Here is a 72,089-nt window from a genome sequence, read left to right on the forward strand (position 1 = left end):
AATTCCCGGAGGGTTTCAAACCCGTAAATATCGAATCATACGATGGCACAACAGATCCCGCTGTATGGATTGAGGATTTCCTCCTTCACATCCACATGGCTCGCGGTGATGATCTACATGCCATCAAGTACCTCCCACTAAAACTCAAAGGACCAGCTCAGCATTGGTTGAATAGCTTGCCAGCAGATTTCGTCGGCAGTTGGGAGGATCTGGAAGACGCATTTCTTGAAAACTTCCAGGGCACTTATGTGCGGCCACCGGATGCTGATGACTTGAGCCACATAACCCAGCAGCCAGGGGAATCGGCCAGACAATTCTGGACACGGTTCCTGACTAAGAAAAATCAAATTGTAGACTGTCTGGATATAGAGGCCCTAGCGGCATTCAAGCATAACATCCGCGACGAGTGGCTCGCCCGCCACCTCAGCCAGGAGAAGCCGAAATCTATGGCAGCCCTCACGACATTCATGACCCGCTTTTGCGCGGGCGAGGACAGTGATACGTCTCCAACATATCTACTTTTCCAAACACTTTTGCCCTTGTTTTGGACTCTAACTTGCATGATTTGAATGGAACTAACCCGGACTGACGCTGTTTTCAGCAGAATTACCATGGTGTTATGTATGTGCAGGAGCAAACGTTCTCGGAATGACCTGAAACTTCACGGAGCCACTTTTCAGAAAATAAGAAAAATACCTGCAAAAGATGAAGGCCAGGGGCCCACCACCTGCCCATGAGGGTGGGGAAGCGCCTGCCCCCCTAGGGCGCGCCCCCTACCTCGTGGGCCCCTTGTTGCCTCTCCGACTCCAACTCCAACTCCATATATTGAGTTTCGGGGAGAGAAAAATCAGAGAGAAGAAATCATCACGTTTTATGATACGAGCCGCCGCCAAGCCCTAAAACCTCTCGGGAGGGCTGATCTGGAGTCCGTTCGGGGCTCTGGAGAGGGGAATCCGTCGCCATCGTCATCATCAACCATCCTCCATCACCAATTTCATGATGCTCACCGCCGTGCATGAGTAATTCCATCGTAGTCTTGCTGTACGGTGATGGGTTGGATGAGATCTATCATGTAATCGAGTTAGTTTTGTTAGGGTTTGATCCCTAGTATCCACTATGTTCTGAGATTGATGTTGCTATGACTTTGCTATGCTTAATGCTTGTCACTAGGGCCCGAGTGCCATGATTTCAGATATGAACCTATTATGTTTTCATCAACATATGAGTGTTCTTAATCCTATCTTGCAAGTCTATAGTCACCTATTATGTGTTATGATCCGTTAACCCCGAAGTGACAATAATTAGGATACTTACCGGTGATGACCGTAGTTTGAGGAGTTCATGTATTCACTATGTGTTAATGCTTTGTTCTGGTTCTCTATTAAAAGGAGGCCTTAATATCCCTTAGTTTCTGTAAGGACCCCGCTGCCACGGGAGGGTAGGACAAAAGATGCCATGCAAGTTCTTTTCCATAAGCATGTATGAATATATTCGGAATACATGCCTACATTATATTGACAAACTGGAGCTAGTTCTGTGTCACCCTAGGTTATGACTGTTACATGATGAACCGCATCCGGCATAATTCTCCATCACCGATCCATTGCCTACGAGCTTTCCACATATTGTTCTTCGCTTATTTACTTTCCCGTTGCTATTGCTATCATCACTACAAAATACCAAAAACATTACTTTTACTACTGTTACCTTTTGTTACCGTTATCACTACTATCATATTACTTTGCTACTAAATACTTTGCTACAGATATTAAGTTTCCAGGTGTGGTTGAATTGACAACTCAGCTGCTAATACTTGAGAGTATTCTTTGGCTCCCCTTGTGTCGAATCAATAAATTTGGGTTGAATACTTTACCCTCGAAAACTATTGCGATCCCCTATACTTACGGGTTATCAAGACTATTTTCTGGCGCCGTTGCTGGGGGGCATAGCTCTATTCTTTGAGTCACTTGGGATATATATCTGCTTATCATTATGAAGAACTTGAAAGATCCAAGAACCAAGATCTATCCCTCAACTACGAGGGAAGGTAAGGAACTGCCATCTAGCTCTGCACTTGATTCACCTTCTGTTTTGAGTAAGCTTGCGACACCTACACCTGCTTCTGCTATTCGTTCTGATATGTCGCTTGTTATTGATGATGCCACTTCTGCTATGCATGATACTTAGGATGAAACTACCTCTATGCCTGATACTACTATGCCACTTAGTGATTTTCTTGATGAACAACTTGTTAGGGCTAGAGAAATTGAAAATATTGAATCTGATGATACTGATGAAAGTGATGATGAAGAATCACTTGTTATTCCTAAGGGTTATGTTTTTGATCAAGAAGCTTCTTTAGCCATTTTAGCTTGCAAAAATAGAAATGAAATCAAAAGGTTATTAGCTAAATGGAGTAAGCAATCTCTAAATGCTAGAATGAAACCTGACCCTACTTTTGCTACTTCACCTATCTTTGTTACTAATAAGGATTATGAATTCTCTGTTGATCCTGATATAATTACTTTGGTTGAATCTGATCCTTTTCATGGTTATGAATCTGAAACTGTTGTGGCACATCTTACTAAATTGAATGATATAGCTACCCTGTTCACTAAAGATGAGAGAACTCGTTACTTTTATATCCTTAAAATATTTATGTTCTCATTAAAGGGTGATGTTAAGATATGGTTTAATTCTCTTGATCCTGGTTGTGTGCGTAGTCCCCAGGATATGATTTATTACTTCTCTGCTAAATATTTCCCTGCTGATAAGAAACAAGCTGCTTTAAGGGATATATATAATTTTGTGCAAATTGAAGAAGAGAATCTCCCACAAGCTTGGGGGAGGCTTCTCCGATTACTTAATGCTTTGCCTGATCATCCTCTTAAGAAAAATGAAATACTTGATATCTTTTATAATGGACTAACCGATGCCTCCAGTGATTACCTGGATAGTTGTGTTGGTTCTGTTTTCAGGGAAAGAACACCGGATGAAGCTGAAATTCTATTGAATAATATGTTGACAAATGAAAATAATTGGACACCTCCGGAGCCAATTCCTGAGCCTATTCCTAAACCAACTCCGAAGAAGAGGGGTATTCTATTTCTCAGTCCTGAAGATATGCAAGAGGCAAAGAAATCTATGAAAGAAAATGGTATTAAAGCTGAAGATGTTAAGAATTTACCTCCTATTGAAGAAATACATGGTCTTAATTTACCGCCTGTTGAAGAAACATATAATCTTAATCCATTGCCTATTGAAGAAACTCATGGTCTTGATAACCCGACACAGGTAGTAAAGGTAAATTCTCTCTATAGATATGATAAAGCTGAAATCCTATTTACTAAATTTGCTAGCCCATGCTTAGATGAGTTTGATAAATTTATGGCTAAGCAAGAAGATTTTAATGCTTATTTTGGTAGACAATTGAAATACAATTCAAATATGCTTGAACACTTGGGTGATTATATGGCTAATGTTAAAGGTGAACTTAAACTTATTAGTAAACATGCTTCTATGGTTACCACTCAAGTAGAACAAGTACTTAAAGCTCAAAATGATTTGCTAAATGAATTGAATAGTAAAGATAATGATAATGTTGTTAGAGTTATGACTAGAACTGGTAGACTGACTTGGGAACCTTTGTATCCTGAAGGCCACCCTAAGAGAATTGAGCAAGATTCTAAGAGAAATAATATAGATGCACCTAGTCCTTCTAAAAGGAAGAAAAAGAAAAATGATAGGACTTTGCATGCTTCTAGTAAACCTATTACTGAAATACCTGAGAATCCAAATGATATTTCTATTTCTGATGCTGAAACTCAATCTGGTAATGAACCTGAAACTAGTGATAATGTTCATAATGATGCTCAACCTAGTAATGATAATGACATAGAAATTGAACCTGTTGTTGATCTTGATAACCCACAATCAAAGAATCAACGTTATGATAAGAAAGACTTTGTTGCTAGGAAACATGGTAAAGAAAGAGAACCATGGGTTCAGAAACCCATGCCCTTTCCTCCCAAACCATCCAAGAAAAAGGATGATGAGGATTTTGAGCGCTTTGCTGAAATGATTAGACCTATCTTTTTGCGTATGCGATTAACTGATATGCTCAAAACCAATCCTTATGCTAAGTACATGAAAGATACTATTACAAATAAAAGAAAGATACCGGAAGCTGAAATTTCCACCATGCTTGCTAATTATACTTTTAAGGGTGGAATACCAAAGAAACTTGGAGATCCAGGAGTACCCACTATACCATGCTCCATGAAAAGAAACTATGTTAAAACTGCTTTATGTGATCTTGGAGCCGGTGTTAGTGTTATGCCTCTCTCTTTATATCCTAGACTTGATTTGAATAAGTTGACACCTACTGAAATATCTTTGCAAATGGCTGATAAATCAACTGCTATACTTGTCGGTATTTTTGAGGATGTGCCTGTTGTAGTTGCAAACGTTACTATTTTAACGGGCTTTGTTATTCTTGATATTCCCGAGCACGATAGTATGTCTATTATTCTTGGAAGACCCTTTTTGAATACTGCAGGGGCTGTTATTGATTGCACTAAAGGCAATGTCACTTTTCATGTTAATGGTAATGAGCATATGGTACACTTTCCGAGGAAACAACCTCAAGTTCATAGTATCAATTCTATTGGAAAAATTCCATCGATTATATTTGGAGGTTTTGAATTTCCTCTTCCTACTATCAAGAAGAAATATGATATTCTTATTATTATTGGGGATGTGCATATCCCCGTTGAGGTAACATAGTATTATTCGAAATTTCTCCGGTTCCATGTTATTCGGAATGAGTTCGTTAACAAGACTTGATCAACCTTGTTAGTGGATTCCTTTTGATGATCATGAGATGGATGAAACTAGAAGGCACAACCTTCTGTACCCCACTTTTACTTTCTGTTATTTATATTAAATAAAATAAAAACAAATATTTTTCTATCTGTTATCTGATTATCCATGCAATATAAAAATACCCCGAAAATAAAAGTTCTCCAATTGCCCTGAAATTTAAATATGATTTTTTCTAGAATATTTGAGAATATTTGGCACTGAGAACACAGCAGAGGAGCCACCCACCTGCCCACGAGGGTGGAGGGCGCGCCCTACCCCCCTGGGCGCGCCCCCTGCCTCGTGGGCCCACGGTGGCCCTCCTCCACTTATCCTTTCACCCACACACTCCTTCTTCCTCCCCCAAACACGAATAACCAGCTCAAACCTGAGTCCAAGCTCGTTTTGCTGCCATTTTCGATCTCCTTGCTCAAAGCACCTCTCACAAAACTGCTTGGGGAGATTGTTCCTTGGTATGTGACTCCTCCATTGGTCCAATTAGTTTTTGTTCTAGTGCTTTATTCATTGCAAATTTTTGCTGCTTAGGTGATCCTGTTCTTGAGCTTGCATGTCAAATTTATATGGTCAAAAGTAGTTTTGATGCATGATATAGGCTCTAGGCACTTGTAGGAGTAGTTGCTATCAATATTATTGAGTTTGGTTTACTTTTATTTTGAAGTTACTAAAAAATTTCAGAATTTTTCAGAGGAAGAAATATGCTTAGGAAAATGTTCCAAGGTGGTTCTTCAAGGAAGCAAGGACCCAGGCTTGCAATGCGTGATGTTGATGACGAGCCACCAAGAGACGCTCCAGTGCGTCCTTGTGAATGGCCTTCTGAAAATTTTATGGATCGAGCAGGAATTAAAGAAGAATTCAACGCATATTTGCGTAACGCCGATCTTGTGAGCTTCGAGGAAGAGAAGTGCAGTCAGTATCACAACCTCACCAATACCTTTGTGAGGAGGTTTGAATTTTCAACTTCACGTAATTCTCCAACTGTCCTGTTTGATCTTTATGATAAATCTTACACTATGGACTTAGAGGATTTTACCACTGCTTGCAACTTCCATAATGGGGTAGTATAAGGGATCCTCGCAAATCTGAATTCAGAGATTTTCTTGCTAGCATAACTATGGGAGAATCTAGAGATATAACACAAGCTACCATAGGGAGCATTCACTTTTCTGCTATACATTATTTTGCTCTCTTCATAGGTAGATGTATTAATGGTAAAGATGAGGCATGTCACATGTGTGTCCCTGACCTCAGTATTCTTAGGAGTGCTGTGTTAGGAGATAAATCTTATAATTTGGGAGCCATTGTTGCACGTAGGTTGCATCTTAATAGACTTAACAGAGATTTCTTTGGTGGAATTTATGCAACCCGCATAGCTAATTTTCTTGGTGTAGCCATACGCGAAGATGATGTTGAATTACCTCCTGCTTATCTAGATTTTAATGCTATGGTTCACCACCAGTTTGTCGAGAGGAACGAATCACCTCTCCAGTATCGACTAATCTTTGACAAACGTCGTGATGTCCGTATTACTCTCCCTGCTCCTGCCTTCTTTGATTGTCAGGCAAGAGGAAGATATACTATTACCAGAGAGGAGGCAGATGAGTACGAGAGGAGAGAGGAGGCCACTCGTCGCCACGCTGCAGCTCAGCAGACGATAGCCGCTGCATCGCAGTACGACCCCAACTACTATTATGGATATCCGCCAGGCCAGTCGTGGCCATAGACCAACTTAGGCCAAAAGCCTAAGCTTGGGGGAGTACGTATTTCCCACCGACATTACATTTATGTTCACACACTCATTGCTAGATGTCCATGTTCATACTTTTTCTTTGTATCATCCATGCTAGTTTAATTCCCTTTTATGTTTTCTTCTTGTGTGTTTAATAAACCTTAAGAAAAACCAAAAAAAATTAGTTGTAGATTTTAATTAGTTTACTTTCCATGCTTGTAGTAGTAATTAAAAAGAAAACCCAAAAATATTTCATGTTCTTCTTTTGCTTGTTGGGAGCTTTCCCGTGTAAATAGTTTTATTTCTTTTCTTTTCTTTGGGGGTCGATAGGAGAAGACCATGATTAAATTGTTGAAGTGGCTCTTATATGCATTATTGTTTATCTGACAAAAGAGCCCATATTGCCTTGTCTTCTCCTGTTTATTGAATGCTTGTAGATTCCAACTTAGTCCAATGCACATGCACTATTATTATTATTCACATCGTTCGGTCGTGCAAGTGAAAGGCAATTATGATGATATATGATGGACTGACTGAGATGAGAAAAGCTGGTATGAACTCGACCTCTTTTGTTTTTGTAAATATGATTAGTTCATCATTCCTGATTCAGCCTATTATGAATAAACATGTTTGTAATGACAATTAGAGATCATAGTTTCTTGTGCCATGCTTGATTAGCTATGAGTTATAATGGTTTACCTTGCGTGCCAACATGTTATTAAAATGGTTATGATGTGGTATGATAGGGTGGTATCCTCCTCTAAATGATTTAAGTGACTTGACTTGGCGCATGTTCACGCATGTAGTTGAAACAAAATCAACATAGCCTTCACGATATTTATGTTCATGGTGGATTATATCCTACTCATGCTTGCATTCGGTGTTGATTAATTTTAATGCATGTTCATGACTGCTGTCGCTCTCTAGCTGGTCGCTTCCCAGTCTTTTGCTAGCCTTCACCTGTACTAAGCGGGAATACTGCATGTGCATCCAATCCCTTAAACCCCAAAGTTATTCCACATGAGTCCACTATACCTACCTATATACGGTATCTACCTGCTGTTCCAAGTAAATTTGTATGTGCCAAACTCTAAACCTTTAAATAAATATCATGTTTTGTATGCTCGAATAGCTCATGTATCAAGTAGGGCTTTCCGTATCTTCCATGTTAGGCGGGTTATTCTCAAGAGGAGTGGACTCCGCTCCTCACTCACGAGATAAATGGCTGGTCACCGGGATGCCCAGTCCCATGCTTTATGCAAACTAAATCAAAATAATTGCAAACAAAACTCCCCCTGGGATTCTTGTTAGTTGGAGGCACTCGTTGTTTCGAGCAAGCCATGGATTGATGCTTGTTGGTGGAAGGGGGAGTATAAACTTTACCATTCTATTTGGGAACCGCCTATAATGTGTGTAGCATGGAAGATACCGCCATCTCTTGGTTGTTATGTTGACAATGAAAGTATACCTCTCAAAATATTATTCACCTCTGTTTCAAAACCGAGCTCTGGCACCTCTACAAATCCCTGCTTCCCTCTACGAAGGGCCTATCTATTTACTTTTATGCTGAGTCATCATCCTCTTATTAAAAAGCACCAGTTAGAGAGCACCGCTGTCATTTGCATTCATTATTATTAGTTTACATTGAGTATGACTTGACTGGATCTCTTTTACCATGAATTACAATGTCTAGTCAGTCCTTGGTCTTTAAAGGTGCTCTGCATTTATGTTTTGCGGTCTCAGAAAGGGCTAGCGAGATACCACCTTGTTATATCATATTATGATAGTTTTGAGAAAGTGTTGTCATCCGAGATTTATTATTATGGCTCGCTAGTTGATTATGTTATCGATATGAGTAAACTTGAGACCTATGCATTATTGCAAATGTGGTTAGTTATAATCTTTGCTGAAAACTTGAATGCTGGCTTTACATATTTACAACAACAAGAGCAAACAGAGTTTGTAAAAGTTTTTCTTTATCACTTTCAGTTTGTCAACTGAATTGCTTGAGGACAAGCAAAGGTTAAGCTTGGGGGAGTTGATACGTCTCGAACGTATCTACTTTTCCAAACACTTTTGCCCTTGTTTTGGACTCTAACTTGCATGATTTGAATGGAACTAACCCGGACTGACGCTGTTTTCAGCAGAATTACCATGGTGTTATTTATGTGCAGGAGCAAACGTTCTCGGAATGATCTGAAACTTCACGGAGCCACTTTTCAGAAAATAAGAAAAATACCTGCAAAAGATGAAGGCCAGGGGGCCCACCACCTGCCCACGAGGGTGGGGGGCGCGCCTGCCCCCCTAGGGCGCACCCCCCTACCTCGTGGGCCCCCTGTTGCCTCTCCGAATCCAACTCCAACTCCATATATTGAGTTTCGGGGAGAAAAAAATCAGAGAGAAAAAATCATCGCGTTTTACGATACGGAGCCGCCGCCAAGCCCTAAAACCTCTCAGGAGGGCTGATCTGGAGTCCGTTCGGGGCTCCGGAGAGGGGAATCCGTCGCCATCGTCATCATGAACCATCCTCCATCATCAATTTCATTATGCTCACCACCGTGCGTGAGTAATTCCATTGTAGGCTTGCTGGACGGTGATGGGTTGGATGAGATCTATCATGTAATCGAGTTAGTTTTGTTAGGATTTGATCCCTAGTATCCACTATGTTCTGAGATTGATGTTGCTATGACTTTGCTATGCTTAATGCTTGTCACTAGGGCCCGAGTGCCATGATTTAAGATCTGAACCTATTATGTTTTCATCAATATATGAGTGTTCTTGATCCTATCTTGCAAGTCTATAGTCACCTATTATGTGTTATGATCCGTTAACCCCGAAGTGACAATAATCGGGATACTTACCGGTGATGACCGTAGTTTGAGGAGTTCATGTATTCACTATGTGTTAATGCTTTGTTCCGGTTCTCTATTAAAAGGAGGCCTTAATATCCCTTAGTTTTCGTAAGGACCCCGCTGCCACGGGAGGGTAGGACAAAAGATGTCATGCAAGTTCTTTTCCATAAGCGCGTATGACTATATTCAGAATGCATGCCTACATTATATTGACGAACTGGAGCTAGTTCTGTGTCACCCTAGGTTATGACTGTTACATGATGAACTGCATCCGGCATAATTCTCCATCACCGATCCATTGCCTATGAGCTTTCCACATATTGTTCTTCGCTTATTTACTTTCCCATTGCTATTGCTATCATCACTACAAAATACCAAAAACATTACTTTTACTACTGTTACCTTTTGTTACCGTTATCACTACTATCATATTACTTTGCTACTAAATACTTTGCTGCAGATATTAAGTTTCCAGGTGTGGTTGAATTGACAACTCAGCTGCTAATACTTGAGAGTATTCTTTGGCTCCCCTTGTGTCGAATCAATAAATTTGGGTTGAATACTTTACCCTCGAAAACTATTGCGATCCCCTATACTTGCAGGTTATCAGACAGCTAGCTGGCTCGCAGCAACAACACATCGAGGAATCCGGATACCTCGGATACCAAAGATGTTAATGGTAGGCAGTGTCGTAATAGACCAAAGCGCCACAATAACGACGATAACACCGAAGATACGGCAGTCAATGCTGGATTCAGAGGCTCTAGATCCGGCCAGCGGAAAAAGCCATTTAAAAGAAATACTCTGGCTTTGTCTAGTCTGGATCGCATACTGGATCGCTCGTGTCAAATCCACGGCACCCCCGACAAGCCAGCCAATCACACCAACAGAGAATGCTGGGTGTTCAAGCAGGCCGGCAAGTTAAATGCCGAGAACAAGGACAAGGGGCTGCATAGCGATGACGAGGAGGAGCCCCGGCCACTGAACACAAGAGGACAGAAGGGGTTTCCCCCACAAGTGAAGACGGTGAACATGATATACGCAACCCACATTCCCAAGAGGGAGCGGAAGCGTGCACTAAGGGACGTCTATGCGATGGAGCCCGTCGCCCCGAAGTTCAACCCATGGTTTGCTTGTCCGATCACCTTCGACCGTAGGGACCACCCTACTATCATTCGTCATGGCGGATCTGCCGCACTGGTCCTAGACCCCATCATTGACAGATTTCACCTCACTCGAGTCCTTATGGACGGCGGCAAGAGCCTGAACCTGCTTTATCAGGATACAGTGCGAAAAATGGGTATCGATCCCTCGAGGATCAAACCCAGCAAAACCACCTTTAAAGGCGTCATCCTAGGTGTAGAGGCCCATTGCACAGGCTCAATCACACTGGAAGTGGTCTTCGGATCACCGGATAACTTCCGAAGCGAAGAGTTCATCTTTGACATCGTCCCGTTTCGCAGTGGCTATCATGCACTGCTCGGACGAACGACATTTGCAAAATTCAATGCAGTGCCGCATTACGCATACCTCAAGCTCAAGATGCCAGGAGCTCGTGGGGTCATAACAGTAAATGGAAACACAGAACACTCGCTCCGTACGGAGGAGCACACTGCGGCCCTTGCAGCAGAAGCACAAAGCAGCCTGTTCAGGCAGACCACTCATTCGGCGTCACGGCCCCCGGACACCTTCAAGCGAGTCCGGAACAAGCTGCAACAAGATCGCCTGGCACGATCAAAGCTCGCCTAGCAATTCGGCCCCCATCCCAGTCCCGGTGAAGCGACGAAATCCGTGCCGCGCGTACATAACTACGCATTGGAAATACCATGGACATAGGTGGGGGCACTATCAGGACACGCCCCGCATTGTGGCTCAACCACACTAGGGGTTGTATACCTTTGACATTCCTTTTCTCTTTCAGGGCCTAACTCTCTGGAAGCTCTTTCCGGCAGTACGATTGCCGGACACATTCCGGAAGCAACAACCAAGGCGGCAAGAAGCTAAGATGAACACGGGAACCGCCAGGTGGTCTCTAATAATAATTGATATACCCGTTTTCACTATTCATGCATAACTTGCCCTGGGACAGGACATTTCGAATTGTCCTACTTTATGCTTATTGCACTACTTGTACCAGTACGCTTCGACGTATTATTTAAATAACAATGCATATCATTAATCTGTCATTGCATTATTTAAGTTTTTCTCTTTCTCTTATATGTCCATTTTGCGAAAATCCACACCCGCACGTGCGGGTACGGTCAGTTCGCCAGGGGTCCTCGTTTACCCCATAATACGGCGCAAGAAGTCCAAACACTTTCGACAATGCGGCACCGCGAACTTATAGCATTATATGCATCAGCTCCGAATCATGTCTTTGGTCAAATGTTGGGTCGCCCGGCTCCCATGTTTTGGTACCTTACGTTCCGCTATATCGGCTAAGGTAGCGGTGGCAGAACTACTGCGATTGTGTCCTGGTTCTTCCGGACGAGCACCTCAGTAGAGAAAGCCCAAAACTGACTGTCATGATAAGGCGAGAGACTGGTCGCTGTTCGAGAGGTCTCGAGTCCTTAAAGATTTTTTCCGCTTCGGGCGAGGAGTCGGCCTTGTCCGGCTTAGGCGTGTATAGCGCCCCAAATTCGGCCCTCCGAATACCAAGGGCTTCGCCAAAAATTTAAAATTATAGACTTCTATGGCTAAGTGAGAGTGATAAAGAATTATAGTCCGATTGCCTGGTTCGTTGCGCTAAACACCTCCCTTGAAGGACCCAAAATTGGGGTAAAGAGTGTTCAGGTTTATCCCGAACAACCCAGTACTAGTTACATGGGGATAGAAGCCGACGACTGGCCAACTCTCAGATTTTATAAACGACCGCACAGAAGGTAATATTTTAAATTAAGAAAGCGTCGCATGGCGCAAACGAACTCGTTTCATATTACAGGATCACATGGACATGTTCATTCAAAAATTACGTCCTTGCCACACTCATCTGCCACTAAGCGGGAACCCTTCAGGACACTCTCCTAGTAATTCTCGGGGCGGCGATGCTCCTTGCCCTCTGGTGGCCCCTCCTTCACTAGCTTCACGGCGTCCAGCTTCGCCCAGTGCACCTTCGCCCGGGTAAAAGCCCTCCGTGCACCCTCGATGCAGACGAACGGCTTGATGACTTCAAGCCGTGGGCAGGCTTCTACAAGCCGCCTCACCAGACCGAAGTAGCTGTCGGACAGGGGCTCGCCAGGCCACATCCAGACTATAAGGCCCCTCATGGCCTGTTCGGCCGCCTTGTGAAGTTCGACCAACTGCTTAAGCTGGTCGCTCAAGGGCACGGGGTGTTTGCTCCCAGTATACTGAGACCAGAACAACTTCTCCGTTGAGCTCCCCTCCTCAGCCCGGTAAAACTCCGCAGCATCCAGTACACTGCGGGGAAGATCTGCAAACGCTCCTGGAGAGCTCCGAACTCGGGTAAGAAAAAGGAAAGCCTCCTTCACGTGCTTGCTTTGCATAATGAATGCCTTACCCGCCGCTATTTTCTTCACCGCGTCAATCTCCTGGAGGGCCTTGTGGGCTTCGGTCTTGGTGCTCCGGACGCTTTCAAGCACCCGCGCGAGCTCGGACTCTCGCGTCTTAGAGTCAAGCTCCAAGGACTCGTGCTTTTTGGCGAGAGCCTCGAGCTCTTGCTGCACCTCGCCTACTCGAGCTTCTTGCTTCTCCCGTTCAACGCGTTCTTTGGCCGCTTTGTCTTCGGCCTCGGACAACGCCTTCCTCAGGGTCTCCACCTCGGTCGTGGCCCCCGACAAATTCATGATGATCCTATTACTTTACACCCGAACTTATTCTTAACTATATAGACAGAGGTATATCTTACCTTTGCTCTCTTAGAGCTGCCTCTTGGTAAGGCCGAGCTCGTTCTCGGACCGCTTCAGGTCCTGCTTCAGCGCAGGGACCTCCGCAGTACGTGCGGCAGCGGCCAGCAGTGAAGCCTGCACATACACATAGACATACTCTAATTAGACTCCTGAGTTAACATTTGATCCTCTATTCGGTTTTTCTTCGGGAACGCCGAACAGAGCATCAGGGGCTACTATCTATGCGGTAATATTTTCTTATATTTTGATTTCTTACCTCAAAGCCTGTTAGGAGGCTGGCGCAAGCTTCGGTCAGTCCGTTTTTGGCGGACTGAACCTTCTCGACCACCGCACTCATGATAGTGCGGTGCTCTTCTTCGATGGAAGCGCTGCAAAGCGCTTCCAGCAGGTTGCCGGTGCCTCTGGTTGGACAGAGGACACCGGCACAGATGGTTGGCCCCCTTGATGGGGGACCGCCTACCGGAGTCCAGAACCATCGAAGGTTCCGGCGCAGTGTCCGGCTGGGGCCCGAACTCGAAGCCCGTAGGAGCCTAGCTCCCTTGGTACCCAGGGTCCGGGAAGTCGCCGCAAGGCGCCCCCAGGACCACCTCCCCTTGGCTCGGTGCCTTTTGAGACAACACCTCGGCGTTGTCCGTAGGGCGAGGGGTGGAAGCGGTCGGAAGAGAACCGTTGTTCATACCCGACGAGTCCAAAGAGCCGCTCGACGAGGGTACGTCGAGATGAGCTCAGGACGGACTGCATAATCATGTTCGGCATGAGGAGAGGCAGTGCAATAAAACATACCATGAAGTACTATGGTGTCCGGACACTTACAATTTTGCCAGGGGCTTGTCCCTGGGTAGCCACTCGTCGCCGCTGTCGGCGGCCGTTGTGGCACATTCCAGAAGGAGGGTCCTTCCCTTCTTGGAGCCTTCGGCCTCCCCGGATGGGTCGGCCTTCCTTTTCTTGTCTCCCCGGGCTAGGGGAGAACCTTTCTCCTCCTCCTCCTCCTCCTCGTTTCCGTGGGAGGAGTGCGCGTTGGAGTCATCGGACGATGAGTCCGATACAACATTGCGTCGGAGACCCTTTCGGGTCCCCGTGGCCTTCTTCTTGGCCTTATTTGCCGGCACCTCGTAAGGTGCCGGAGTCAGCATCTTCGTTAGAAGAGCGTCTGCGGGATCTTCGAGCAGGGGGGCTGGACAATCAAGTTGCTCCGCTGTCTCTATCCAGTCCTGTTAATGACATGGAAGCCTAGATCCAACACATAACTAAACCAGGGCAAATAAATACCCTGAGAGATATAAAAGCCTACCGGATTGGCGCGGCGCTTTGCGCTGAATCCACGGTCCTCAGTGAGGGAGGGAGGCATCTCGGCGCTCTTGAACAGCACCCTCCAGACGTCCTCGTGTGTCGTGTCATAGAGCTCTCGCAGCGTCTGGTGCTTGGCCAAGTCGAACTCCCACAAATTGAATGCCCGTCTTTGGCACGGAAGGATCCGACGGAAGAGCATAACCTGGACCACATTGACAAGCTTGATTTTTCTGCTCGTCATGTTCTGGATGCAGGTCTGGAGTCCGGTCAACTCTACCGAAGAGCCCCGGGACATGCCCTTCTTTTTCCAGGAGGTGAGCCGCGTGGGGATTCCGGATCGAAATTTGGGGGCCGCCACCCAGTTGGAGTCGCGTGGCTCGGTGATGTAGAACCACCCCGATTGCCACCCCTTTATGGTATCCACATAGGTGCCCTCGAGCCAGGTGACATTAGGCATCTTGCCCACCATGGCGCCTCCGCACTCTGCTTGCTGGCCACCCACTACCTTCGGTTTAACATTGAAGGTTTTTAGCCATAAGCCGAAGTGGGGCCTGATGCGGAGGAAGGCCTCGCACACGACGATAAACGCCAAGATGTTGAGGATGAAGTTGGGGACCAGATCATGAAAATCCAGCCCATAGTAGAACATGAGCCCGCGGACGAACGGGTGGAGAGGAAATCCCAGTCCGCGGACAAAATGGGTAAGAAAAACTACCCTCTCATGGGGTTCGGGCGTTGGGACGATCTGCCCCGCATTGGGCAGCCGGTGCGCGATATCCGCAGCCAGGTATCCGGCTTCCCGTAACTCTTTGATGTTCTCCTCCATGACGGAGGAGACCATCCACTTGCCTCCTACTCCAGACATGCTTGGAGTGGTTTGAGAAGAAGAACGCGAGCTTGGGCGCTAGAGCTCGAGTGTGCGGGAATGGGTAAGCGAGGAGGAAGAAGGCGTGGGTGAAAAAAGTAAATCTTTGTCCCTTTATAAGGGCGGAAGAGGCGATGTGTCTCCCCACTTGCCTGGCAAAACCACTTATTCCCCAGGCGCCGTAATTGATGGCGCGGTTGGGTTACCCATGTCCGAATTGATGAGAATCCCGTGATAAGGGGAACACGATCTCTGCTTTGACAAGACGTGTCAAGAAAACCACCTCGCGATATGTGCGGAGCTGGTTGAGAAAAGCGGTTCGAATAATAACCGGGCCATGGCATGATGTCATGCTGTCAAAACGTGTCAACAGATTAGATTTGTGGAAATATTATTCTCTCTACGGTGGTATGTGGAACTTATTTTGCAGGGTCGGACACTATCCTTGTATTCAAACTCTTCAATGGTGTATTCGGAGGAGGAACCCGCCTTGCAATACCGAAGACAACACTACGCGCCAGACTCATTGTCATTGAAGCCTGGTTCAGGGGCTACTGAGGGAGTCCTGGTTTAGGGGGTCTCCAGACAGCCGGACTATATCCTTTGGCCATACTGTTGGACTATGAAGATACAAGATTGAATACTTTGTCCCGTGTTCGGATGGGACTCTCCTTGGCGTGGAAGGCAAGCTAGGCAATACGGATATGTATATCTCCTCCTTTGTAACCGACCTTGTGTAACCCTAGCCCCCTCCGGTGTTTATATAAGCCCCCTCCGGTGTCTATATAAACCGAAGGGTTTTAGTCCGTAGGACAACAGACAATCATACCATAGGCTAGCTTCTAGGGTTTAGCCTCTTTGATCTCGTGGTATATCAACTCTTGTACTACTCATATCATCAAGAACAATCAAGCAGGACGTAGGGTATTACCTCCATCAAGAGGGCCCGAACCTGGGTAAACATCGTGTCCCCTGCCTCCTATTACCATCCGCCTTAGACGCACAGTTCGGGACCCCCTACCCGAGATCCGCCGGTTTTGACACCGACAATGCATGTTCGACCTTTCGATTCTCCGTGTTCCGAGGCCATGTCTGTACATGCTAGGCTCATCAAGTTTAACCCAATTATTCTGCATGTGTAAAATTGGCTTACACCCATTGTATGCGAACGTAGAGTCTATCACACACGATCATCACGAGGTTCTTCAAAACGATGAACTTTCACAGCGGTGCATATTGAGGGAGAACACTTTTATCTTGAAATTAAGTGAAGGGATCATCTTATAATGCCACCTTCGTCCTAAGCAAAATAAGATGCATAAAAAGATAAACATCACATGCAATAAATATGTGACATGATATTATCATCTTGTGCTTTTGATCTCCATCTCCAAAGCACTGGCATGATCTCCATCGTCACCAGCATGACACCACGATATCCATCATCATGTCATCACATGGCTGTCTCCGCCAACTATTGCTAACGCATAGCAATAAAGTAAAGCAATTACATGGCACTAAATCACTAACACGCAGGTTATACAATAAATTAAAGACAACCCTATGGCTCATGTCGGTTTTCATACTCATCGACATGCAAGTCGTTGACCTATTACAAAACATGTTCATCTCATACATCAACATATATCACATCATGTTTTGGCCATACCACATCATAACATGCCCCGCAAAAACAAGTTAGACGCCCTCTACTTTGTTGTTGCAATTTTTACGTGGCTACTAGGGCAAACTATAAGAACCGTTCTTATCTACGCAAAACCACAACGGTGATATACAAGTTGCCTTTTAACATTCTACGAGGACCGCCGTTGTCAAATTAGATCCATCTAAGGTGGGAGAGACAGACACCCGCAAAGTCACTTTTATGCAATACAAGTTGCATGTCAGTCAGTGGAACCGGTCTCTTGTGCGTGGACAAGTAAGGTTGGTCTGAGATGCTTCATCGCACAATACCGCCGAATCCAAATAAGACAAAAGAAGTAAGAAATTTGAACAACAACGTCCACAACTCCTTTGTGTTCTACTCATGCATATACATCTATGCATAGACCTAGCTCATGATGCCACTGATGTGGAACGAAGCATGAAAATAAAAAAATCCTATGAAGACCCAAGATCAAATCTAGGAGGTGTAAGGCAACGAGAGGGGAGCATGTCTACATACCCTTGTAGACCGAAAGCGTTAGCGTCGTAGCGCGGTTGATGTAGTCATACTCTTCACAATCCAATCATGATCCAATCCGATCTAGTGCCGAACGGATGGCACCTCCGAGTTTAGCACACATACAGATCGGCGACCTCCTCTCCTTCTTGATCCAGCAAGTGCGGGAGAGGAGGTATATGAGATCCGAACCAACATGACGTGGTGGTGATGGTGGCAGCGGAATTCTGGCAGGGCTTCGCCAAGCACTGACGGGACGTGAAGGAGGAGTAACGGGAGGGAGATGAGGCAAGCGCGGAAGGGCTGGCTACCCCCTGCGCCTCCCCACTATATATAGGGGTGAGGGAGGGGCGTGCTAGTCCTAACCCCCCCCCTACCAAGGCAGGGGGCGGCGGCCAAGGGGGGATGAGTGCCCTCCAAGCCAAGTAGAGGGCCCTCCTTAGGGTTTCCCTTCCCCAGGCGCATGTGCCTTGTAGGGGCTGGTGCACCTGTCCCAATAAGGCCAGGGCGCCCCTCTACAGCCCATTCTATTGTATGGGACATGGTGGAACCCTTTACGGACTTCCGGACCCCTCCAGAGTTCTTCGGAACCTTCTAGAAGCTTCCCGGTACAATATCGGAAGAAAACTGAATTTTTTCGGGAACCCCGACAACAACTTTTCATATATAAATCTTTACCTCCGGAACATTTTGGAGCTCCTCGTGATGTCCCTGATCCCATCCAGGACTCCGAACAATCTTCGTACTTTCCACTATTAATATCTCAATACTACCCTAGTGTTACTGAACGTTAAGTGTGCGACCCTACGGGTTCGAGAATCATGTAGACATGACCGAGACTCCTCTCTAGTCAATAACCAATAGCGGGACCTAGATGCCCATATTAGTTCCTACATATACGACAAAGATCTTTATCGGTTGAACCACGATGTCAAGGATTCTGGCAATCCCGTATGCTATTCCCTTTGTCCGGCAATATGTTACTTGCCCGAGATTTGATCGTCGGTATCTCCATACCTAGTTTAATCTCGTTACCGGCAAGTCTCTTTACTCATTCCGTAATACAAGATCCCATGACTAAACTCATTAGTCACATGCTTGCAAGCTTCTTGTGATGTTGTATTACCGAGAGGACCCAAAGATATATCTCCGTCACACGGAGCGACAAATCCCAGCCTCGATTCATCCAACCCAACAAACACCTTTGGAAATACATGTAGATCACATTTATGATCACCCAGTTATGAAGTGACGTTTGATAGCACACTAAGTATTCCTCCGATATCTGGGAGTGGCATGATCTCATGGTCTAAAGAACTAATACTTGACATGAAGAAAGCTATAGCAAATAAACTAAGTGATACGATCTTATGCTAAGCTCACGGTTTGGTATTGTCCATCACATCACTCTCCTAATGATGTGATCCCATTATCAAATGACAACTCATGTCCATGGTTAGGAAACCTTACCCATCTTTGATCAACAAGCTAGTCTAGTAGAGGCTTACTAGGGACACGGTGTAGTTTATGTATTCACACATGTATTTAAGTTTCCGACCAATACAATTCTAGCATGAATGATAAACATTTATCATGAATGGGAAATATGATAATAACCAATTTATTATTGCCTCTAGGCCATATTTCCAACAATTTATTAGTTTCTTAGTCGATTGCCTTGGCCGTCTCCATCATGGTATCTTAGTTCGCCTCCTCCACGAAGTCTCGGTGCCCCGAGGCCCCCTCGGTAAGATAACCGAGGTCGACAAGTTTATGGAAGTCGATGCCCCTGTATGTGGGCCCTTCTCATATTCCTTCCTGGGTTTCTATGACCCAAGTAAGGAAAACATGATAGCAGTAAAGTTGGCAAATCCACTTTCCCTTGACACACGGGACGCACCGGCGCGCCAGTGGCGTATGATACGTCTCCAACGTATCTATTTTTTTATTGTTTCATGCTATTATATTATCAATCTTGTATGCTTTATAGGCCATTTTATATTATTTATCAATCTTGTATGCTTTATAGGCCATTTTATATTATTTTTGGGAACTAACCTATTAACTCAGTGCCTAGTGCCAGTTCGCGTTTTTTGTTATTTCTTTGTTCTGTAGAAAAACCATACCAAACGAAGTCCAAACACGATGAAACTTTACGGTGATTTTTTATGAATCAGAAGAGACCCTAGAAGCTCCGAGGGAATGCCAGAAGATCCACGAAAGGGCCACACGCTCACATGGCGGTCTCTTCGGAGACCTATTCGATGTAATTCTTGCGGTGTGTGTTTGTTGGCATCAGATGAATTGTGGGTTTATTATTAGATTGTTCATTGAAAGTAATTGATTCTTTTCTAAACTTTATTATGTGTGATTATTTTATAGCCTTGTATTTCTCTCCGGTCCATCTATCTATCTCTTCTGGCCAATTAGATTGATTTATCTTCAGTGGGAGATGTGCTTGGTAGTAGGTTCAATATTGCGGTGTCCTTACTCAGTGACAGGAGGAGTTGCAAGGTACGTATCTGTATTGTTGCTACTAGGGGTAAAATGATGGGGCTCGATAATATTAATTAATCTTGCTTTGTCTACATTATGTCATCATGCTTCAAGCATTACTCTGTTTGTTATGAACTTAATACCTTAAGATGCATGTTGGATAGCGGTTGAGGGGTGGAGTAATAGTTATAGATGCAAATGGACGTCGGTCTACTTGTCTCGGATGTAATGCCTATATATTGATCATGCCATGGATATCATCATAACTATACGCTTTTATATCAATTGCCCAACAATAATTTGTCTACCCACCGTATTATGCTCATGAGAGAGATGCCTCTAGTGAACGCTATGGGCCCCTGGTCCATTCACTTTATATTTACTAAAACCCTAAAAATACTTGTGGCAATTTTGTCACTTTTATTTTCCTTTTTATTCATCTATCTAACACTATCAGACTTAGTCCTTGCAATTAACGAGTACAAGTGGATTGACAACCCTCTTGCTCGCATTGGGTGCAAGTATTTGCTTTATGTATGTGTATGTACCGCTTATATGTTTTGTGTGGTGTCTCCTATTGGTTCGATAAACCTTGGTTCTTAACTGAGGGAATACTATTTGCTGCTATACTACATCACCCTTCCTCTTCGGGGAAATCCCAACGCCTATCACTAGTAGCAGTGTCCCTCGCAACACCATCGTTATAACACAGCCATCGGCCCACTCAGTATCATCGTCCAACTCCTAATGATGCCCCCACAATAGCGCTTTCCCTTATTGGCCAACAATACCGGTTGTCACTCGCAGTAGCGAAGGCACGTGGCGACCCCCGGACCACCGACACACCATCTGCAAAGCAATAGATAACATGTCGGTCACCCCCACACCTTGCAACGCCGAGTGTCGTCATCGTGCGGAACACCTTACAAACATCGAGGGGCTCCTAGCACACACCATTGACGCACTATCGTAACAGTGAACAACACGCTAAATGTTCCCCCTCCGACCTTCCAACACCGCGTGCCGCCTTGCAGCACCGATGGGGAGGCTTGCATCAGTCCACGGCGAACAACGAGTCAACGCGCAACACGATGCAAGCCACAGTGGTTGTTCTTGCAGCACAACTGTCGTCCCTCATAGTAGTGGCATGGTGAGCTCCACTGACTAGGTGTGGAAGGGATAATGAGAAGAAAGGGGAGCACGCCAGCGATGCAGGGAAGTACTTGCAACATTAGAATAGCGACGACGGCTTGCAGTCGTGGTGATATTCCCTGGTTGCGCATGGCGGCCAAAAGCTTGTGGCGCGTGAATCGTAAAAAAGGAGCCTGATCGTGATAGATGAGGGAAAGGGAGTGAAGAGGAGAATGTTTGGTGCTACCGAGGGCCAGGTGCTACTGTGATACGGGCTCCTGGGCCATCATATTCTCAGATCGAACGACATCTGGAAGTTGTTGTATCTGCTGGATCTATGTTCAATTTTCGAACACCTAAAATGTTTTTTTTGCAAATGTTGCAGAGTTCTTGGGAGCCATCTGATCTAAGAATCCGAGGGTCATGAGTCCGTATCACGGTAGCACGTGGCCCTCGGTAGCACCGGATATTCTCCTAGGAATGAAGGTGGTTCGTGGATAATTCGGCGCGTGCTACGTGGAGGATGCACGAGGACGCGTGGCAAGGACGGACGACACTTGTGGCATCATCAACCGATGGGTTAGAAACGTTTTTCTTAAATTTGTAATTTTATTTAAGAAAAACATATAAGGATTTTATTTATCACTAATAGTGACAAGCTAAAATCATTTACGCTGTCAGCAGACTTGCGCAATAAATGCAGCGGCCAGGCCATCACCCCTTGTCCTCGCACGCACGCGCACGCAGCCCCCCCTCTCTCTCCCACCATTTCCACCCCACCACCACCCCACCTCCTCAGTCCTCACCCGTGCGCGCCGCACTGCTCTGCTGTGCTGTGTAGCATACGCGGCGACGCCACAAGCCCAAACCCTAGCGAGCCTCACGTGGGTCCCGTCCCCGCCCCTGCTCTGCTCCACCCGGCGGCAATGGTGGCGGGCGGTGATGCGTGAGGGCGCGCGCCATGGGAAAGGCGGCCGGGGGGCAGCGGGAGCAGCAGCCGCCGGGGGCGGCGGCGGAGGTAGGGGGAGAAGGAAGAAGAAGAGGAAGAAGCTGCAGCGGATGCCGCCGGTCCGTGCGTCCGCAATGCGTGGCCGCGCTCCTTCTCGGCGCCGCCGTGGTCCTCTCCGCCCTGTTCTGGCTGCCGCCCTTCGCCGGGCGCCACCGCAGCCGCCGAGCTGGGCCGCCGGATCCCCCGGGGGACGCGCTCGCAGGTCAGCTCGCATTGCGAGATCTCGGCCACCTTCAGTTTTTAAATTGCTTAGTTTTTAAATCGATCTCGTTGTGTGGACGCCAACGCCACGAGTGGTGACTAAATCAGCGACTAGACTTTGGAGATTCGCGGGTGATTCAAGCATAGTTTTGCGCCTCTGAGAGTAAATATGAACCAAAATACTTGCATCTGGTAGTTCTTTTATCTGTTTCCTTTTTTCTCCAATACATGTTTTTATTAGCTTCTGCCAGCCCAAATTCGGACACATACGGTATAACACAGTTATCTAGGTGCTATCTTGCTGGTAAACATGATAGGAAATGTCGGCCAAACCACCAAATCTTCTTTGTGCCAATTTCGGCCAGCCTGGATGGCCGCTGAGTTGCCACATTGTGTTCACTCAGTTTTTTTTTCCCTATCTGGATAGCAAACAATTTTTTTAGGGTGCTCTTGGTGGCGCTTCTAGGGGAGTTTCTGGTGCAGATTTGTGATTTTTTTTTCTTAGTTACTGTGGAGCTCAATGTGTGAACGATGCGTGCATTTAGTTATTAATGTTAGCTAACAAAGGTTTAAAATCAGTTGTGGTGTATTCTCTTATTGTATTGTCTCTAGAACTATGGTGGACGAAAAGAATAAATCCATTTTCTTAGTACATGCCGCAGTGGGAGTTTTTGTGTATTGAAGATCTGGGTATAGATATATGCTTGAGCTGGCGGTAGGAGAACTAAAAATGGGCCTTGTTGGCTATCTATGGTATTTGTTCATGAAAACATCGTTTTATAGATCTTAGTTCTTGCCAAAAAATTATTGAAAGGTCACATTAGAAGATCATGGCAACTGCATAGAAATACAAGATTTTACCGAATAGTTATGTATTGATGTTATGACATCCTGACACGATTTTCAGTTTAAGAAACGGCAACGTTTCATGGGCCGGTGAGATAATATCCCGACAAAAATTGCCATAAAAGAAAGGCACCTTTTGGATAGATTAGATCAATAGATAACGTTAGACTTCCAAGATCATGACAAAAGTTGCCGTGAAAACGTCAATGCTTTGCCGAATAGACATGTTCACGACAAAAAGCTGCGATAGATAAGGAACTCCTTTTTCAATGGTGATGTTATAAAGTCCAAATAAAAAAATTGTGCAAGAAGAGACAACAGTTTAATGACGGGTTATGTCATGAGGTCCCAACAAAACTTGCCGTGGTAGAAGAGTCAATACTTTACGTAATGGTGACGTTAGAAGACTCGACAAAAAGTGCTTCCCTGGAAAAAAGATTACTTATAAAATAGTGATGCCTGAAGTTTCCATGCCTTAACAAAAACTGCCGCGATAGAAAAGGCAAAAGTTTATAAAATGGTGACATTAGAAGTTGATGTTAGAAATAATTTTCTTTTCATATACGGAATGGTGGTAGCTATATTGAACTGATGGAAGTGATTATGTCAGCTCTTGGAGATATAATTTTGATGTAAAGAACCTTTGAGGAGAGTATGGTCAATGCACGGAAGTGTGAGTTCGCTAGTTCAGTGTATGCATAATTTTGTCTACAGTGAGCTCTAATCTTTCAGGGAATCAGGGAAATAGATTGAAACATTGAAATAATTGGGTTCCTATATGCAAGAAAGGGTGTTATCAGTTTTAAGAATGCCAATTTATAAATGAAACGAACACCTAGGGCATCCAACAAATAGCAAGGTCTTAGTTATGATACTAGATATTGTGTGAAACCTGTCTAAGTAGCTTTGATCACACAAAAGTAGAAAAAATGGAACATGGTCCTTCTACATTTGCATCCACATGATGCGGCTAGGAGAAAAAATGCCTTGAATCTTATTTACAAATATGGGGCATGTTTGGTTGGCCTCCACATTTAGTCACACTTTTGTGCCACAAGTGTGGCATGCCACAGTTTTTGTGGTGGCCAAATTGGTCGCCACACTTATGGCAAAAGTTGGCTAGCAACCGAGTCTATGGCAAGTGAGGTATGTGACTAAAAAAGTGCGGAGTGCCACAGTTGTGGCTGTAACCAAACGCTTGCCACAGTTTGCCACACTTGTGGCACAGAAGTGTGGCAAAGTGTGGATGGCAACCAAACATGCCCATGACCTTTAACAATCATTAATAGTTTAATACTCATGTCCGCTCAGTTGAGGTAATGTCTGTCTCTTTTACTTGTTTACTTCACTAATGATTCCCATTTTGACTTCTCGAGAACTAGTGTGTTGTGATCTTTTCTGTTGAGCTTTAAAATAAATATTTCAGCATGACATTATTGAGAATATTTGGCAATTGAAGTACTCCTCTTTTTGCAGCTGATATAGTGGCAAGCTTTGTGCTACAAAAGACGGTTTCAGAGTTGAATGAAAGTATACCTAAGCTTGAGTTTGACATCTATGAGGAAATTGGCATCCCTAACTCTACTGTAAGGCAGAAATGCTGCACCTTATTTATTTACTTCATGTTTTTTTTTGCGAATCTTCTTCCTGTCATGTACAGTGTGCCCCACAATCTGTCAACGTAATTCCTGATTCCTAAATGATTGTACAGGTTGCTGTAAATTTTCTACAACCATCAGGTGCATCAAACTGGACAAATGTCATCTTCAGCGTTGTGCCTTATCCAAAATACTCAACTATGTCATCAACATGGTTGAGCATTCTTAGGTCTCATTTCATGTCCTTGGTTGTACAGCAGTCAACACTCCAATTGACAGAGTTGCTGTTTGGGAACTCATCATTCTTCGAGGTGCTTAAGTTCCCTGGAGGAATAACCATTATCCCTCCGCAAGCTGCTTTTCTTGTGCAGAAGCCTTATGCATCTTTCAACTTCACTCTGAATTTCCCAATCGACAAGGTACAGGATAAAACAAATGAGTTGAAAGACCAAATGAGGGCAGGACTACTTCTCGATACCAATGAGGTTGGTGCTAGCATCTGGTTGAGTTCTATTTAATATTTTCCATTCTAGCAATAACTACCATGTCATGTTAGTTTAGTTTTACACACTTGTCACCACCAAATTGCTGTAGAACCAAATCTGAAAGGTTGGATGCTTGGTTTTTTTCTTTTTTTTGAAAGGAATGCTTGCTTCTTGTTATTTGTCTTGGGTTCGATTCCTGCGTCCGCATTTGTATGCAAAAGCAGAACAACCATGTACATGACCACATAAAATTCATTTTATACTCATGTACCTGAACTCCATGTCCTCTGAGTAGTTTCTCTGCTAGGGACAAAGTACACCAGGAATATTTTGTTTTTGTATACATGTATGGCCGTATGGGCGAACATGCAAGAAACACATATGGGATTTTTTTTCCTTTCCATTTTCCTATTTTTGTAGAGTTAAATATTAAGAACGAAAAGAACATACTTACTCCCTCCGTCCGCGAATAAGTGTACATCTAGCTTTTGTTCTAAGTCAAAGTTTTAAATTTTGACTAACTTTATAGAAAATAGTAGTAACATATATGACATAAAATTGCTATATTATCAAAGTACATTTCAAGACGAATCTAGTGATACTAATTTGGTGCCATAAATGCTTTTACTTTTTCCTAGAAAGGTGGTCAAAGTTTTAAAACTTTGACTTAAGACAAAAGCTAGATGTACACTTATTCGTGGACGGAGGGAGTATATGCAATATAAATGATCTAACACAGCAATCAATACTCAATAGCAGTACGACAGTATGGGTAGAGATCGTAACTTGGAACTCCATACTTGCCCTAAGACTCTTATTTTGTTGAACGTTCCAAAATGTTGGACGGGGAAGCATAATTTTCCAAGGTCATAATATGTGAAGTGAATATTATATGTTGCTTTTCTTTTTTAGTTGATCCCCTGTTCACATGCTTTGCAGATCCTCTATATCAAATTGACAAATTTGGAAGGTTCAACGGTTGCTCCTCCAACAGTTGTTCGGTCCTCCATTATTCTAGAAGTTGGGAATCACCAGCCTTCCCCTCCAAGAATGAAGCAGTTGGCACAAACGATTGCTAATTCATCTTCAGGAAACTTGGGACTAAATCACACTGTATTTGGCAAAGTAAAGCAGATAAGTCTTTCGTCGTATCTGCGGCATTCTTTGCACAGCGGGAGTGATAGTGATGCACCAAGCCCCGCACCCATGACTCATGAAGATCATCGCCATCACCACCACCATCATCATCACCACCACCACCACCACCACCACCACCATCACCACCACCATAGCCACCACCGTAGTCATGAAGTAATTAGGCATTTGCCTCCATCTCCTGCACCTGTACATCCTCCTGTGGAACAGCCCAAATATAGATCTCCATCCCCATCTGGTTATTCATATGGATACACCAATAAGCCAAAAAATAAGGCTCCTGTGGCCCCAGCGGCTGAGCCAGTAGTTAGGAATCATCATTATGCTTCCCCTCCCACCATGCCTCATGCAGTGTCACCATCTTCTGTCAGTCCATCACCTTCTGCTCGTCACTCTACAAATATTCCCAACAGGCACCATAGTTCCCCTGCTCCATCTCCAGCAAATGTGAAGCCCCCGCTGCATACAGTGTCTCTCGCTCATGCACATCATCCTGCTCAAGTGCCAGCTGTGGCCCCTGCTCCCAACACATGTGAGTCTTTTCTATCTTTTCTCATTTCCACAGCTGCCAGACATTGCTAATATCAACCAACATTTATCAAGGCTTGGAGTTGGTAGATTGTTCTATGTACAGAATAGCAGTTTTATTCCATGCAGACCTCAGCGATCAGTTATCGTGCTTGTCACTGCAATTTGAGTGATTTACTAAAATGATTGGGTGTACTGTGAATTTGTGATGCTAAACGAGTCCATCTAAACTGCACTGCTATGTCGGTGATACTGATGAGACTAGCTAATAGCTTAATGCATGTCTCAAGGAATCCTTACAAAAAGACATGCTTAGTATCATCTTTGTTCGCTGTTTCAATATTTTTTATTCATGCTAGGAAAATTTTCATCCTGTTATCTGTGTTGTCACGTGTAGACTATCCAATTATACATCCTGATACCTACCTGTCATGTAAATTAGCAGCATATCCTCTCCTGCAACTTACCATCCGCTGTTTTGTTATTACAGCATTTGCCACCCGAAGGCATTCCTGTCAATGGGCACTTGCGATGCTATTGTGTTTGCTGGCTGGTCTACCATGACAGAGCTAAGGTAGCATGCTGAAGGCAGTCCAAAATAAAAAAAAGCCTTCAAGAGCTAGCATGCTGTTTTCAGGAGGTCGCATTAGGCGTGAAAAACTGTGCACCCTATGAGCAGGGGGTGTTTGTTATAGCATGTAAATACTGGTGTTGGGGTATAAGGCAGGCAACTGGGCATCTCTGTGTATAGTGGTCAAAGCCAGAGGCGGCGGGCCCTTCAGTGTCGTTGCACATGTTTTGCCCAGTCTTGCTGTGCAGTGGTGAACAAAAGATGATGGAATCCAGTATAAAAGTTTATACTGTTTGTTGTCCGCGTGTAGCGGTTGCCTCCGGTTCAAATTCTCAGGGGTTTGAATTTTGCATGGACCGATGGATGCTCAATGATTCTCCTGAATAGTAAACCTGAGCATCAGAAGGCGTGATGATGTGTTTTGATGACACATTGCGCCTTGAATTTGACATCCTACATGATCATTCTGACAAACCAGGGTTTCAAACCCCTGATGGCAGTTGCAGGGATTTCAAGGCAAGCCATTTTTGGCTGGCTGGGATTCACCTGAGCATGTTTCCAAATTTCACTTGGGATCTAGGAAATTTGTGTCTGAAAATGCGTTTTTTTTTCTTTCTTTCACGTGGTCGGCAATAGCATATGGTCGATGCAGAGCAGCGTGATTGTGAGCTTCATTTCAGGTGAAGCACCAACTTTGTGAAACTGTGTCCATGGAGCTGCAGTTGTGACTGAGTGGTTCAGAACAGCCATTTTAAAGTCGACTGGAAGTAAATGACTCAGCAGCCTGAAAATGCTAAATGGAGCTTGAGCTCCATGTAGGGCGACTTTAAAAATATATATCATACTTTTATGTTTCAAAAGATTCTGAAAAAATTCACATATACCAAACACATAATGTACACATGTATAAAGTTTCATGTTGAAATACATTAAAATGAGAGCTACAGAAAAGGAAAAACTTTGTGCCTTCTTAGCACATGAAGTCCACGATTTTTGTTCAGCTCACAATTCAAGGTATTTCATCATCAAATTTTACACACATATGTACATTACACCCTCGTAAACGTGTATGTTTCTTTTCAGAAATTTTGAAACTGAAAGTTAAAATTTTGAATTAAAATAACAGGCTCCATGGAGCCCGTCCTCCAAAACGCCCTACTCCTTGCAATCGAGCTAATTTAGCCTAGTAGTAACATGTTACGATCTACTCCTCACAATCGAGCTAATTTAGCCTAGTAGTAATATGTTGTTGATGTAGTAATAGCTACGCTCAGCTCATCCTAAAGGCAGGCCCATGAGACTTCAAGAAGCCACTCCATCCCATACAGTATACGAAAAGGGCTATTCACACACAAAATTCATCAAGACACTAGGGCACGTCAAAACTGAAGGAAAACAAGCGGAATTCAGTAGAAAAAAGGGAGCAATTGAATGAATCAATGTCTGATGTACAATGGGTCTGAATCTGATGGTACAGATGCTACAACTATGCTGCGACGAAATACACACTTTAGCAGTTTTCAAGAATGTTGAATTGAATTGAGCCAAGATACACAAGCCCCCACCGAAGACGACACATGGTGGTGGCCAGAAGAAACAATGGGACGAACGATCAATTGTGCGACACATATGTACCGGTTTTTCCTGATCGTGTTGGAGGGTATCGACTGGGCGCTGTCAATAAAGTTTATTGTGCTTGCTGTTGTCTCTCTTGAGTTGTACTTTCAGCTTTTTACCACCTAATTGGAACCCATTCATCATACTTATGGCTGCCTGCGCAGGAGCAGGAGAATCGTAGCTTACAAAACCTGCATCCAGCCAGGAACGAATTAACAAAAATCATGATGGTATGATGCCAGTCCTAAGAAATCCAGCTAGAAGGAAGAATTAGTTACCAAAGCATTTACTAGCACCGGTCGTTTTGTCTACAAACACTTTGGCACTCAATACTCTACCAAAACTCTGAAATGCATTTGCTAGATCTTGGTCGCCGAATTCTTGCGGGATGTGATAGATAAACAAGTTAGCTCCAGGAGGACCTGTGCACATGAAACACATCATCTGTAAAACATACCTGAGAAGAAATAAAAAATGGAATGACTATATTAAAGGAGACAAACCCTCTAGCTGAGGACCAGTGTTGCTGCTGGTACTTGAAGATGTGGGAGATGTAGCATTTGCATTCGGAACTTTAACTGAATTAAGAGAATTCATGTAAGGACGACTATTGATGCCACCACCAGGATATGACCCAGGATACTGCATACCAGGCCCAGCTGGATAAGGGCTGCCCAACTGCATTGAATTGAATGACCTTGCAACTGAATTAGGGGATAGTTCAGAATTAACGCCCCGTATTGAGCTTCCTTGATTGACAGGCTGAACCATATTCTGGAAGCCTGCTTGATTTTGCATTGGAGATAAAGGGTACTGCATAAGCCCATAGGTTCCTTGTGGCTGCACATATCAATAACTGAGAGTTATATACCACAACACAAGGCGTATCATATTCAGGGCTAGTGTGGTGGGCACTAATCAAAGGTCATAGAGCATTAACATGCCATTGATTCAAGCCATTTTGGACCTTGCTTAACACTACTAGCACATTAAGAAAGATAGGTCATTGGTGTTAAAATTATATCTTGTAATGGTTCTAATGTAGTTTTCCATGTTTGGTACTCTATCTGTTGATGTTTTGGCTTTGTTGCCTTACATCAACTTTAATAAAGATGGCTATGTGCATCACAATGATGCAGAGGCCGGGGGTTTCAACCTCCTATTCTATTTTTTTAAGAAAGATAGGAAATCGCAGCAGTTCAAAACAATGCCTTTTCTGTTTGGTTGGTTGCAACAGTACATGTGCAACAACTATACAAAGGTTATAGACATAGAACAACATGAATAGCGAAAGGTGGAAACAAACATTTCCACTTTCCTCAAAACATGCTCTTGAACAGTCATTTCTTTCAGCAAACTGAAAATCTATTCTAAGAATAAGCTCAAGATTATAGGAATAGCCTTTTATTGTATGGGCACAATAAGCTCAAGGTTTCAGTATCATAAATTCACCTGGTAGCCAAATCCGTTATATGGAGGCACATATCCCATCTGTAAGGCACCAAATAATGAACTCTGTTGCATGGCATTTGCATTTGACATATTAGACGGCGGAAATTGAGCCTTTTGTGCTTTTCGAGCCTGCCTTTCTTTTTCTGTGTCAGCCCATTTTACAACCAAAGGTACACTTGAACCCTGAGAAAAAAGATCAAGGCATGTCAGGGTATATTTACCAATCATGAAGTTGCAGAAGAAAGGGAAATAACTAATACAAATGTGCATAATATTGTCCAAGATTCCAATTTCCAACCATTATATTTTGTTTTTTTAACTCAAAATGTAGCAAACAAACTGGATAATTCCTGTTTTTGTAAGCCTGGTGCCATTACTTGTATGAGAGATCAAGAATGTTCAGATCAAATAGGTCAGCAGAATCCACCACACATGTGGGCGAAGCAATTTCTGCACTCAACAATGGTTATTTGATCTGGATATACTAAAATTTTGCTGCATGTATTAAAACCTTCGTCTTCCCTCACTTTCTTTATGCACTGCAAGTGATTTTGAATTTGGCTAAAGAGAACTGCAATTGCTTTGAGTCCTCATGTTTTCACAAACCTCTATTTTGTGCTTCCCATTTAAAGCTTCGATAGCTGCCACAGCCTGGTCTTTTGTTTCATACTTCAGAAAGGCACAGCCGGCTGCAACACCCACAGTTGGTAAGCAGCTAAATGTGCAAGCAAGTGTAGAAGAAAAGTAATGTTCATTTGAAGTCATAAGAAAATCAACTGGTCCCACAAGAAATTTTTACCTTTGCTCGTCTGTTGTGAACCTCTCAAAATCTGCAAATCTTTGATATTTCCATATTGTGAAAATAAATCAGTCATTTCAGCATCTGTTACATTTTTGGGGAGCATTCCGATGAAAAGTTTGTGCTCTGGAAGTATCGGTGAAGACATGTCAGCACAATGAGAAACAAAACAAACTTCGATCAATAATTGATACACAAGTTTGCTTGTGAATGAAATAATTTTAGAGAGCCTCATACCCAGCCTTTCCAACTCTCCATCGGCATATTTTACTTGCAATGGACTTGGGGCCTGGTTCCAAACACAGACAAAATGGGAAAAAATGTTAATGACATTCAGAGAGAAGTAACAGCAGCCCTTGCAAAATTGTATTGATGTTCGGTGAATATGCAAAGAAGATGTTGGTTATGCTCATTGATCATGATAAGGATGTGTCACATCTTTCTGAAGTAGATATAGACATTTTATTCACGTTCATATAACCTCAAAAAGGCTTGGTGCCAAAACAGCCCCAATCCCTTTGGTCATTTCGCTTTTCGTGCTGGCCAAAAGAAAACCTGTGATCACCAAAAGAACTACTACTAAGCCATTGGACTGCCCTTTCCATATCTACCAGCCAACATGGTCTAAAATATCATAATTGGGACCGCTGGTGCATCACTCTTAGCCAAGCTTAGGCACCTGCTTTCTGAATTTATCCAAAATCGACATATCAAAGATTCCTGGCTACAAGGTTTTAGATCTGATCAGCTACATCAATTCTACAAGAAAAGATAAGTCTGACAGAAATCCACTTGATACCAGTCATGTACAACAATGTAACATCCTTCATATTCTAGGGGTGCCAACAGAGCAATTTGGAGCAGTAATAATAACTGAAGTGATTCATAAAATATTTGAAACACTTTTGTCTGCACTACTGTACTGTGTCTACGGCTAGCATAATGGATGATGACATGCATTCCACATAGACATTAACACAGTTTGCCTTGACCAGATTAAGGACACACCTGGAGCAACTTTTTTCTAAGAACAAACTAAAAGAAAGTGCCAAATTAATAAGTTAGATTAACTGTACTAACAATCCATCAGTTGGTCAAGTGTGGGCATGGACGATTTTGTTGACAGTAATTCATCAGTTAACCAAAATCTTGAATGTAAGTCAGACAAATCATTCTTCTACATCATAGTCTATACGCAGGATCATTTGGGCCAAATAGGCAAACTCAAAATGGTTATCTTAAATGCAAATATAGCGACAATGGTCAGTCAGAAAAAAACTTTACAGATCACCAATAATGAACCAACTTCCTGGGAATCTCCCACTAAGTATTCACTTAAGACTTAACCCTAACTAGACCAGCATAGACATGTACTGCATTCCTGGTTCATCCACTGCCAAGAATACCCAACATTCAAGAGCTCCCAACAACAACAGATCCAGAAAGAACCCTTTAGATGCATCAGTTGGTTAAATTATACCCGAGTTACCCAGGCAGATACATGTGAAACAAGAAGGGTTGTGTCTGCATACCCCAGGAAGCGTGCGTTTGTTGTGAAATGCATTCACTGCCTTGTCAGCCTCCTCCCTTGATGGGCAGATCAGGAAGCAGCAGCCTGCAATGTACAACATACTGTATATCAAGATCAAACTAAAACATCATGAGGAGAGACTACAGTCGAGCAAAAACAGAACACAAAATACAACTAAAAACCTACTGGGACACCAATACCAACAAAAGACTCTCATATGAAAACACCAGTGTAATATCGAAGTTTGTCGCAAACAGGATTGTGAATTTGCATATGCAGCAAAACATCTTATGACGTTCACATGTAACTACTCCTGGGAGAACAAATGCAAAACAATCAATCCCTACTAACAAGAACAGATATAATTCAAACCAATCAAATCGAAGAAGCACTGATTCCCCATGGTATAGGGAAGTACTCTCCTAGGACAAGTTCTAAATAGTTACCATCAGATTTCATAATCTTGAATCATGATCTCGTAGTAGGGAAATGTAAGGTAAAATAGCCCAAAAAAAATCCAGAGCAAAACCTCGAAATACCACGCGAAGGTAAATTCCTTGATGGGACCAACGGAATTCTGAAATCCACCGAAACGGCAACAAACACATTACAATTCCACTGGTCCTAAATTCCAGCCTATCGCACGTACAGAGAAGACACACCTTCGTCCAGCTATTGGTTGAAATGAATTTATGTACTAACAAGGACAGCTTATATCTGTGGTCCAATCTGCCAGCTTAAATTCGAGCTCAAGTCCATCTAAAAATTTAGCCATGACCAAACGTTTAATTCCACATCCCATGATCGAAAAACACACACGCACGCACGCACGCACCCGAGAAGCAACAAAGTTCTCCAGAGAAGAAAATTTACCAATCCGACACCAGAAAAAATGAAATTCGGAGTTCAGACCCAATGCTTGCGAGCAACACTAAATTCCAACATTTTTTACTGGCATGGGTAAAACCCCACTGATTCAGCACAAAATCCGAGCTCGAGCGGCCGAGGAGCAGAGAATCTGATGCAGCTCGGAGCTCCTACACAAGAGATGAGAAGTTGAGAACATCCAAATGAAAAACGCGGGATAAAGCAGACTTGGGCAAACGTTTTGACTTTTCTCCGCAGGGAGTTCACACCATAGCAGAAGCTAGCAATTCAACGCAGCCCTCCCCTTGCACAAAATTCCCCACGGGCAGCGAGAATTGCGCCTAAATCGGCACGGAAGAAGCCCAATTCCCAGCAGAGCGCGAGAACTTTCAGCCGGAAGAAGCAGAAATCAGGCAGCTCAAATGGCCGGGCGGCATTGCCAGCCACCAGCAGAGCACAGACAGAGAGCACAGCGGAACCGCCGCGGGCGGGAGGAGCAGGAAAAGCCGCAAGCAAACGGTAACCGCGCCCAGATCCCGACCCAGGGAAACAAACAGAGCGGCAAAGCACGCAGGGAACGGCATTGCAAGGGGGGGAAATCCGGCGGGGCGGGGGCGTACGGATCCGGACCTCGGGACGCCTTGGTGGCCTTGTCGCGGATGACGGTGACCTCGTCGACGACGGCGACGTCGCGGAACATGGCGGCCAGCTCGGCCTCCGTCATGAGCTTGGGCACCTGGCCGACGAAGAGCTTGACGGAGCTCTCGTCCCTGCCGCCGCCGTCCTCCCCGCAGGCGTGCCCTGCTCCGGGCCCCGCGGCCGCGGCGTGCTGCTGCTGCTGCTGGTCCCTGTCGCCGGCGTCCTCCGCCATTGGGCTGGGCTGGGCTGGGCTGGGCTGCCGAGCTAGCTGGCTGGCTGGCTTAGGGTTTGCGTGGGAATTTGGGGTGGCGACGGCGGAGGAGGCGGGGACGCGGACGGGGACGGAGTCGGGGCAATTAATAGTAAAATAAATAGCGGCGTAGTGAATTAGGACAGGAGAGAGGGGGGAGGGAGCAATGGATATGGTATGGTGGCAGACTGGCAGTGAGGGACAGGGAAGACAAGGTGGTGTGATTCCCACCTCCCTCCCTCCCTCCCTCTTTTTTCCCCCTCATCTTCCCCCCTTCTTTTGTCCCAACGGTTTTGCTTGCATGCTCTCGTTTTTCTTTTTGAAATTTTAATGATGGTGTTTTCCTTGTCTATGAGAGACGGTTAATGTGCATCTAATTAAGCTGTTTTTAATTTAAAAAAATGGTGTTTGTTATGCTACTAGTTTAAAATTTAAGCAAAGTCAAGAGGATTTATGTGTGCCGACTGAGCGGCAACCGCTCGGTAAGTTCAAGCAAAGTCAGCTCGTGTAAAATTCCGGCGTTCTTTCGCATTTACAAAAAATTCGAGAAAAACCTTCAAGCTCAATCGATGTGATACTTGCAAACTTGTCAAAATCCCGACAGAAAAAAGAGTGTGGATTGCCACGTACAACAATATTTATACATCACATTTTTTGACAAATTTTATACATCACCATACTTGCAAACTTGTCAAAATCCCGACAGAAAAAAAAGACTTTTTGACAAATTTTGAAAAAAAATCTTTTTACCTTTATATCAACATAAATATTTACACATCACAAATTTTGACAAGTTTGCATCAATATTATGTCAACATAATTTTTGACAAATTTTGCGAAAGAATGAAAGGTAAATGACTAACAAATTGTAGTGACAACCACTCCACTCCCAGCTAGTTGTTAAAATGTTACTCCCTCCATTCAGAAATATATAATATTTTGGATATTTTAATATGAACTACATATGAATTAAAATGAGTGAACAAATACATTAAAATATGTTTTTATATGCCCGAATCAAAAGAAGGTTGAAATATTTTATATTTGTGGACGGAGGGGGTACGTGCTCGTACATGCATTTTGGGGGGCTTTGGATCTTTTCCTCTAACGATCGTCCCCATGTTTTTTGCTTGCTTGAAGTGGCAGTGAAAGTAATTCACCAACCATGCAATGCAATGAGAATGGAGGCATGGACAAGGACAGGCAGGCTACTGAAAGGCAGAAGCGCGCCAATTGGAACTATCCCTCTCAGTCCTCCTACGGGGGAGCTGGCATGTCACCCTCTCTTTTCTTCTTAATCCATCTCTTTTTTTCGAGAAAGGGAATTCGTGATGCATCTGATAAAAATGGCAGCTGCACATGAAATGGTGTCGGGTGTATTCAGGGGAAAAGAACAAATCGCTAGGCGCACCAATCTTGCCGAGCACTCCCCGCAGGTGCTGGGTCAGTTGCCCGGTGAAAGGTCAATGTGTGGTGCAAATTGAAGATACTCCTACGTTATTAGCAGATGACTATTCTACAGAAATACTAATATCCATATTTGTTCTGATGATAATAATAATACTAGTACAAGAAAGGAAGAAGATCTTCTCGGAAGCATAGTAAAATTGCAAAAGGAAAAGAAAAGTGAGAGAGGGGAACCTTCTCTTTCATCAATCAACCGAGAAAAGAAAGAGAAAAGCGACATATGCATGGTGATGCTGTGCCTGTCAATCAGAATGATCATTTTGTGGGTCGCTTTGGCATGTGTTGAGAAAAGGAAAAGACAGTGATGTCTAGCAGGGTGCGGAGTTGCCTGAAATGTTCCTGGGCATTACTGTCATAGAAGAGGAAGAAGAAGAGCTACAGTTTGTTAAATCTGTTTCGCCGCTGGCATAGAGGATGTTCCAGCACGTCACTCTCGCTTCGATCCAAGCTTTCGTTCTCGTGCCTGCGAAAGCGTGAATTCGACTAACAGCATGTACTCCTCTGTACCAAAATATAAGACGTTTTTTTGCAGTTCAATGCATAGGCAGTAGTATATAAAAGCAGGCATTTCCATGGCAGAAAGAAAGTCCGAGTACAATACTGCACACTGAAACTGGAATTCTTTCAACCCTCTGCGATAATAATCGAGCTTAACTTGGCGCGGGCGGGAGAGAGAGAGAGAGAGAGAGAGAGAGAGAGAGAGAGAGAGAGACAAGGCACTAATCGCACGGAGGAGGCCAGCGCATTCCAGTTGTCGGGAAAGGGCCAAACGAAGGAAGGGGGAGGGGGAGAGAGAGAGATATACTACTCCGGCGGGCGCGGCGGGCGCGGCGGGACAAAGACAGGGCGGCGGGCGGGCATGGATCGGCTGGCGCCTCGCGGGCTCACCGGTAATTGTTCCGGACTGCGGAGTACCAGCATGTGCCCGCCAGCGCTAGGCTGGCGTCCAGTGCGGCCACATGCCGCATGCCATGCCATGCCGGTTGGCCAGCAACTAGTGCTAGCCATAGCAGGCACGGTCAACTCATAACCACCACCACCACCGATTTGATGCTGCCACATTCCGTTCTGCAGCACCCGCTTAATTAATTATACTATGATTAATTAGCCCACTCTGTTTTTTTTTCTTTCTCGGAAGCAATCACTTTTATCGCAGTTGTGTGCTCTTTTGTTGTCTTAGAGAAATAGCGAGATCGTTGGACCTCCGCCCACGTTAGGATACGACGGCACGGCTCATTTCCCGCGTTATCATCTCCGCCCGGCCCTACCAGAAACCAAGAGCTTTGTTGCATAAAATTGGTTTTTGTTTCATCACTAAGGAAAGGAGAGAGGTTTTTAAAATGTTGAGTTAAGTCGACAAATTTATTCGCAGTCAGACAAATTTCACTCCTTCATTGTCTCCAGCCACATGCGACTACTGGATACCCAATGCCAACCCATTGAAAAAATTGCATGACATAGATGACAGTACTAACCTTAAGAAAGGATTATTGACTCCAGAATTGATCGAGTGTGCTACGAGCATGCAAGATTTCATGGACAAATGGTATTTTAGGAGAAAAAGTAAAACCGGCCTTATATCTCTCCCTGAGACCAAGAGGAATTTCATTGAATAAAATGATTTCTTGTTCCACCAAGGAAAAGATAGAATATCATCAGACAAAAGAAACGAGTCTTGGATACATTATACATGTCTCTGCTTAACAAATGTGATACTAAGCCTCCTGGAATTTTTTTCCTTCATCTTCTACAGCAACAGCCAACAGGCGACCATTGATTGCCGACCCATGAATTGCATACCATAGATGATAACAACGATAAGCAAAACCTTAAGCAAATGTACACAATAACAAGATGGGTCGCCTAGGAGATAACTCCTTGTCGGTGACAAAGTGGCCAACATAGCAGCAGTTCAGCGAGAAAAATCACTAGGAGCTATCTCATTTTTCAATTTTCATACGTAGTGTTTGCAGCGACGTTCTAAACCTGGGCGGAAAAGTTATCTACGGGGTTCAGTACCTAACGTAGGATGTGGAGAGCAGAGGCGACGGGAGTTAGTCAGACAGATAGACGGCAGAATCTATACAATTGCCAGCTGGTACATACGCGCAGACCAGCTTGTGTGGGGTGGCGGGCCCGGCGGGGTTCCTTCACAGCTGGGGAGGAGGGGGGTAGGCTGGCGGCGCCGAGGCATGCTGGGGCGGTCGCGGCTTGATGTCCCGGGTGCGCATGTACTCCAGGAACTGCCCAGGCAGCTCCTCCAGCAGGCTCTGGACAACGGTGACCTGCCCACCTGCTGATAAAAATCGTCGTCGATCGGTCACGCTTGTTTTCAGCGGTGGTACTATGTGCAAAGAGCTGGAGTAAGTTGATGGTGACAGAATGCGAAACCGATGCTGACCTTGGACTTCCCTCATGGGGACGAACTGGACTATGTCACGCGTTGCAACCCTGCCTGTTGAGCTTTCAAGCCGCTTACCGAAGTCCGCATCCAGGATCTGACAAAGCCAAAGAAAATTGCCAGATAAGATGTTACTGCTACTTCGTGTTGCGGTGACAAAAATAAAGATCACAGAGCAGCATGTTCCGGTCCCGGCGGCCTTTGTTTATCAGGCAAACTGCATGTGATAACTAGAGCAAACTTTCTGGTAGGTGCAAGTGCATGCCTGCGGCTTCGTTGGACGCATGGCACTACAGATGCAATTAACAAGTGCAGCGACAAACTGCCGGGCCAAAACTAAAGCTACTAAGAAATAGCCAGATGCCAAGGCATGACAGCATGCAGCTCATTCAAGACCGAGATGGCAAGAAAAATGTTCAGGGGATGAAATATTTATCACATATTCAGTAAATGATTTACCCTCATTTGAGTGAAATCAGCATTCCCTACTCCCACGATGAGAATCGACAACGGCAAATCTGATGCCCTTACAATAGAATCTTTTGTTTCTTGCTGGTCAGTGATAACTCCATCCTGCATACAATGCTCAGGTAAAATTTTTGAACAGAGGTCACATGACAGATTCCTGTTGGATATATATGGTTACATACCGTGATAATGAGCAGGACAAAATATTTGTTGTTTCCATATTGCACAGAATGGCTGGCAATTTCTGCAGCTTTGCTGATCACTGGCCCAAACAAGGTTGGCCCCGCGAGAGAAACGCTGTAAAGAGTAGAAGAGTATGCTGACATGATGCCTTCAACTCCAACTACCTGTGATAGGAACAGAAAAATCTCTAAACATCAACTGCGGTCTAAGAAATCTAGGTGCCATCAGCCGGTAAATATAAAAGATCTGAAAAACTGATCTAAGCAATATAATACAATCAAGTATTCTATAGGCTGCTTTTATTTTTTGCTAACATTCAGCAACATTTCAGGAACAATACCACACATCATTTGTAGCACTATATTTGCCGTGCCAATAGGTGACATCTACTAAATATAAGTAATTAAAGAGGATGAGACAGGGAAGTATGATAAAGCCATATCACTATTTTGTAACTAATGAGATTCATGAGTCCAACAGGAATCTAATTTCTTAGTCATTAATATCTGCACACTAACATTTGTAAGGAAGCCAAAAGCAGGAGATGCAGCTGAACAGAATTTGGTTTGCAGCACTACATTCTCATGTGTGAAGCATTAGTTGTTCAGTTAATACTACTGCAAAAGCAAGACAAGGAAACAAACAAAGCCCATAGCTCAAAAAGTTTAGTCTTATGATACACAAATGTCCGAGAGTTGGTTTATAGGGGAATGTTTCTTTTTGATATCATCCATTGTCAAAAACTAATTAAATAAAATTGGCAGTAGCTCATCAGGCATTAATCTCACCTCACAGTCATTGGTGCTTGCATTCAAGTTGAAACAGTGGGATACAGATCCTCGTGGTATCTTTGCACCAAAACCCCATGCAGGGAATCGTCTATCATTGTCATAAAACTGTAGAACTTCGCTTACCCCTAGAATTGCCTGGTACATCAAATGGTTCAATAAGAAGGCTTTCAGTTTAAAGAATATCCTAGCAACGTCAGAAAATTCCCAACCTGCTGGTATGAGTTTGGTCTGCCAGAGGGGTCAATGTAGTGCAAAGATTGTGGTACACGGGGGTCACCATTTGATGCTGGAAACACATGGAATAATAACCACACATAAGCCACAGATGATTGACAGAGCTACAGATAAATCATTGAAGCTCACAATTAAAACTAACCAGTAAAATCTACAGCCACCATAAAATTGAGCTCAAACCCGCTGGAAATATAGTCCAAGAAAGTATGTTGAACTTTTTCCTGGAACTTATCCAAGAACAACTGTCCTTTCAACTGAACACAGATTGGTTACGTCGAGAGGTTAGATGGAGTAATTTTTTGTTAATTATTGTGTCAAATAGTTGAAATCTAACCTTCTTTTGTCCCTTATGGCTGTAAAAATTTGCTCCAGCCTTTGAGTTATATAGATTTTCAAGCTGAGCGATAGTTGTCTGGAGAGCCCTATTTGTCAGAAAAATAAAAAAAACAATTAATATCGGGATCAATGACAAAAGATGCCAGAATACTTCCTCACCCAACCTACCCAATAAGTTCATGGTTGCCGCTGGCATCAAAATCAAAACACTCAACTAGCAGTGGGTCATCCTGAAATAAAGTCACATATTAGAAGAAAAAAATTAGATTAACCTTGAATTACACATGTGTTAAACAAGTCCGACAGAAAAATTCATATACTAGAAAAATGTTACTTGCCTTGCTACTGTACTGCTGTGATGTCAGTGTTATAGGCCTCCAAACAGGGTTTAAATTGTTCTTGATCACCTCTGTTTTACATATAGGAATGGCAACAGCACTTTCTGACAGTCTTGATACTCTCAAGAAAGGATCCTGCACAATAAAAACCATTTATTTAGAACTGCAATTAATTTGCCACCTTATAACTACCAAGGAAGTTATCCATACACTTTTGGAGAACGTGTCTTTGTTATCCAAGTTCAGGCAGTGGAATTGCATATCAACTGCCATCCTTGATGAAGCAGTTTCTTCGGCATGTACTGTCACTGTGCCCTGAAGGGCATGTCCAGAACCATTTCGGAGGTTCAAAGTCAGGCTATGGTTGAACTTTGTGACTATCTGTGAAAAGAGCAAAGGGGTGCAAAATAAATATCAGGAGAGTGCATTTGTGTGTCTCTCTTCTTCATTTGCATTTATTTAGAGAAATTATATACTGCAGCTGGATTATGCATTGTACTGTATCATATAACTGATTTTGCACAACCTCAGATAAATTGCAGAATGCTTCCCCTAGAAAATCTTGCTGAGCCAAGTTCAACATCTGCATAATACAAATGACTCAGGCTTCTATAGTTGCATATAGAAGTAATAGACTACAAATTCTAAGCAGGCTATAATGTTGCTGCCTTGTGTGAGTCACTGAAGGTAAAAGATAGCCCACAGCAAACTTATAATTATTTTTCTGTGCAATGAAACTGTTAAGACAACTCTACCATCACCTCATCACCCAGATTATTTTGACCAAATATTGACAACTGTGAAAATTCTGCCGCTTGTTTTGAGCACTCATTGACTGTATGTGCACAATATTTATGTAAATTTTCATACCTTCCATCTTTTGACCCGATGTTACATTATGCAGGGGCGAAAAAAATGAGCAAAAAAACAACAGCTAGCATGCTACATGTGTGAGGAAAAAAGAATGAGGCCCTAAACATGTAATCTGGCTACTGTATATCTAACACAGTTACTGCGTCCATTAGTTTAGGAGGGTTAACTCTTTGATGAGCAAACATGCATCATCCTGTAGTACTTTTTGGTAGAAAACATTGTACTGAAGTTCTTCACCACTTTACTTGGCACCTTCACTATGTTTTAACATATTGTCCCTTTTCTCCTGCATGACTGCCTTGTCTTGTACTGACCACAAACCTCTTTTAAAAAATTATTATTTTATATTAGCAGGAAAGGTTATAGAAAATTGACACACTAAATGTAGCCATAAGAAAATAACAAAGAACAGTGAAATACAAACAAGAAAGCATGTCTTGATTTGAAGCATGGCTACACAGATATTAAGTACTCAAACTGAATTTGGGTGAAGCAAAAACATGAATTAAGGGCACAGAATATACCTTCAGTGGTGTGTTATGGTACTTTGTGTCAACGTCATATATCCTGAACCTATCATGAGCCCAAAAAGAGGTAGCAGTAAGTATGAGCTTTCTACAAGTAATCAGTATGTATATAGTTTTATAAACTTACACGAGCGGTTGCACAATCTCAAATTGGTAATTTATCATAGCTTTTGTGATCCACAATGGTTCCAGTGAATTCAATATCACTTCAGTGCGGCCGATCTCTTCTAGCCTTCCATCCATTTTTGTGTAAACCACCAACATAGGATCACTCTGCACCAAGCAGAGTTATAGCTGAGGAGGATACATACACATACACAAGAAAAACAACTAAACAGAATTAAGCACCATAATTTTCTGTTACACACTTTGTTGTAAAAGATTTTGTACACTACAATGAAAATTTTGACAGTAGGATGCATGTTTCTAGTGTAGCTGGTGCAAGGGAAACATACTCAAACATAATGATTGAATATGAATAGATTGGCAATGCAATGATCTTTGATGTACAAACAGATATCAAAATAAACTGAAAAAGACAGCAGTATATCTTGAAAATGAGCATGCCACTTTCCGGGATGGTGGTTTCATGTTTCAGCTATTCGAAATGTAAGCCTTCTTGTTGTTGGCTAAAACTGAATATTAGCTTGCATTGTTGTTCTTTACATATAACTTATAGGGCCAAAATAGAAATTTATTTCTGTTTTCCTTATGTATCACAACTTTGATCATAGAACTACAAGGAGAATCAATGCCAATTTAAAACTTCAAATATTGTTCATGTACACTTATTTTGGCCCTAGAAAAGGTGAAAACAGTACAATAAGAGGGTAAACAAATGGCATGTGGATACAGAATCACAATTCTGCACCTGTTCATACATAATAACATATAGTTTTCTTTGTTTTAAACTTGACATTTTTTAGCAAAAAGCCAAAGGATATCCAACATTGAGCAGCATCTACTTCAGTTCCAACAGAGTTTAACTTCACTTTTTAAGTTAGGGTACAGTAAGATGCACTACAGGAAAGGGAATATAAATATACGTACAGATCGAAATGCATGGAAGAACTGGATGGTAGTTTTTACCTTAGAAAGAGCATCCATATTTCTCAACTTGGAAGCTGAAAAGGATAGCTGCAATGCAGGAAGATTGCGACATGTCAATCAAGGCAGATCATATTGACATCCACTATCCGCTAGTTTATTTTATTTTTCGAATTTTTACTATTGGCTAGTTGAGAACATATTAGCATGCAGCACCGACGTACACCGAACTGGTTCTACATTATCGCTGGCTGGAACATATCCAAGCATATGGTATCCTTGAACATGCATTGGAAACATTATAAACATTCTAACAGATGAACTCTAAACTACTCCCTCCGTTCCAAAATAGATGACCCAACTTTGCACTAAAGTTAGTATAAAGTTGAGTCATCTATTTTGGAACGGAGGGAGTATGAAACAAGAGACCACACATTTCTTGTACCCATTGTCACAAATCATGATACATAGGTGGCGCACAACTCACTGCAAGCACATCCTTAGATCCTTGAGAATTCGAAGACATGGTATTATATTGTCTGAACAACTTCTTTTAATTGAAATAGATTGAGTAAATCTTCATAAAATAAAATAAATTGTTTGGTACTATGTAGGACATAAAGTTCATCGTCCAGTGTGTGAACGTTAGTGCGACTCTCTGCACAACATGGTTCCATTTTTAAAGCAAACGATTGGTGTCCACCACCCACTCCAACCTAAAGTATATTTAATCATTCCTGATCCACTTCCAGAAAATACTACAGCGTCAAAAATATTAATCAATATTAAAAAAATGTTTTCCAGAGACCAGTCCATCAAATTATATGCGATCACCAATTGAGGAACCGCATGCGGAAACTGAAAAACAGCACTTCGTCACTTTCGTCAGGATCTTATTTGTGCACAAGCAGGTCACCAAGAACTCGTATGCCATTTTGTAAATAAAAACTGTAACGAATATAATTGCACGCATGCAGTTGATGCAAAAAAAAAAATCAGAGCCGAGCGCTGGCATTTCACAAAACCCGCCTCAAACCCAAACTCTCGAGTAAAAGCCCCCTAAATTTGCGCGCATTAAAAAATTGGCGCAAAGCGAGGCGCGCTTGCAGATAAAAAATGTGGGATCCAATCATCCAAACCAAAACCAAAGCGACAATTGCAATGCCGAGAGGTCTGGTCTTTGGTGGCAATAATCGAAACATCTGTACGCTGTGACAGCGAAGCGCATCTACGAAAATAAACAAACAATGGCACCCGAAATCCACCTCATTTGACAGCGAAAGCCCACCAAATTCCGGTCGCCGTAGCCGATCGCGATCCGCGACGGCCCCCAAATTCCTTCCCACCCCAAAAACCCGCGCTCGAATGGTGACCACGAATCAGCGAAGCATACCATTCTGGGAAAGTCTCCGCGGCTAGCGAGCAGGGCTGGACTGGACACTAGCTAGGGTTTCCCGTGGAGGGGAGGGGAGCGAGGGAGCGTACCTCGAGAGGGGTGTAGAGGCGCAGCGCCTGGCCCTGGAAGAAGTGGTCGACCGCCTCGTTGGGCCCGCCCTGGCCCTGGCCCTGCCCCGCCGCCGCCGTCGCCCCCCTCGCGCCCCCGCCGACGGCCTCCATGCCGCCGCGGACGTCGCCGGAGAAGCACCCTCCCATCCCTGATCTCGGCCCTGGAGCCGCCGGGGAAGTTTGAAACGGGTGGACTTCTTTTTGAAACGAGTGGACTTGATTGAGAGGCGGAGAGAGAGAGCTTGTCCGTTCGCAGATCCCGCTCCGGGCTCGGTGCGGAGGGATATTTGTAGTAGGCGTTTTCGCTCAACGCGCATGAACGCACAGGAGTCGAGAGGGCACGACGCCGGTCGAAGTGGCCCACGCGGCTGTTCCGTTTTTGGAAACCACGAGCTGCCGTGAGTTGCCTGATGATTTTCGAAAGGAAAAAAGGTCCTATATTTCTTCGGCCATTTGTTATTCACGCGGCAGCGCGGGACAGGGGAAAAGACCGGGAACCAAATCTGAGATCGCCGCGATATTTCGTGGAGCAAACGGGACCTCATACTACGCGGTAGCTGATTGATTGGCCGGATGAAACGATCCGAGCACATTCGGGCCGGGGCATCATCCCGCGTTACCGATGCCTTTTTTTTTGTTAACCAATGCCGTGTAGCCGTGCACGTTCTCGCTAATTCCCCCGCACAAAATGTAATAATCAGGAATTTCTTGACCGTCAAAAAACTTACAGAGGTAGCAGTCAAGAATGGTCCATTGTGCATTATTATCATCCATACAAATGGCCCATCACGCACCGATTACCATCGCGAACCAGCGTTTGCTTCCGATACGCGGGATTTCTCTTGTCTCGAAGCGACACTTCACCAATGCCACACGTCTCGTCAAACTGGGTTCCTGGGTCATGTGTCGCCTGTGTTGCGACAACTAGATAATACCCCGCGCGTTGCTACGGGACATTTGTGTAGGACACCATTAGTAGGTTAACTTGTACCTTATTATTTTTCTAAGCGTGGAAGCATGAGGCATGTCAAATGAAAGGCAAGTACTGTCAAATGAAAACCAAATACTGACTAATAATTATTAGTAACTATTATTATTATACAATAAAAATTCCCATAGGATTTCCATGTCTGACAGACATGTGGAACTACACCCGTAATTTGGCCAATAGAGAGCAACTAATCTTCATACAATATCATCAGATATAACTATATACAACAAATGGACATATGAAGGTTCTGGTAGCCTTAAACACTACATGTACATGCATGCTTGACAGATCTACATGCATCCTTGCTTTAAGCTTTTTCTTAAGGTTCTGCTAGCCTTAAAAGCTATGTACATCGTGCAAAAAAATATGCACTTGACAGCTCCCTTGCTCCAAGCTTTCTCTGACAGTATGATTATTTATAGGCTATATGGCCTATTTTAAATGTCAGATAAGTGAACAAAAAAATTGGTAGATAGGTACAGGAGGGAAAAAGAGGCACAACCACAAATTTAGCAGGGGAATCCTTGGTTCAACTCACTTGGTAGTGTATTCAGCAGACTTGGAACAAATTGTTTGCAACATATATATGTTCTCCAGTTTTCCTAATAGGCAAGGAATGATGGCTGACAATATTAATACTCGTACTAAAGAAGAAACATGCATTAGTAACATAAGTAAATGAGAGAAAGTGAAAACCACATGATCTTGGTACAACCCTCAAGATGATAGTTGGGTTCAACATGTTATTGGACAATGTCACGTCTTTAAACATCCAGAATATTTACCCCGCGCAAATTCATTACTTACCTTCTTGTTTAAGCCATTATGCATTCCCTAGACGTTCGAATAATCCAAATCTATCCAACAATAGAGCAGTTGTTGCGGGATCAAAGTAGTTTCTTACCAAGGAAGTCATATAAAGTTATGCACCAATGATAATGAAAGAAATAATATACCACGCTATATTTATTCTCAAAAGGAAACATTTAAATGTTTTAGTTTCTATCCAAGTAAGAAAGATAGAAGAAGCAGGATTGGGCATAGACCTACCAGATTGTATGATGGCCATCGGCCGTTCAGTCCCGTCATTCTTTGCAACCACGCCGCTTCATGGGCTGAGAGTCATTAAGATTGCTTCCATGACATGCAACCGTTGTATGAGAAACTCTAATGCTTTTGAGGCCCTACCAAAATGACTGAAATTCAGATCCTAGCATATATTTATTTTATTGATTTACAACACTGGATGAAGGTGAAATTTGGTGGTCATTAGCATATATTGTGAATGTCCCGGTGCACATGTTGTTGATTCTTGGCTATGATGAAAAGAAGAGGAGGATGGCATTAGTGATAAAGATATCAGTGGGTTCAAATATATAAATAGTGAGAGGAATAAGTTGTTACCAAGGACATACAAAATTTTCAGATTTGAGTAGTAGACCAACAGGGAGTGTACATACCAAATCTTGCAGAATAGTTCTAGAGACCACGATTCAAGCGAAGGAATCCTATAGGCAATAATGATGTAGGAAACTGTTGTCAGGCCAAAATGTGACAGCCATAAAAGCCACAAACAGCATACTGAAACAGTTGACGAAAATCTAATCAGTGTGTTGAACACGTTAAGACGATCATCTATGAAAAAAGAGGATCACATGTTGATAAACATAAACTGTCCAACTTATAATTCCATGTGTAGATATACCTGGCAATCAAATTACTTGCCTCTATAGACTTGGTTGAAATGCTGCAATATTTACAGCTGACTAACAACCATGTGCAGAAACTTCACCCACTTTAGTATTAAATTTTGGCTAATAATTGATGTGCATACCAGCAAGCAAGGATCCTGAAAAGTCAAAAAAGAAACTCAGGCATATTTTACCAATCCACCAGATGCTTATGTTGAACCTTGAAACACAGGACAATAAAAGTTGTAACCATTAGATCTGAAGGTAATACAATAATAAATAAACTGTATCATCGAGGGAACTGATACATGGAGAATCATAAGAAGTAGCCACCCCAAGTCTAAATGAGATATACAGGAATCTTAAGAACTGTGTGTTTTCAATGAATCCAACAGGATAAAGATTTGTAGGTGTATGTGCAAATCAATAAAAATAATGTTCAGATTTGGGTGCATGCATTCACTCGAGTCAATGGAATTCAGAGGAATGCAAAAAATTTATGTACATGGTTCCATAGCAGTGGATGTATTCACTCATGTATGAACAAAGCAACAAACGTATGAGAAATGGCATCTTATATACCTAGATCAGTGGCAAACCAGCAAGACAATAGATGAGGATTGGAGTCGGCGAGAGTGTAATCTGGACTAACCTGGTACATTAGAGATTTGTCCCACACGCCCCCATGGTAACCTGCTTCTCTTTCCCTCACAGCTGCCACACGCCCTGTCCTTCTCGCCCCCCTCGGATCCGTCGAGCAGCGGCAGGTGCAAGGAGCCGAGCAGTGGCTGTTGGGCGCAGTGCTAGCGGCCACCGATTTGGCGTGGATGGCAGCCTTGGAGCCGGCGACTTGAACAGGTGGAAGATTTCTTAGGTGAACCAAGAAGATGGGGCCGGGAGGCCGGACTGGTTGGCAATTAAAAGAGGAAGTGGAAGAGGAAGGGGAAGAGGAAGATAAAGAGGAAGTGGAAGAGGAAGAGAAAGGTGGAGCCAGTGCAAGGGGGATTGCAGTGCAGGGGTTCAACCCATGAGCTGCAGATCTGGCCATCCTTATATACCTAGATCAGTGGCAAACCAGCAAGACAATAGATGAGGATTGGAGTCGGCGAGAGTGTAATCTAGACTAACCTGGTACATTAGAGATTTGTCCCACACGCCCCCATGGTAACTGCTTCTCTTTCCCTCACAGCTGCCACACGCCCTGTCCTTCTCGCCCCCCTTGGATCCGTCGAGCAGCGGCAGGTGCAAGGAGCCGAGCAGTGGCTGTTGGGCGCAGTGCTAGCGGCCACCGATTTGGTGTGGATGGCAGCCTTGGAGCCGGCGACTTGAACAGGTGGAAGATTTCTTAGGTGAACCAAGAAGATGGGGCCGGGAGGCCGGACTGGTTGGCAATTAAAAGAGGAAGTGGAAGAGGAAGGGGAAGAGGAAGATAAAGAGGAAGTGGAAGAGGAAGAGAAAGGTGGAGCCAGTGCAAGGGGGATTGCAGTGCAGGGGTTCAACCCATGAGCTGCAGATCTGGCCATCCTTATATACCTAGATCAGTGGCAAACCAGCAAGACAATAGATGAGGATTGGAGTCGGCGAGAGTGTAATCTAGACTAACCTGGTACATTAGAGATTTGTCCCACACGCCCCCATGGTAACTGCTTCTCTTTCCCTCACAGCTGCCACACGCCCTGTCCTTCTCGCCCCCCTTGGATCCGTCGAGCAGCGGCAGGTGCAAGGAGCCGAGCAGTGGCTGTTGGGCGCAGTGCTAGCGGCCACCGATTTGGTGTGGATGGCAGCCTTGGAGCCGGCGACTTGAACAGGTGGAAGATTTCTTAGGTGAACCAAGAAGATGGGGCCGGGAGGCCGGACTGGTTGGCAATTAAAAGAGGAGGTGGAAGAGGAAGGGGAAAAGGAAGAGAAAGAGGAAGTGGAAGAGGAAGAGAAAGGTGGAGCCAGTGCAAGGGGGATTGCAGTGCAGGGGTTCAACCCATGAGCTGCAGATCTGGCCATCCGTGGTCCGCGGCGGAGGAATCGGATAAGGAGGTGGCTGACAACCGGCGAGGGAGGCTCGCGGCTAGAGGAGGAGGAGTCGGAGTAGAAAAAATCACAGGATTCTCCTGGTCTGACCAGGGCGTGGCCGCGTGGGGAATGATTGAGACAGATTTTTTTTCCGAGTAAATGACCTCTGGAGGTGGGCTGTGTGGGACTTCATGATGTGTGACGTGGCTAGCTGTGATTGGATGCTGACGTGTCTACTTTGCATGTTGAGATAAATCAAGTAGTGGGGGTGAACTTCTTAAGTATATAGGATTACATTCTAAATGCTAAATCATTATTAAATTAGGACAATTACATTCGAGCCCCTACTTAGGGCACCCGTTTGTTTTGCCCCTATCTTAAAAAAAACCAGGTCTTGTTCAAGCACGTTGGGTCCCTTTATGCTTGTACCATTTTGTCACGATTCCGTTCGGTCAAAGGCGTTTGACTAATAGATAGATAATTTTCTATACTGCTCTGCCACTATATATATACAGAATAAACGGCCCAACCGATACAAGGTAGTGGGGAGCACAACGACTATATCTTGCTTATAGCGAAATGGTAGGATCTCTCGCTTAAGCGTCTACAATAACGGGCCGTTCGTTAGCGTGCACTTAAAAAGAGAAATGTAGAAGAAAAAAGGGAGCGCAACGACTATATCTCGCCCCTAAGGATGAGGTTGGAAAGAGTTAACCATCACGCACCCCAGCCCGAAGAACACAACGGATATCAATCAGGGATACCAAACCCTTCAACGTCCTGGTCATGCCACGACCGACACTTTAATGAAATAGTGAATCATAAACCTTAACACCGATATTCTTAGTAACTAATGTTTATTAACTATTAAGATTTCATATTATAACTTCAATACTGTTGATCATACGCTTCGCATTCAGTGATCTACATGAAAGTTTTTGTTATACCACTCTTGTATACCTATCATTTTTAGACAAAACATATAGCTCGTGCAAATTACCACTTCTTAATTAAACTCTTAAAAAGATATAAGTGAGGCATGCGAGTGCAAATGATTTTGTATAAAATATAAGTACCACCATACTCTAAAGATATAAATGAAGCACATGAGCAAACTGCTTTAACTCAAAAAATATAAGTGATGCACAAGAGGTGCTATGTCCGAGCAAACCGGCACAATTCCTCCTCCGTTGGAAGGATCGACCATGTCGCTCCACGTAATTGCAAATGTGAACGAACAAATCCTTAGACATCTTGAACTAGTGACTAAAGTACCTCTATGAAAAAGGGGTAGTGTACGAAATATTTGTGCATCAACCGTTCTCTCCGGATGAACTCACGGCCAAACACAGAACCGTCGTGCTCTGACTTCTCCCTCTCGTGTATCGCCACTAGCATAGCATGTCCTCTTCTTCCATCAAATCAAATTCCTCATCCTACGAGGAATCGTCCACGAAAAAGGAACCACACGAGCTCATCTACAGAAGGCCTTTGGATGACCACGTGATTTTCGAAAGACTTAGCTCGCGGCGACAGGCCGGCGGCGGAAACAACTGACAAACCACCGGCTCAGCGGGTTGTTATGGTCGCGCGGCCGCCCTTTTAGCTCTGGCGGCGGGCAACGGCTATCAGAAGGCGTCTGAGAGCTTCTACAACCATTATGGCCGCCAGAGCTCCAACGAATATCCGAATTGGCCGTGCTGTCGTCGGTGGGACGGAATCAAATCGACAGGTCGTCTACGGGGATAGGCGGCGGGGTCACGACAGGATCGGGAGTGGGCGGACGGGTGCTCGCGGCGGCGTTTCTAGGAAAAATCGTCATCAGCGGAGGCGGGTGGAACTTTCAGTTTCCGCGGTTGGCTGTTTGCGTGGCTGGACGTTTTATATCACCAAGCATCCGGAGATGAATTTGCATCTTCAAGTGTTGTATTTTACATCACCTGAAGGAGGTGATGTAATTTCCTGTTTACATCTATATCATTTACTGGGACAATGATTTTTAGGCCTCAAAAATATAAAAAACAGTTATTTATATATCTACATCATTTATTGGAGATGATCTAATTCAGAGAAGGAGAAAGTGGTAGTAGAACTAAGACACACATGATAATACTTGTTCGTGACACATTAATTAAGGTAGAACTGTGATAAAAAAAAGGAAAGTACTCCTAAAAATGAGACTTTCTTTTTGAGAGACAGAAATGAGACTTGAACCTGGGTGCGGCCGCGACCAAACCCGACGAGAACCTCACGCCTGCGGGCTGCGATTCGCGTCCGCTACCACGGAAAACGCTCTACTAGTAGCGCCCCACTACTACGCCGTCAAAACCGAAAGCGTCGGGCTGGCGTTGGCGGCGGAGTGGCATCCCCGTCCGTCGTCTTTTTTTTCCCCTCAAATTTGCACAAGTGTGCATATTTATTATCTATCTACTATTCTACTATCCCTATAAGAAGAAGAGAAGACGAAGAACTAAATAATTAGACCCATTCATTAACAAAATCTAATATCTAATGACCTTTAATCCTCCTATGTTTGACGCAAGAAACCACACATTAAGCCAAACCTATCGATTCCTAATCTGCCCGGCCGTTCATCTACTACCCCTATATATAAAAAGAAGAGAGGGCGGAGGACCAAACAATCAGACCCATTCACCAACAAGATCTAATGACTCTTAATCCTCCGATGTTTGACGCAAGAAACCACGCATTAAGCCAAACCCATCGATCCCTAATCTGCCCAGCCGTTCAGAAAGAAACAAAAAAAAAACGTTGCCCGCACACGACCGCACGACCTCTCCCCTCCTCCTCGCACGACCTCTCTCGCCCCCTCCTCCTCGCACGTCTCTCGACCCCTCCTCCCGCGCCGTTCGCCGCCCCGCCGTTCCTCCCGCAGCCTTGCGCCGCCATTAGCCACAGTATCCGCCCTGCTGCGCGCGGAGCCGCCTCCCGCAGCCGCCGCCGATGCCGTAACCTCCCCCTGCCTCTTCTCCGCCTCACCCCTGTGCCTCCCAACCGCCAAGCCGCCGCCACCTCATCTTCTTGCTGCATGGCCGGGCGACGCGGCGAGGTGCGCTCCCACGTCGCCGCCGGTGGGCTACCGCAAGACTGCCGTCGGCCGCGTCCATACCCTCATCCATCTGCATAGCCCCGGCTTCGTCTCCTCCGCTCCGAGGCCGTACACGCCCTTGATCTGGACGGCGGTACCACCGGGGCGCATCACCTTCTTGCGCCTCCCACATAGGCCTCCGTGGTCGTCCTGCTCTGTACCCAATGTTTGTCTATAAGCTTCATGTGCATCTGTAGTCTTGAGCCGCCAATCTTGATCGAACAGGTCGCAGGGGCTTGCCGGTAACACCTGATGTCGTTGCAGTAAGATGATGCATCGCGCATTGAATGCATGCATGTGATTAGTTTCAGCGGCCACATGTCGTAGCAGTAAGACGATGCATCACGCATTGAATGGAACCGTAAGGCGATGCGGCGAGGAGCGCGTGCACACACTAGCGTCGGCGGCACGGTGTCAAGCTGCGGAGAAAGAATCCGGCAAGGCGGCCACCAAGTTCTCCATCTCCTCTTGAATTCTGCTAATTATCTTGGCATTTTATTGGCCTGCTACTTGATGGAAATCTAACAAAAGCGTCCATCACCATCTCCCCATATACACTTGTACTGAACAAGATTTTGTATCCCGAACGGACCTTTTTTCTCGTGGGGCACCGGAATTTGCGGTTACCACGGAATTTCGGAAAAAAATCGAACAAAATTTAAAATCAAATTTTGAATTTAATTTTTTTGAGATAGATATAGATAAGTTTGTCAGTCTAAAATATCACCAAGTTCTCCATCTCCTCTTGAATTCTGCTAATTATCTTGGCATTTTATTGGCCTGCTACTTGATGGAAATCTAACAAGAGCGTCCATCACCATCTCCCCATATACACTTGTACTGAACAAGATTTTGGATCCCGAACGGACCTTTTTTCTCGTGGGGCACCGGAATTTGCGATTACCACGGAATTTCGGAAAAAAAATCGAACAAAATTTAAAATCAAATTTTGAATTTAATTTTTTTGAGATAGATATAGATAAGTTTGTCAGTCTAAAATATCACTTAGGTTGTCTAGTGGCTATTCAACCGCAGCTGCAACATGCACAGACGTCGTGAGTTGGACCCCTGGTCGCTCCCACAATTTGGCTGCCTTTTCAAATTTTTCGCGTCCCTGAAAAGAAATAAAAATGCAAGAGCCGAGATTCGAACCCGCGTCTACCTACTCATGAAAGGTTAGCTTTACCACTAGACCGCCAACAACTTTGTGATTGTATTAGAGATGGGCTTCATTTAATTATACTGTGAGCGTTTGAATTCAAAAATTTTAAATTATTCAAATTTTTTTGCTCGGTATGCGTGTTTCTCGAGGGGGGCGGTAAACGCGGTAACCGCGCGAGAGCTCGGAATTTCGCTCGGTACCCAAAACCGTGAATAGTGTTAAGCCACTGTTTTGGATTCAGTTGTTGGGAGCTCGAATGTGAAGCCTCTATCCTGCAAAGAGGAGCAAGTGATGTGGATATTTTACGAGCAAAAGATTCAAGAAGTGTGCAGAGCATTCAAATTCCCCCACAAAATTCAGGTAAAATATTCATGCCAATGAATTTGAGAGAATCTTGCCATTGCTTATTAATGTCTTTGAAAGTTGATGTTTCCTGTCCAATGTTGATTCACAGTTGAATATGGCATCCTCTCAATATAATGGGATCCGGACACCATTTCAGGACCTAACGAACACTAGAAATTCTGGTAATTATATATCACCAATTCTTGCCTATGCCACCCCCGTATCCTAAAGGACACCGACCATCAGTGAGTAATTACTTCATGAATACTCCCTCCATTCTTAAATATAAGTCTTTTTAGAGATTTAAATAAGAGACTATATACGAAGCAAAATGAGTGAATCTTTTTTTTGAAAATGGAGGTATACCCCCGGCCTCTGCATCATGATGATGCATGCGGCCCTCTTATTAAAAATCCAGAGAGTATCAACGTAAAGGTCTTATAGCTCGCAAACGGAGCAAAGCAAAGTACATAACCCGGAAAAATACAAGTGGACAAAAACAACCGTAACGGTGATAATAAGGATAAGCTCTCTAGACTCCTATCCTGTTATGCGAACGCCATCCGAACCAGTTGAATATAACCCGAGCCACCATCTCCCATTGGTTGCATCCAGTAATCAAAGGCTCCCTGGAGTCCACAGGAGTGAGTAAGGACCATGTACGGATCCAAGCTGTAGCTCTGAAGATAACCTGCAAAAAAATTAAGTTGTGTTGTCTGTTAAAAATCATATCATTTTTGCAGTTCCATATATCCCATAATAACGCACATATTCCAATCCGAATACGAGCCACCGTGATCTGTTCAACCCCAGCTAACCACGTCCCAAACAAAGACGCAATATCTACTGGTGGATTGATATTAAAGGCTATATGAATCGTTCTCCAAAGTAACTTGGCAAGTGGGCATTCAAGGAATAAATGTTATATTGTCTCATCTTGAGCACAAAAACAACACCGCGAATTACCAACCCATCGCCTCTTAAGAAGGTTGTCCTTGGTGAGTATTACTTGCTTGTGGACAAACCACATAAAAATTTTAATCCGCAAAGGAACCTTAACCTTCCATATATGTAGTGACCGTGAGAGAGGGCCAGAATTAATCAGATCCGTATAAAAAGATTTCACCGTAAATATCCCATTTTTAGTTAACTTCTATTGTGTTGAGTCCGGCATGTCGGAGAGTCGAACTTCAATCAATCTCCGAACCAAGTGCATCCAGGATGTCCATCTCTCACCCACTAACGTACGTCTGAACTGGATGTTCAAGGGAATAGTTTCGAGGACGGTACCTACGTAATCCTCCTTACGTTGCACAATATTATAAAGGGTGGGATATTGTAAGGCCAGAGGCGTCTCTTCTAACCACGTATCCTCCCAAAATCTTGTTGACATCCCGTTGCCAACCAAGAATTTGACCCTACGAAAGAACATATCCTTCGTTCTCATAAGTCCCTTCCAGAACGGCGAATCAGTCGGTCTGATGGTAACCTGGGCTAGTGTTTTTGAGTACAAACACTTATTGCGCAAGATTTGAGACCACATGCCCTCCGGCTCTGTCTCTAACCTGTACAGCCATTTGCTCATAAGACATCTATTCTTAATTTCCAAGTTCTCAATACCGAGGCCTCCTTGGTCTTTAGGTCGACAAAGGATATCCCATCGCGCGAGACGGTATTTCCTCTTGGCCTCATCAGATTGCCAAAAGAAACGAGATCTAAAGAAATCAAGTCGCTTTCGGACCCCTTTTGGAATTTCGAAGAACGAAAGTAAAAACATTGGCATGCTAGTCAATACTGAGTTAATCAAAACTAGCCGACCTCCGTATGACATCAGCTTGCCCTTCCAGTAGCTGAGTTTTTTTCAATTCGTTCTTCAATACATTTCCATTCTTTATTGGATAGCTTACGGTGATGAATCGGAATACCCAAGTAATTGAATGGTAAGGCACCTAATTCGCATCCAAACAGTTGTCTGTAAGTATGTTCCTCGTCTTTGGCCTTCCCAAAACAGAACACCTCACTCTTATGAAAGTTAATTTTTAAGCCAGACAATTGTTCGAATAGACACAAAATAAGTTTCATGTTACGTGCCTGAGCCATGTCATGTTCCATGAACAGAATAGTGTCATCAGCATATTGTAGAATAGACACCCCTCCATTAACGAGATGAGGAACTAGACCCTCTACATGGCCATGCTGCTTGGCCCTGCCAATAATGACGGCCAACATATCTGCCACAATATTGAACAGAAGAGGCGACATGGAATCCCCTTGTCTCAACCCTATGCGTCTGGAAGTAGTGACCAATGTCATTGTTCACCTTAACTCCGACACTACCTTTCTGGATTTGAGTATTCACTTGGTTCCTCCAAGTTTTGCTAAAACCTTTCATGCGCATTGCCTGCTGAAGAAAAGGCCATTTGACTTTATCATAAGCCTTCTCGAAATCCACTTTGAAGATAACCCCATCTAGTTTCTTCAAGTGGATCTCGTGGAGTGTTTCATGTAAGACGACCACCCCTTCTAGTATATGTCGTCTCGGCATGAAAGCTGTCTGACTAGGTTGAACCACTGAGTGAGCAATTTGTGTCAATCTATTGGTTCCAACCTTTGTGAAAATCTTAAAACTCACATTCAACAGGCAAATGGGTCGGAATTGTTCGATCCGAACCGCCTCATTCTTCTTAGGTAACAACGTTATCGTACCAAAGTTGAGGTGGAACAACTCCAAATGGCCATAAAAAATCGTGAAACATAGGCATAAGATCATCTTTAATGATATGCCAACATTTCTTATAGAATTCAGCTGGAAACCCATCTGGTCCCAGTGCTTTATTCGGCTTCATTTGGGTTATGGCCAGATAAACTTCTTTTTCAGTAAACGGTGCAGAGAGAACATCGTTCTCTGCTGCCTGTAATTGAGGTATATCATCAATAACAGACTCATCAAGAGACACCGTGGATGTATTCGGGGGTCCAAATAGGTTTTTATAATAGTTGGAAATATATGCTTTCAGATTTTCATGCCCCACTATTGTCCCCTCATCCTGTTCAAGCTGTATGATCCTCTTCTTCCTATGTTTACCATTTGCAACCATATGGAAGAACTGTGTGTTGTCATCCCCTTGGACAACCTTAAGTGTTTTCACACGCAAAGCCCACTTGAGCTCCTCCTCCCTCAGGAGAGCACGTAGGCCTTGCTCAGCCTCAGACTTGAAGCGATGCTCATTAACAGAAAGGAGAGTGGTTTCAGCCTTTACATCTAGTGCCTCAATGAGTTGAGTTGAACGTTCTTTTTTCTGTTTATAAATCCCGCTCTCATTTCTGGCCCATCCTCTCAGAAATTGTCGTAGGTGTCTAATCTTATTCTGCCATCTCTCGACATGTGTTCTTCCCGTAACCGGCTTAGTCCATTCGCGTGCAATCATCTCCATAAATCCTTCTCGCTCAAACCAGCTTTGTTCGAAGGAGAAGATATTTTTATTTGCAACATGGGTAGGCTCGCCCGAATCTAAAAAGAGTGGTGTATGATCCGAGATCGCTCTCTGCATCGCATGAACCGACACCAATGGATATTTTTGTTCCCACTCCACACTAGCAAGTACCCTATCCAACTTTTCATAAGTCAGAACAGGTAACGAGTTGGCCCATGTAAACTGTGTACCGGTGAGCTCAATTTCTCTCAAATTAAGACTCTCGATAATCATATTAAACATCATAGACCAACGTCCATCGAAATTGTCATTATTCTTTTCTTCTCTTCTCCGAATGATATTAAAATCCCCTCCGACTAGTAGTGGCAGATTTTCATCACCACAAATCCACACTAAATCGGCCAGAAAATTAGGTTTAAATTCAGGTTGTGCTGCCCCATTGTAACACCCCGGATATGACTTTCCCAATTTGTACTCCAACTCTTGCCGTTTCCGACGTTAAGTTATTTTATTTTCTCGGGTTCGGGTTTTTGTCTCCGTGTGTTTTTATCGTTGTCATGCATCTCATATCATGTCACCATGTGCATTGCATTTGCATACGTGTTCGTCTCATGCATTCGAGCATTTTCCCCGTTGTCCGTTTTGCATTCCGGCGCTTCGTTCTCCTTCGGTGGTCATTTCTAGTTTTCTTTCGTGTGTGGGGATTAAACATTTCCGGATTGGAACAAGACTTGCCAAGCGGCCTTGGTTTACTACTGGTAGACCGCCTGTCAAGTTTCGTATCATTTGGACTTCGTTTGATACTCCAACGGTTAACCGAGGGACCGAAAAGGCCTCGTGTGTGTTGCAGCCCAACACCCCTCTAATTTGGCCCAAAACCCACCAAAATCCTCTCCATCATCTAGAGCGTTCGATCACGATCGCGTGGCCGAGAACCGCACCTCATTTGGACTCTCCTAGCTCCCTCTATGTATAAATATGCATCTCCCCCGAAAATCTCCTTCTCCTCCCCCCGAAAACCCTAGATCCACTCGTCATCGCGCGCCGCCGGACAAATCAGCCGCCGACGGACACGTCCGAATCCCACCGCCGCTGCCACGTGGCATCACGCCATTCGCCCGCGCCCGGTCCCCAGATTGCCGCGCCGCCCAGGCCCGGGAAGCCCAAGGCCGGCCCCCGCGGCCCATCTCCCCCGAGCCGCGGCCCGAAGCCGTCCGCCGCCCGACCCCGCTCGCCGGCCCCGCCGCCTCCGGCGCGAGCTTCGCCGCTGCACCATCTCTGCCCCGCCGCCTCGGCTTCCGCCTCGCCTCGGCTTTCGCAGCCACCGCCCGCCTCCGCCGCGGCCGGCCAGCTCCCTCCTCCGGCCAGATCCGGTCGAGGAGCGACCGGATCCGGCGAACCCAACCTCGCCGGCCGCCGTCTTCGTCTTCTCCGGCGAGCAACGCCACCGCCTCGTTTTGCGTGCCCGGGTCAAACCCTAGATCCGGAGGTTGAAATTCTACTAAGTCCCCGTGTTTTTTTCAGTTTCAAGTACCCATGTTCATCGTGCCGTAACTCTGCATCCGTAGCTCCGATTCATGCATATAGTATATCAAAATGTTCGTCTCAAAGAGTGCATCATTTCATTCCATTGCATCATTTGCATTTGAGTTCATCTTGATGCCCGAAATGCTGTTAGAAGAGGGCTACTTGAGATATTTGTCAGATCTGCTACTCCATTTGCATATTTGTCATTTTTTGCCATGATTATTGTATGCATGATATGCCCATGAGCTCTACATATTTTTTGTTAAGGGTTTTGCCATCTTTCCAGAGGTGCAACCCATGTATTTTTGTGATGTGTGTGGTGACTAGTACAAGCTTGCAAAGTGAGGCACTTGGTAGTGCTGATTTCAGGGACTTAGCATTTCCACTAAGTCCTTGACCTGTTTATCTCAGGTTGCCATATGTTCATGTTGTTTCCGAGTGATCCGTGCCTCTTTTGAGAATGATCAGTAAGGATGTTTTGTTAATCTTGTAGTGCTCTATCCATACATATCTTTGTTTGCAATTATGGAGCACCCTAGCTTGAGTCAATCGAGCTCTACTTTTGCTACTTTGTGAATCTGGGCAGATTGTCTACTTGTTAGCGATTTTGCCGATGATGTTATAGTAGATCCGTGCAGGCTATGCTATTGTTCTTGCCATGCCTAGCTTTAATTTTGTGTATTATTGATGGGTGTATGCTTAGGTTGTCATGACTTTCTCCGTAGTGAGTGCATCGAGCTCGTAAACATGCCTATTTGATATCTGTTTTTAGCATGCTCCAGTTTTCACTAAGTCTGTGATCTGATTATGTTTTTGCCATGTTCACATGCTTGCAATTGTATTTTATGATCCTTTTTGGCTCAAGGTCACTAAGGGACTTTTGTTAAGCTCTTTGAGTAGCTCCATGTCATGCTTTACTTTGCCATGTTCAGGTCCGTAGCATGTAGTTTTGTTGCTCCGAAGTGTGCTACCTGATCTGAAATTCCAGACAAGTGTTAATTTCACTAAGTCTGAGATCTGTTTGCCATATGCATTTTTGCCATACTTGTTTGAACCTGTTAATGGATAATTTAGCCATAGCTCAGTGCTAGACTTTTGTTAAGCATCTTGAATGCATCCCTGCCATGTATTTTGTTGCCATGTTTGGGTGCTGTAGCTTGTTCATCTCATTGCATTTAGATGGCTACTTGCTGTAAATCGCAGACCGGTGTCATATTTGTTTTGCTTGCCATTTTCAAACCGTAACTCTGATTCCGACGTTCTTTATATCGTTTTCAAGCGATTTCATCTCATCTTTCCAGTGGCACACTTGGTTTTCGAAGTTGAGGCAAGGTTCATGCATTCCTTGTCACATCTTGCATATGCATTCCGCATCGCATCCCGCATAGCATACCATCCTTGCATCATATTGTTTGATCCTTGCACGTGGTTGATTGTGTCCTTGTTGCTTGTTTGTCTTGTTTGGGTAGAGTCGGGAGACGAGTTCGCTAACGAGGAGCCCATTGAGTTTGCTTTCGAGGATCCAGTCAACTCTGACAACTTTGCAGGCAAGATGATCATACCCTTGAAATCACTACTATCTTTGCTTTGCTAGATTGCTCGCTCTTTTGCTATGCCAATGCTATGATGCCTACCATTTGCTTTCAAGCCTCCCAAATTACCATGTCAAACCTCTAACCCATCATGTCCTAGCAAACCTTTGTTTGGCTATGTTACCGCTTTGCTCAGCCCCTCTTATAGCGTTGCTAGTTGCAGGTGAAGATTGGAGCCCGTTCCTTGTTGGAACCTTTATTTACTTGTTGGGATATCATTATATTATCTTGTTATCTTAATGCATCTATATACTTGGTAAAGGGTGGAAGGCTCGGCCTCTCGCCTAGTGTTTTGTTCCACTCTGCCGCCCTAGTTTCCGTCATATCGGTGTTATGTTCCCGGATTTTGCGTTCCTTACGCGGTTGGGTTATAATGGGAACCCCTTGATAGTTCGCCTTGATTAAAGCTTTTCCAGCAATGCCCAACCTTGGTTTTACCATTTGTCACCTAGCCTCTTTTTCCCTTGGGTTTCCGGAGCCTGAGGGTCATCTTATTTTAGCCCCCCTGGGCCAGTGCTCCTCTGAGTGTTGGTCCAAACTAGAATCCTGTGCAGCGCCCCCTCGGGGAAACTCGAGGTTTGGTTTTAGTTGTATGGAGCGCTCATCTGAGTGTGCCCTGAGAACGAGATATGTGCAGCTCCTATCGGGATTTGTCGGCACATTCGGGCGGTGTTGCTGGTCTTGTTTTAACCTGTCGAAGTTGTCTTGAAGAACCGAGATACCGAGTCTGATCGGAACGTCTTGGGAGGAGGTCTATTCCTTCGTTGACCGTGAGAGCTTGTCATGGGCTAAGTTGGGACTCCCCTGCAGGGATTTGAACTTTCGAAAGCCGTGCCCGCGGTTATGGGCAGATAGGAATTTGTTAATGTCCGGTTGTAGATAACTTGAACCTTAACTTAATTAAAATGAATCAACTGAGTGTGTTACCGTGATGGCCTCTTCTCGGCGGAGTCCGGGAAGTGGACACGGTGTTGGAGTAATGCTTGCGCAGGTTGCTCTCTAGTTTCTCGCTCGCGCTTTGCCTCCTCTTCTCGCTCCTTTTTGCGAACAGGATAGCCTCCATATTTTGCTAGTCGCTTGCTGCAGCTCCTCATATTTACCTTGCCTTACCTATAAGCTTAAATAGTCTTGATCGTGAGGGTGCGACATTGCTGAGTCCCTGTGGCTCACAGATTACTATTACACCAGATGCAGGGCCTGATGATTCCGCTCCAGGTGACGCGCTCGAGCTCAAGTGGGAGTTCGACGAGGACTCTCAATGTTACTATGTTTCCTTTCCTGATGATCAGTAGTGGTGCCCAGTTGGGGGTGATCGGGACCATGTCGCATGTTGGGTTATCTTTTATTTTGGCGCCGTAGTCGGACCATGAGTGTTTGGATGATGTAATGTTATTTATGTACTTGTTTGACGTGGCGAGTGTAAGCCAACTATGTTATCTCCCCTTTATTATTATATTACATGGGATGTTGTAAAGATTACCTTTCTTGCGACATATGCCTTCAATGCAATTATGTCTCTAAGTCGTGCCTTGACACGTGGGAGCTATAGTCGCATCGAGGGTGTTACACCCATATACCGCAACTAGCGACCATCGGAACCCATCCAATTTTGATCTTACCCTGAATTTAACCGAGAAGTCTCCCTGGACCACATTGAGCACCTCTAACGTCTCACACCGTACTCCTAGTAAAATCCCGCCGGATCTTCCTCTAGGAGGTAGAATGTGATACCACTGGAGAGGGTCTGAAGGAATTGGGATGTGAAATTATCTCATCCAGTTTCCAAAAGTGCAATGAAATCTAAGTGATGTTCTAGTGTTGTCTCCGCTAAGAATCTTTGTTTAGCCAAGTCTGCTAGACCTCTGCTATTCCAAAAGAGTCCTTTCATAATTCATCATGAATTTTTTTCTTAAGCTTAACTCTAGCACTTCTGCGTACTGCCGAGGTAGGATAGATTTTCCGCTTCCAGGGTCGTTTAGGCTTCTCCTCAACACCCTGCGGAATGCTAGCATTATCTATGACAAGCACTGCCTCCTTCATCGAGAGATGCTCTACCATATCTGTGTTCTCAACATCCTCCTCATCCCCAGCCTCAACATTAGGCAACAAATTGTTACAAATATTTGCAAGATCATTAATACCTAAATTATTCATGTCATTGTCATTCATAGGTTGGATAGAGGCAAGATTATGAATGATCTCAGAAGCCCTCTCCGCTTCCAAGTCTAAAAGATCATTAACGGATTTGACGACCTCGGTTTCATTTGATCCCAAAGAAATTCCTAAGTCGTTTGCCTTATCAAATATTTCATTCTCAGAAAAGTGTAAAATTGAAAAACTTTTATCAAAAGACGTACCTGCAGTAGTCTCGGCATGACGAAGCGTGGCGGACCTCTTGGCACGCGCTAGCTGCAGGTCGTCCGCATCCGGCTGTCCCCGGATCCGGTTGCTGACACGCTTGCCAGCCGACACCGGATCCGCTATCCCGCCAAAAGCGATGAGCTCCTCCGTCGTCCTCTCACGCCCCTCCCTAATCGTCGGAGGAGGGTAGGGCGTAGTGGAGCGGACTTCTGCTGCGGTTGACAAGGGGGAGTAGGACCGTGGAGATGCCTGCTCATTGGTCCCGTCCCCCTATCTCCTGCGAAAACCGTCGTCCCCCGGCGAACCTGCTCGGCGCCATCCTGCGGAGGGGTTCCGACGCGGGACTCCTTCCCGCATCTCACCCCCTGTTTGCCACTCTGTAAGGTGTGGTCCCGTGGAGGGGTTATAGCACGGGACTCCTTCCCGCACCTCACCCCCATCTTGACCGAAAGCGTCGAAGTGGGAAGAACGCCATAGACCTCCTGTCTAGGCGACCCTCCCACCGTAGAAGAACCGGGCTCTGGTATCTGAGTGGTATGGGCTTCCTGCCCGCAGCCCCCCAAACCCGCGACCAACCCATCAGGGTCCACCCTCGCACTGGGTGTAGACTTCGCGGTCGTCATCTCATCGACTAGACTCAGCACTGGAGGCAACTCCAGCTCCGTCGGGTCGTCTACCTCGACCCTGGTGCTGCATAACGGACTAGGAGCGGATCCCGGTGCAAATGAACCAAAGCGAAGCGTGTTCAACGGAGTAGTGGACGGAGGCGTTTCTTTGGTAGAACTAGCTACCTTATCTGGAGTAGGCCCCTTATCCGACTCTGGCAGTGTATCATCGGCCCCCTTGTCCTGATTCCCGGGCACGCCGTCTCCCTCAGTCATATCCATGTCCCGTGTCCCATCCCCATCCTCGGAAACTGCAGTATCCTCGATCTCAAGCTCTAAGACATAAGTGACTCCAGCATGTGTCCATTTGACCACATCTGGTATATGCTCAACACTGACAACACTGACCAACAATCTCGCAGCGTTATGAGCGCGAGTGAATGGCATGTCAACCTTTTCTGTCTTACCAATCAACCCACCCAAACTCCAAGCAATCAGAAAATGCTTTACAAATTTAGGTGGCACGCCATAGAAACGAACCCACACCTTCTCCAAAGGTGTACCCGTAGGTTCTTCCTGCTTCCACTCGTCAAAAGCGATCACAATGTTTGTGCTTGCTACTCTGCATAAACCCCACTTAAGAAAATGCATCTGATCCTCTTTAGTGGGAAAGTCCACCTTATAAGTCTGACCTTCTAACTTCTCCAGATGCCACTGATAATTACCTGGCACTAGGTCACATAGCTGTCTCACGATCTGAGCCTCGGTCAATTCTCCATTAGTAACTCTGATTACTGCCAGAAAGGAACTCTCAACCATCCGCGGTAGAGGGTCCACCTCTGGTGTCTCAAAAAACATCAATTCTTTACAACAGACCCCAAAAATGTTAATACCAGGCTTAGGACCAGAGAGGAGAGGGCATTCCCCAGTCACATGCTGGGAGCGGAGGCAATAGTCACAAAGCTCGTTCGTACACTCTGCCACGAAATGACCCGGTTCACCACATCTGTAGCAAGGCAATTTTTTCTTCTTAATCGCCCACTTAGAAAGTTTTTCTCCCTCAGCTTTCTCCAACCCTTTGTCAGGCTTGCCCTCCGTAGATTTGGTCCCTCCAGAATTCACCGGAACCTGTACTGCTGCCAAAGCCCTAACCGCGTCGACTGCCACCGCGGGTGGTGTGGACGGGTCTCCCACCTCAGTCGCTCCGTGCTCGAGCTCCTCCCCCGAAGCCATATCCATAGCAGGCGGTGGTGGTGGTGGGTATTGTCAGGGCGGTGGTGGGCGTCTCCCTCTCCCACCGCGACAATAATCGCCTCGGAAGTGATCCCGGGGGCCGGCGACACCTTCAACAAAGTTACCAGGCGGACCTTGAAACTGTCCAGCATCCTCATTGTATCGGTTATATCCACGGCCGCCGCCGGACGAAAATCCACGGTGCAGTCCCTCACCATATGCATCATATCCATCATCTCCCCACTGCCCGTATCGGTTGAAATTGTGACCATCCCGGCTGTATCCATTGTATCTGCCACGCCCTTGTGCACCGCGACCCCTTCCTAGGGCCGGTGCCTTGGCTGCAGGTGGCTGCGTCGATTCATCCGGCTGGCGCGTTTTGGGCCTAGGCGCCTGTATAACTGCATCTGCCCCCTGCTGTGCTGATGAATGAACACCCCGGCCAGCGGCAACTCTGGGCTGCACTCCCGTTGCCACAGGCCTCTAAGGAGGTACACCACCCTGCCCGAGAGCGCCGATCCCTCCAACCGTCGGTGCACCACGGCCAGCACCACCGGCGGCCAGGACTGGTTGCGCGCCACGTCCGGCCCCGGCTGCTGCGGCAGCACTGGCCGGCTGAGCGCCATGCCCGGTCCCGCCATTGACCGGAGCACCAACGGGGTGCGGCCCTCGTTTGATGGGCGGCGGCCCTCCTCCAGTCATGGCGTCGGCACCGGAGACTGCAGGACTCGCAGGCGCCAGAGAGATTCGTCTCGCGCGACCAGGACCGAGCCTAGGGAAACCTGGCTCCACGATCACAGGAACCCTGGGAGATTCACGTACGTGACCCACCTCATCTCGAGAATTCAAGTCACGCCGTGTCTCGTCCGATCGATTCCCATGGACTGGATTCGCATCCTGGGCCACATGCCCAGGTACTATTGCGCCCAAGCCCACAGACACCGAGTCAGGCCCATCTTGGCCCAACAAGGATTTCAAACGAGCGATCCTAGCCGCCTGGATCTCGCCGCGATCCAGCGCCGGCGACGCCGCCGTCATCGGCCGTGATTTCTTCCGGCGATCTTTAACGACCTTCCAAGACCCAAAAAAATCACCAAACGTAAGAGATGGAAGACGTACCTTGGGTAAAGGTCCCTTCCAAGGACGAATCGCCATCGGGGCCGTCCGACGATGCACCACTCACCGGAGAGCCTCCATCGCATCTGCTTTGCCTAGCCCATCCCAAGCGCGATCAGTCGCCGGAACGATCTCATCAATGAAACCGGCCACCTCCTCCTCCGAATAGCCGACCCTGAGCGCTTCGCAAACGTGGTCACTTGGCGTCGGGGAGTACGCCGCCGTCCCGGGTTTCCTCGTCGGAGTCGTCGGAGTCCGAGCCAGCGAGGGCCCAGAACCGAGTGCCCCCATGATGTGGAGTTGCCGCCGGCCGGATCACCGGCTCGCGAAATCCCCCGCGGTCAGCTCCGTGGTCGTCTCCGCGACTTTGCGTTCTACACTCTAAAATATGTCCATATACATCCGTATGTAGTTTGTATTGAAATCTTTAGAAAGACTTGTATTTAGGAACGGAGGGTGTAGATAAATTGGTAGGTCTCTTTGATAGAATGGGTAATATTCAATCACTTCAGCATTATAGTCATGCTAAGAGTTTACATAATGAAGATATCATTTTAATTTTCTTTAGTTTGGCTTCACCGGAATATGTAACATTTTTATCTTCAAGTGGCATTTGTGTTTCAATAAAGTATGTGTAAGTTCTTGCTAAGATAGTGGTGATCCTGCAGTGTGGTGTCTCTGTTCATCAAGCTCTGATACTAAAGTAAATATTGTCAACTGTTGCTTGCTTGTACATTTTGCATGTATTCGTGTGCAAACAGAGCTATCAGTGCTGCAAATGTCATTAAACTTGGCCAACTTGAAACCATTGCAGCTAACATACACCTGATTATCTACTCATGTATGTCATCATTGCTGCAGCCAATTGGAACAACAAGCAATGCATCAGCTAATTAGAACATCAAGCAAGCAATGGAGCTACTGTCAAGGTTGCATCACATTCATACTATAGATTCAGCAAAGTTTAGGTTCTCTATCCAACACACTGTTACCGCAAGCTTTAGGTTCAGGCGCCGACGACGAAGGGAACAAAACCTATATGTATATCATGTTGCGTGCGTGTCAACTGCCACAAGTGCCGACATCGCCAATATTACGGCTACCTGGGAAGCCGGCAGCCAACAGTAGCACCGGAAGCAGGGGCGGGAGCAACAATGTATGCGGTAGCCTACAACAGCGGATGGGGTTACTGGGATGGGCACGGGAGACAGCGGCATAGCTACCGGGAGCAGCAAGGTTCAGGATAAGTGGAGGAGCTAGCAGCCAAAAACATCAGAGGCGGTAGCTGCCGGTAGCAGCGCAGATAGCAAGAAAGAAAACGAGTGCTGAGTGTTCATGTAGAAAATTAAACTCATTGGTAATTGTAGATCGGCCGCCAGTTGAAATAGAGGTTGTTATATGTTTTGATGAAGAATCAGTATTATTACATATTAAAAAAAATACTTCCTCCATTCTAAATATAATGTTTTTAGAGATTTCAATAAAGACTACATACGGGTGTATATATTAAAGTGTAGATTCATTCATTTTGCTTTGTATATAATCCACATTGAAATCTCTAAAAAGACTTACATTTAAAAACGAAGAGAGTATAATTTTATATCTAGACGAAGACGTGCGTTGCACGTGCACGTTTACTAGTCAGTTTACACTCGCGTATAATTTTGTGGACTGTGATATTTGGCACATGTGTGTCATATAAGCAAAACTACCACACCTCTACTTCTTTCACTCTAAAGTACCATACGATCTCTCTTCCTTCGACCCCACCTTCTCCCGAACGACCCTGCAGGCTCGCACGAGAAACCTGCTTCTTCCACACATCTCGCGTGCCCACCCCCGAGAAAACAGCCACTTCACGTCTACCACATGATAAAAAAATTGCGAATGTGGGATTCGAACCAACACCTCCTTGGCACCAAAGGGCGCCACCACAACCAACTCACCCTTAGGTATTTGTTGTTCAAACTAAAGAAACTAATCATTTTGATTCCTTTTTTACAACTGTGTTACTACAAAATGGTACCGAAAGTTACCACGATTTTCCCTCAGGACAAAGTTACCATGGTATTCGCATGCAACTTATCAGGTTTGTGTTGCATCAGTTGCCGTGCTATTTACATAGAACTTACCAGGTACTATGTTTCAACAACAACACCCCTTTCAAAGTTACCACTGTGTTTTGTACACAAGTTATAAGGTCTTCGATGTGTAAAATACCGTGGTACTTACACATAAGTTATCAGGGTATGTATACATCAACCTCGCCCCTGGTCAAAGTTAACCATGGGGATTGTATATAAGTTACCGGGTCTACAGTTTGTATATTATCATGGTACTTACACCTAAAAACCTAGGTGTGTTTCAGTAACTTTTTCCATAGGTCAAAAATTACCATAATGTTTTTGCGTAACTTATCACGCCTATAGCGGGTCAAAGTGGACCGTTTTTTGGGCCAACCCACGAGCACGTGTGCCCCTCATGACACTAAACATTATGTGGCTTTTCCGTGACACATCATGTGTTGTGTTCATCTAAGAGGCCCTGCGAGGCGAGTGCATGTTTTTAACAACTTGTTTTCCTTTGGTAAAAAGTTACCATCATGTTTATATTGTAAATTATCGGGTGCTTATATTATCATGTTATTCACACAAAAATCATCGGGGATGTTTTGAACAACTTTTTCCCGGGACAAAAGGTTATCATGATGATTCTAGGTAACATATCAAGTCCGCAGTGCTTAAAATATCATGCTATTTACACAAAATTATTAGGGGTATGTTTCAGCAAAATTCCCCCTCCCCCATGGTCAAAAACTTATCATGGTGTTTGGTTACCGTGGTGCATATATTTTCATGCTATTTACACATAAAAATACCAGGGGAAGGAGGTATAGTACCGTGTTATTTACACAGAAGATACCGGAGTATCTTTTCAAAAAAAATCTTTCCTATGGTCAAAGTTACCATGGTGTTTCTACCTCAGTTATCACATGTGCACTGCGTATATTATCATCTATTTACACATAAATTATCTGGTACCTTTTCACATTTTTCTTCACCAATGGTTAAAATTACCATGATGTTTGTATCTAAATTATCAGGTCTATGGCGTGAATGTTATCGTGCTATTTACATAAATTACCGGGGGCCGAGGTTCAACAAATTTCTTCCCGATGATCAAAGTTACCATGATGCTTTTACCAAAGTTATCACGCCTTCAATGCTTATGACCATGCTACTTACACATAATGTACCACGTGGTATACAAAAGTTAACATGTTGGTGGCGCATCATTTATCATGGTGGTGATAGAGAATTTACCACAGGAAAAGTTTATGTGCCAGGTTTGATAGGTGAAACAAAAGTTTTTCAATGCTAAAATATTAAAGGCAAAACATGTCAAAAACAGTGTGGCAGATAGCAAAACTACCACACCCTCATTTCTTACCGTGCTATTTTCACAAAAGTTATCGAGGGTATGTTATCAGGTATGCGGTTCATATATTATCGTGCTATTGTCAGGACCCCGATTCCAAGTCACATCAATCTAGCCGGTAACACCTCATATCACTTTACGGCCTCACGTACGGTATTCCACGGGTGTCGCCTTACCATGGCCCGGGACCGTTTGCGCCTTTTGGCTCACGTATATGATAGTGTCGCTAGCATCCATATGACAGAGAACCCGGGCCGACATGGCTAGTCGTGAACCCAAAGCGGCACAGACCTATGGAGACAGGCATACATGTATCACATCGAGCATGTCGGTCATCAGCGAGTGATTCCGGGCTGTAGCACTGGGCTAATAGGACTCCGGGGAACCCGGGCTGTAGCAGGCTAGGCAGGACTCCGGATATCACTGCGTGACATTTCCCCGAAGGGACAGACATAGGAACGAAGTGAAACACATGCCGGCCAGTCAAGTGTCCTGAGCAGTAGTGCTGGGCTAGCAGGACTCCGGTGAACCGGGCTGTAGCGGACTACTATGGCTCGAGGAACACTAGACTACATTTCCCCATAAGAAAGGCTGCCAAGGATAAACAACTAGATTGTCGGATCCCACTCATACCAAGCATTTCAATCATACACACAATATGCCCGATATGAGTACATACAACATGGCATCACAACAAAACTCTACAACTCAAGTACTTAATTTAAAGGCTCCAGAGAGCCATACATAACATGTTCATACAGATAGGGGTCACATGACCCGGCACTCAAGTCATACACTCATACAAACACATGCGGAAGCAACTAGTCTAAGTATAGACACTAGAAAGAAAGACGGCTTCTCGAAGCCTGTCTATCTACATAGGGCCCACCATGGCCAGGATCACCACCTAGGTGGCTAGTCACTCGTCGATGTCAAGGTCTACGTAGAACCCATCGGAGGGGGCGGTGTTGTCGTCTGAAAACAGTAATTAAGCAAACATGAGTACAACGGTACTCAGCAAGTCTTACATCAGAACCTACTATACATGCTTATTCTCAAGAAGGTGGTGGGGTTAATGCAGCAAGCCAGCTTTGACTCTTGGCTAAGCTATCCTACGGAACTTCACCAGTAAAATAGTTTCGCACACGAGTCCACTACTTACCAACACAATACTCCACCGGGGATCCTCCCTCGTCATCCTACGAGAGGGCCATCCTCGGTACTCACACTTATCTTGAGTCTTTTATTAGTATCCGTTAACTTGTATATGAACTGTATAGGCAACCAAGTAGTCCTTTACCGCGGACGCGGCTATTCGAATAGTTTTATACCCTGCAGGGGTGTACTTCTTCATACAGGCTTTCACCACTTACCGCCGCTTACACGATATGTACTCGGCAACCTTCAAGCGGAAGCCCAGCGAGGGTGTCGGCCACGGCCTACCTAAACACTTAAGTCTCTAGTCCAGGTTTATCGCCTATCCAGGTTCCATCCGCAGGGAGTCCGGCCGAGGTTTCCACATACGGCCCCGAACGATGTGAACAGGGTCCCGAGACGCCAAACGGGCGCACGGCATACCCGGCCACGGTGTATCTACCGCAACATAGCCCACCCCTAAGGTCAACGCTACGCACGGCCGCCAACACATATCCTACAAACACCAGAAACTATTTGCAACTCCTGGACAGAGTACTAAGGTGGTTAAGAAGCCGAGAGGGTCCATTGGTTTCGGGCCCAATGTACGGTAGTAACTGCATCTTAAATCACACATACAGATCTCAGTTCTTAGGGACGGCCTCAATGAAACAACCCACCATGTACTCCTACATGGCCTCTCATCGATACCTTTACCAAAACATGTTCAACACATCCCTCACATTATCGACATAAGCATTTCACTCTAGCCCATCACCCAGATGAACCAGACCTGACACAACTCTAAGCATAGCAGGCATGGCAAGGTAGGAATCACATACATGGCTCAATCAACTCCTACACATGCTAGTGGGTTTCATCTAGTTACTGTGGCAATGACAGGTCATGCAGAGGATAAGGGTTCAACTACCGTAGCACACAGCAGTTTGAATCGCGTTGTCTTAATGCAGTAAACAAGAGCAGAAGTGAGAACATGGGTTTGTATTGGAATGATCAATGGTTGCTTGCCTGATAGAGTGGTAGTGGGATACTGCCCTTCAGTTGGATACTCGTGAATATCCTCGGAGGCAGAACCTACCACGAAGAACGCATCGGAACACAATCAACACGTGACGATATGCAACAATATGATGCATGCTATGACATGGCAATATGAATGTGTCTTGGCCTAATGCAAGTTATAGTAGAAAGGAATGAACTCATTTGAATCAAGGATTCAAATATTAGCTCATTAAACATGGCCTTAATAGTGAATTTCCTTATTCTGCTTAAACAGCAAGGTAAACTTGTTTTGTCATGCATGAAACCATTACAG

General features: G+C 44.7%; 3 protein-coding genes across 4 annotated transcripts; 1 reads left to right on the forward strand and 2 right to left on the reverse strand.

Moving 5' to 3' along the window:
* Positions 1–22,018: 22,018 nt before the first annotated feature.
* Positions 22,019–27,978, forward strand: LOC125515194. The gene is made up of 5 exons (XM_048680634.1): positions 22,019–22,500; positions 24,822–24,931; positions 25,057–25,428; positions 26,368–27,115; positions 27,602–27,978. Exons 1-5 carry the CDS (start codon positions 22,251–22,253, stop codon positions 27,673–27,675), a joined length of 1,554 nt encoding a protein of 517 aa, XP_048536591.1. The 5' UTR covers positions 22,019–22,250; the 3' UTR covers positions 27,676–27,978.
* Positions 27,979–29,087: 1,109 nt separating this feature from the next.
* On the reverse strand, positions 29,088–37,282 carry LOC125532889 (RNA-binding protein BRN1-like). Its single transcript, XM_048696760.1, has 10 exons — positions 37,220–37,282; positions 34,579–35,086; positions 33,083–33,165; positions 31,788–31,839; positions 31,551–31,676; positions 31,358–31,440; positions 30,752–30,934; positions 29,803–30,139; positions 29,578–29,721; positions 29,088–29,490 (listed from the first exon to the last, which is right to left on the reverse strand). The coding sequence occupies exons 1-10, from the start codon at positions 37,280–37,282 to the stop codon at positions 29,360–29,362; spliced, it is 1,710 nt and encodes a 569-aa protein (XP_048552717.1). The 3' UTR covers positions 29,088–29,359.
* Positions 37,283–37,907: 625 nt separating this feature from the next.
* Positions 37,908–45,375, reverse strand: LOC125515204 (protein BONZAI 3-like). 2 transcript variants are annotated; one of them, XM_048680648.1, is made up of 16 exons: positions 44,988–45,375; positions 43,545–43,592; positions 42,583–42,728; positions 42,453–42,501; positions 41,582–41,638; positions 41,266–41,436; positions 41,056–41,190; positions 40,886–40,947; positions 40,716–40,803; positions 40,524–40,635; positions 40,357–40,433; positions 40,145–40,282; positions 39,356–39,520; positions 39,165–39,278; positions 38,706–38,802; positions 37,908–38,597 (listed from the first exon to the last, which is right to left on the reverse strand). In XM_048680648.1, the coding sequence occupies exons 1-16, from the start codon at positions 45,153–45,155 to the stop codon at positions 38,455–38,457; spliced, it is 1,770 nt and encodes a 589-aa protein (XP_048536605.1). In that variant the 5' UTR covers positions 45,156–45,375; the 3' UTR covers positions 37,908–38,454. The 2 variants fall into 2 exon arrangements, with proteins under 2 accessions (XP_048536605.1, XP_048536602.1); XM_048680645.1 differs by having other exon boundaries at positions 37,908–38,600; positions 44,988–45,371.
* Positions 45,376–72,089: the final 26,714 nt, after the last annotated feature.

This window comes from Triticum urartu, chromosome 1 (genome assembly GCF_003073215.2).
Source record: "Triticum urartu cultivar G1812 chromosome 1, Tu2.1, whole genome shotgun sequence".
NCBI lineage: Eukaryota > Viridiplantae > Streptophyta > Magnoliopsida > Poales > Poaceae > Triticum > Triticum urartu.

What these genes read in the sequence shown, in the direction of transcription:
- LOC125532889 (XM_048696760.1), bottom strand. Translation starts at nt 37,282, where the DNA reads ATGGCATGGCATGCGGCATGTGGCCGCACTGGACGCCAGCCTAGCGCT. An exon ending in GCGCTGGCGGGCACATGCTG is followed by an intron (nt 35,087 to 37,219) that starts GTACTCCGCAGT and finishes GGGGGAAAAAAG; the next exon opens with AGGGAGGGAGGGAGGGAGGT. An exon ending in ATAACGGATTTGGCTACCAG is followed by an intron (nt 30,140 to 30,751) that starts GTGAATTTATGA and finishes TGATATGTGCAG; the next exon opens with CCACAAGGAACCTATGGGCT.
- LOC125515204 (XM_048680645.1), bottom strand. Translation starts at nt 45,155, where the DNA reads ATGGGAGGGTGCTTCTCCGGCGACGTCCGCGGCGGCATGGAGGCCGTC. An exon ending in GAGATTGTGCAACCGCTCGT is followed by an intron (nt 42,502 to 42,582) that starts GTAAGTTTATAA and finishes GGCTCATGATAG; the next exon opens with GTTCAGGATATATGACGTTG. An exon ending in TTGTCCTGCTCATTATCACG is followed by an intron (nt 39,279 to 39,355) that starts GTATGTAACCAT and finishes CATTGTATGCAG; the next exon opens with GATGGAGTTATCACTGACCA.
- LOC125515194 (XM_048680634.1), top strand. Translation starts at nt 22,251, where the DNA reads ATGGGAAAGGCGGCCGGGGGGCAGCGGGAGCAGCAGCCGCCGGGGGCG. An exon ending in CCCGGGGGACGCGCTCGCAG is followed by an intron (nt 22,501 to 24,821) that starts GTCAGCTCGCAT and finishes CTCTTTTTGCAG; the next exon opens with CTGATATAGTGGCAAGCTTT. An exon ending in GGCCCCTGCTCCCAACACAT is followed by an intron (nt 27,116 to 27,601) that starts GTGAGTCTTTTC and finishes TTGTTATTACAG; the next exon opens with CATTTGCCACCCGAAGGCAT.